We start from the raw sequence: 72,089 nt of genomic DNA, 5'->3' as shown, positions 1-72,089 counted from the left end.
ACTTTAAAATGCTGATGCGGCACCGCCTCCGTTCGCATACATGCCATCCAGGGTGCAGTCACCGGTCGCGCTGAATAGATTATGCAGAACTGCCTAACAATTCTCATTTTCACCTCACCAACGCTACTATCTACATGACTCAAGGGTGGAGCAGCAAGTACGTAACTAAGATTGGAACAGACTGCAGCGAGGCTAAGGCACGCAACTCAATCACAAGGCGCTATTTCTCTCTCAGCTCTAGTTAGGTTAAAATAGTTGTGATTGAAGGTGGGGGGTGGGGCAGGTGAAGGGGGTACTGTCAGGTAAAAATAAAACCTGGTGGAAGGGCAGAGATGGGGATTTCAGGAGGAGGAGAAGGGGGGGAGTCCTAACGATAAGCGGCAAACAAGTTTCCGTTTTCTGCCTCTCCCTCTTGTGAAAAGGCCAATTCTTTCAGTTGGCTGGAATCTAAGTGATTTCTCCCCCTGCTTCTCCCTTCTGGGGCCTGTCGCATGTCACTCTCCTCCTCGCTGCCATTTGTCTCTGGTTTTCTGCTCTGGTGCTCATGCTGCGTTGGCGTCGTCGCCGTGGTTACTCTGGGAGGTGAGCTTCGTCTGGAGGTCAAGGCTGGCATTAGTCCCGGACGTGAAGGTCAGAGCCGGGAAAAGGTGCCTCCGTCTTCTTTAATTCAGCCTCGTGTGATGAACGGTCCGTGTCACCCATCCACAGCCCCCACCCGCTCTTCTTCTCGCCGCTCTCCCGTTCTGCAGTGATACAGTTGTAAAGTGTAACCTTGGAGACAGGGGCTAATCATCCATCCCATTTCAATCGTTCTCCCTCCACCTCACCACCTCGGCGTCTCTTTACGCCTCTCCTCCTCGTGCTCGCCTCCCACCTCCTCTCCACCTTTCCCCTCCTCTTCACCGCAACAGGCTATTTAGGCATTTCATTGGGTTTACAGTATTTTCTCAATTATCTGCCTACCTCTTTACCTCCCCTCGCTCCCCCCTCCCGCCCTCCCCTCTCTTTGTTTGTCCTGTGGAAGGACGTTTGTTTTCCTGTGGGGGTAGAGGGGAATCGACATCGAGAGATGAGTTATTGATTAGAAAGCAGGTTGCAGGGGAGAGGTAATGCGACTCAGAGAGAGAGAGAGAGAGTGAAGACGGGATGACACGCACAACCTATGACACATCCTGCATACTGTATCACGGCGGCATACCCACGCATACCAATGTAACACATGTGCAACGTGGTGTGCACACGCTGTTGCGCACATGATTAAAGGTGACACAAATTGTTGCTGTTGTGTGAAAAGCTTCGCACTTCAGATGTTTGATAGATGAAGGGACGTGTGGTTGTCTGTGTGTGCAGAAATCAACAACCTATCAGGCTCTTAGAAACAGATTTTGCTTTTGATTCGCTTATTTTAGGGGTGTTGTCAGCGGGAGGAGACCGAGATTACTTTGCAGATGATCGGATCGCCCTTTTAACAAGCCAACAGATGACTGACATTCAAAGACCTCAGAATTAGCGCTTTTTAGATGACTAGATGAACTGGCCTGCACACTGGAGATCATGACTATTTCAGGAACGGCTGGTAAATCCTGTTGTATTTTAGATCTGCATGAAGTTCATGTGCTCAGGAGCTGAGGTGGAGTGAGTTGTGGCTCAGTTCAAACTCAAAATCCAGTGCTGCTGGTTGTTGTCGTCATATAAACCACTTTGCCTAATTTGCTGATTTGTCCGACTCTCAGCTGCCAGGAATTGATTCTCAGTGGAAGATTTTGAGGCTAAAATCTTTTTGCAGAAACCGAGTTCACAATATTCAGTGTAGCTTTGCAAGGCTGTGATGTCGGTCAAGCTCGAAACAGTACTGTTTATTTCAATTCCTGCAAGGCAACACACAGGGGATACCATTTTCCACCTGACTGTGACACATTTTAACTGCGCGGTTAAGCACGCCGTAACATAACGAAAAACATACACACTTTGGGCCACATGTGGCTCACATACAAGGGCAGGTATGACACCGGCAGTATGCAGTTAGACAGAGCAGAGAATATGTCATCCCTGGAGAAGGTCAAAAAAATCCAGCAAACAACACAAGATGTAATTTATAACAAGGATTTACCCAGGGACACTATTTCATGCACAGCTATCCATGAAGAGATGTCTTTTTTTCCCTGAGAGCAAGCATATGTTCTGTCAGACACCGGTGGAGGCATCAACGTAACACCAGTACACCAGCCAACGTGTGTGAGTGTGTGTGCAGTAAAAACAGCTCTTTAAGGAGGTGCCAGAGCCTTCTCTGTGGTGCACAGTGTTTGCAGCGTGTTGACTTGTGATATGACGCTATCACAGGCTTCAGTCTGGACCTCTGCAATGGGCTCACGTCCACGCATCCGTTTCCACAGAGCTCCTCAAATCCTGACATCCGACAGGACTCTGTCAAAGGAGATGAGAGCGTTTCAGCCGGCCAGATTGCTGCCTGCTATCTCGGATAATTATCTCTGATATTCAGCATTCTAGACTGAAGCAGAACAACCGGGAGACAATCTGTACAAACAAACACGTTGCGATTATGAATGCATTATCATCCGGCAGACAGGCAATCAACACGCAATGACTTGTCGTGCAACCCTGCAGAATTAAGAGTCCTCTCAGGTTTCTTACACATTGGAAATGACTGACATGCAAACAGAAGCTGCTTGTGTGGAGTAGAGTGAGCCTCGCCTCACCCCTCCCACCCTCATTTTAACTTGCTCTCACTCTTCACTCTGTCTCCTGCTTACATAAAGGTGCTGTGTACGTTTCCCCAAGGTGAATTGACTGGCTCGATGGTGCACGTCGAGACGTGATCGTGCACTTGTAGTACATTTTAAAATCCATGTACTGTGCGGCGTGCAACCTTCGCTTGCACATGGTCACTGCTGCCACCACTCCCTGCCATCCCTATGCTGCAGCGCTAAACGATTCAAGTAGTTGCGGTAATGACTTGAGACAAGGAGGCAATGGTTGAGGTGAATCTCTCTCTCTCTCTTCCTCTCAGAGTCTCATCAGCATCTTCAATGCATCGATTAGCTACAGAGGAGTACTGACAGGCAGCAGCCACTGCGGCCCTGCAGGATTGGCTGTGTGTGTTTGCGTGTGCACGTCGGCCTGCGAGTGTGATACAGTTAGGGCTGCAGACAGCAGACACGGGGGCAGAGCCTGCAGTCGTGCACACCTACGTGAGGGAGTGCGAGAGCCTTATTTACTCCACTACCTGGTTTATTGAGTCAGCCCCCTCAGTCAGGCTCTGATGCAGCTGCCTGCCCCCTCAGCTCGGCTGCCTCTGCCGCCGCTGCGTGCTAAGTCACCGGGCTTTAGCAGCTTTTGCGCCCCCCTGCAATTGAGCGCAACCACAAGAGCACACACTCTCGTGCATATGCAAGCACTGGTGACCGTGCAGGGGCACCCCCCCACACTGGACCTGTTTAGGCATGGAGCGGTGGCGGCAGCAATGGTGCCTAATGAGACGACATTATTTATAGTCCGGTGTGACAGCGGCGGCCTCACCATTAGACTGATAATGAGTCGCTGGGATATTGATGGATGCTTGTCTATATTGGTATTCACCAAGGAACCGGTGCCACTTCTCCGGGTTGCCGTGGATACCAACGTTGCCTGCTAAATGACCCAATAATAATAATGATAACAATGACAGCACTATGTGGAGATTGAGTTTTAAAACCACAGGGAGAAGGACGCCGGCCGGAGCGCCGGAGTAATGAGGATAAAAGGAGAGCGATACAAATGAAAAGAGGGACATAAATGTGGGTGGGTGGGGGTGGTGTTGGTGGTGGTGGGGTGTCAGTGGTTTGGGTTGGGTGTGGGGGTGGCATAGGGGGAGAAAAACACACACAATCGTTGATCAGTGAAGTAGCATTAGCATTGTTCACACATCCCCAGCCTCGCCCCCCCCAGCCCTCCGCCCAACCACCCCCACCTCCCCACCACCCCCTTACTCTTGCGGCCTCTCTTTCTTTCTTGCTGCAGCGTTGCCATGGCGACCGAGAAATGTGGGAATACCTCTGTCCTTCAGAGAGAGAGAGAGAGAGAGAGTACAAGAGAGAAAGAGGGAAGAGATGGAATGAGACATAGGGTGCAAGGAAGGAAGGAAAGGAAGGAAGGAGAGGAGAGGGGATAGAAGATGCAGGGGATGCGGGGTAGAGGGGAGGACATCGCTCACTGGCTGAGCGCACATTAAAAGTCTTGTTTAGTCTTTGAAGGAGCAGCTAAAGTATGAAACATTGTGATCTTAAACACTCGTGTACACACATAAACAAATGTGCGTCAGAGTCGGCGCCCCGCTAATGCATTCAGCTCCCCGCGCTGGCTCCACTTCCATGAAAGAGAGTCAGTGGAAAGTGTTTTCAGTGAGTTTGCGCGCACACACACACACTTTCTCCCTCACACACGCACAGAGAGACGTGATTGTGATCGCACACATGTTACTCAGTGGGCAGCGTGGCTCCTATGTATTTACCTGCTCTGTGTTGTGAGGCTATGGTTACTATGACAACCCATCCAGACTGAAATAGTCTCAGTGCCTTTTGCTTGCCGTTGCATTACCCTCACCTTGTTTACCCCAAATTCTCCCCCTGACCCCCTCCCTTGTTGTCCGCCCATGCAAGTGACTGGTCATCAGCAAAGCTGCTGAAGTGCCCCCCACCCCCGTTGTCCCCGTCTCCCGCATCGCTCTCACCTTCCTGCCAACCTGCTGCAAAGATCCTCCTCAAATTCATTTTATTGGCAGCTAGCATTTCCATGGAAACATCTCGAAACCATGGCAACTATTTGAACGGAGCCAAACGCTTTCAAAACTGCTGCACTCGTCCCCTCGCTCTACCTCTTTTCTCCCTCTCCCTCATGCTATCTTTACTCTCTCCTTTTTCTCCTCTTCAATGTAGACAATAATGTTGTCGCAGTCGACCTGTACGTGTATATGCACGTGTGTGTGTGTGTGTGTGTGTGTGTGTCATACAGCACGCAGCCAACTTTTCATGCGCCCCAGCGTGCCGCTGCTGCACCTGCCTGCGTGCTTCATTGTGCATGGTTTTCAGCTTTGATTCGGTTTTGGCTGTGCGACTGTGTGAGCTGATTGTCTTAAGCACACACTCGTGCTCGTGTCCATGCATGTTGCATCCTCTCCTCGTGCACTCGCTGCAGGAACCAAACACGATTACGGGCGAGTGCCTGACGCCTAAGCCTCCTCTGCTCCTCCACTACTTACCTTGAGCTTGTCCTCTCAAGTGTTACAGCAGCATGCCTGTCTGTCAAACCTCTGACTCCTCCCTCGGGATGCGGGCTGATGATGTGAACCGGACTAAGACTGGGAGTCCAGGCACAGGCCTGGAACTACTGCAGCTACTGCGGTGGACTCCACAAACATGCAGCCTAACAAAGACCCACTAGAAATTAAAAGTTGCAGTAGGTAAGGTTAGTGCCTGAATCAAGAGAAGCCATTTTTATTGAGTTTTGAACAATAGGAAATATAAGATTTATACTGGCAAGTGAGTGTATGTGTTATTATTCAGCATGAGAGAAGCAAAGAAAGAGATGATAAATTGCCCTGTTAACAAGGATCTACCTCCAAAATGCCATTTTGATGTCATGTATCTGCATATTTTGATCACAGGAAGTGAATAAATTAGGTAAACATGATGGTGCCATGTGCACCTCACATAACATCATGTTGCATGATTTCTGGGTAGCCGAGACCGATGAAAACCTCCCACGTGTCGTTTCCACTTGGATCTGTGAATACGCCGCGTTGCCAAATGCGTCTTAAAAGCTAAAGGAGCACCAATTAGCGCGAGAAACCGAATGTGTTGTTGCAGTGAACGGCGATGCTCACTTTATGACGGAGGAGGAGGTAAAGCGTAGACATTTGAGTTGACTGTGAGTCAAACATTTGCTGCCTCATTACCGTCTCTGATAGATCCCCTTCAGATGAGACAGGGACGTGCGGGACGGCCAAGAATCAAGACAGAATGAAACTTTCTGCAGCATCATCTGGTGTGATAATGTGTTAGAGGGAGTAAAAGTTTGCCCAAAAGAAGTCACATCTTGACTGGACTCCATGACAACAGTGAGCTTATCATCAAAGAGCTATTAAAAGTTGTTTATTTTTATTTTTTGAGGTACATATCAGAGTAGCTTCTTTAACACTGGGGCTTTGAATGCGACAGCACTGACTGAGACGAGAGATATTAAGAAAACATTTTTTTTTATACAGAAATGCAACCAACAATGCTTTGTGTGTGACTTCTCTCGTGTGCCAGAAAAGGGACGGGGAAAAAAAAAAAGAAAAGTGCCATAACTGTGAAATTTAATCTGTCCTATTTTAGATCCGTCTGTAATAATTGATATCTCGCCACAGTTCTGATGTGACAGTTGGCTTTGATTTTATCTGGAAGATCTAATTGTAAGGCTGTGGTCATACAAGCACAGGGAAACTAATAACATCACTCTCAACACGACGCTGGGAAGATAAAATAATTTCCATCCTTAATGATAAAGGAGGAAGAGCAGATATGTGGAGGGAGAAATCTCTGTATCCCTTTAATGTTGCCCGTATTGTCTTCATCAAAGAAAGCCATGAAACATATATAAAGCATTAATCACTCTTCTGCTTGAATCTCTTCAGCCTTGTGTTCAGCTTGTCTTCTTCACTTTTTTTTTATTAACTTCTTTCTCTGCTTGCAATTTCCCCAACCTTAAAATAAAGCATTTCCATTTTTTAGCAAGTAAAGTGAAATTACCGTAATTGTTTTAATGAAAAGACCTCGAGGCGTTTTTTTTTCTCTGCCCTGTGATAGCAGATGAGTCCTCACCTAAAGCGCAAGACTGTCCCCAAAATTGGAGGAGTTGAAAAACAAAAAGCACAGTAACTGCAAAAAAATATATACAAATACTACCAAAAAAACACACACACAAAAAAAACAATACCCTAAAATAATAAAACAATTACTAAACATAATGCAGATGAAAGCACAGCCAGTCTGTTCCCCAAAGACTTGCTCAGGATTTGCTCAGTGGGGGAAAAAAACAATTACAGTGGCATGAAATGAATAAAAGGTATATTCAGTTATCTGAGTCCTTTGAAGATGGGTGAGGGCGAGTAAGCAAATCTAATTCAACAGCCAGAGTTTTCCGTTGCAGAGGAGCCTATGAGGGAAAAAACCCTCCCAAAATGCAGAGATTAGTCGCTAGCGCTGCCAGTTTCGTCTTCTCCGGGGAGTGTGTGTGTGTGTGTGGAAGGAAGGGGGGGGTCGTAACATAGACCCACCCGGCCTGTGACGGACTGAGGAGACAAACTTTAACGGTTGCAGGATTCCCGGGAGTTAATGATGAGGAGCCAGCTGAGTATGATCAAACACATGCAGAGAGAACAAAGTGGACATATTCTGGGGGGTTGACGAAATAACAGAGGGACCCCGACAATATGTGAATATCAAGCAGCTAATAAGGAGTAAGACCACCTTCTGCTGGCTTCAGAACAGCTCCAGGCCTCCCTGGGAAGCTTTCATGCGGCTTCTTGGACTGAATCTTGGAGGAGCTCCTTTCAAGAGGGAGAACCTGGAGTTATGACGGACGAGAGAAAACCCTTCAAGGATGTTCAGATCTGCAGCTTGAGACAATGCTGCTGCTCCTCAGGAATTTTTAGTTTCCTGTAACAAAAGTGTCTGAGGCTCTCTGAATCAGCCGTTTTTCCAGGAAAGAACAGATTAAAAATAGTTCTAAATGCGTCCTGCAGGGACAGGGACTACGTTTTTATAGTGAGACAAGTGTAATCAGTGAAGAGCAGTTTTCCTCCTTTTTGCTCTGATGTGCCCACACAGGCCTGTCAGATGATCAGTAGCCCTCAGTGGAGACCACCAGTCATGCTCCAGATGTGTTCATTTAACTGATTTTAAACTGGAAGTTATTTGGCATCATTCATTATATTTTATTCTATATCTCTATTTTTTCATACGATGGAGCAGGACAGTTTGCAGTCAAAATTCACTTAAATTAGACGTTCAACCATTTATCCAACTTTTAGCTAACTGTTGTAAAGCTTTACTTTTAACTGCTCCAGCTGTTACTTTTAGCAAAGTGTTTCGACTTCCTGTTCGCTTCCTAGCTACACTCTGAGCTGCATCACTGGTCAGGAGTTAAAGCTGACTCAATATGTGGATTTTTTAAAACTCATAATTCCCCCCCCCTTTTTTTTTTTAATTAGTTGAGCTGCTCCACAGTCTTCCCACGTACCTCCTGGCAGCTGCAGAAGTACCTGGTTGGAAATCACTGGTGTGAAGCATCTGTATTACACATCAAGGTCTGAGCCTTTGCTGACTGCAGTTCAGTCCGCATCAGAATGCAGACAACAAAGACTCGGCTCTGACACCGTATATGATCTCAGATCGGGTCTCGCCTCGCGCAGCTGTGTGTGTGGATGCAGGAGAGTCTTGTGGAGTGTGGAGACATCATGATGGAGCTGTGTTTGCACCCGAGGCTGCATCTGCCATTTGAAATGGCCTCATAGTCCTTGTCTGTTGCATGACCGTGCCGATCAATCATTAGACGTAATGCCGGCACACGGCTGACCGCTGTTACTGTTACAAATCCAGCATCATGTCTCTCAGTTAACAGACAGGAAGGAATGACAACCGACCGAAATCTGTTTCTTTACATTTTAGCCATCTTTCTTTTCTCTTCTATAGATTTAAAAAGCCCAATCTATCGTTTAACTGAGACTTTGCTGCTATTGAGGAGTTAATTATGTGATGATTTTTAGGCTGTAGTTTTGTGCCGTGCAGCATCCCTCCTTTTAAGCGTCTGTCTTGACCACTCTTTGGCTTTATCAACGCGGTTTGTCAGTGTTTTGCATATGTTTTCTTGATTTTCCAGACTGTTATTCCTTTCACACTGTGCAGATGGATTTACATACACAATATGTGGCTCATTTGTGTGTGCCAACACATTAAACACCTACTCACATATGAATACGTGTGTGCACCCACACATGTTACTTATGAGAACCTTCTGTTGGCTTTATTTATTCCCTAAACCCGTATTCTCACTGCGACACAGCAACCTAAAACTACGACGGGTTAAAAGCTCCACCTTTTTCTGCCATGTTAATTCATTTTGAACAAAATTCCTCCTTCAGCAGATATGTTTATTACAGTGAGAGTGATCAATGTACTGGAATTTTGTACTAAAAAGACTTTGGAAGATCCCAACATGATCTGACTGACTCTGACTGATCTGCTGAAGTCCCCCACCCCCCCCATCACTTACATTAAATTTGCTCTTTAAAGGCTTCCCTATGTGGCCAGTATGGACAGGGGGAACGATTACAGCCCCCAATAATGCTTGTTTTAAGAAAAAACAAAATGAACCACACCTCCAGGTGTGATGGATATGGTCTGAAGAATGTGGTCCTCTTTGCCTGTTCGCTGACAGAGCAGGTTCAGACATCCTCACTGGGAAAAACTGGAACAATGTGATTTTCGCCTGCCAGCTTGTTTGCATCTCTTCCAGTGAGGAAGTCAGAGGCATCTGGAAGAAGCTCGGCCACCTCTGGTTCCTCACTGTGGATGCGCTTTCTGGATATGTCCACATGGAAAGACTCCAGAGAATACCCAAGACCCACTAGAGGGATTATATGTCCCTTCTGGGCTGAGAACGCCTTGGGATAGACCAGGAACACTGGGTGTTGGAGGACACGGCTGGGGAGAAGGACATCTGAGCTGAATTGCTTAGCCTGCTTCCCTCATGACCTGGACCATGTTAAGAGGTGGGAAAATGGATGATAAAGCAAAGAAAATGATGGAAAGTAGCGTCCAAGCTGAAAAGTTCTGAGTTCAAATCCTGTGTCAACTCTTCCTGCATTAACAGTACAAAACATTAGCTTTGTTTGATTTGTTATCTATATTTTTTGATGTTCTCCTGCTTCTGGTTTTTGTTTATGTCACGACCATGTGTGTCTTTATATTTGACCTGCAAAACACTGACTTTGTCCTCCTGCTTCCACCAAAACTCTTATCCTCATGCACCAAACCGACCCCTTGCAAAAAAAAAGAAAGCTCTCAATGACACAGCTCCACCCTCAGCGCAGATGAAGCGGTTTCTGTCATTTACATGCAGTCATGAAGTTGTCATTATTGTGAAATGTGAGGGCAGCTCCCTCCTCTACCCCCCCTTCACGGATACATTGTGCTCATTATATGGGTCGTGAGCTCAGGGAGGGTTTGGGCTCTTTAATCAATGAACACGATGACACAGGGTATAAGTCACACTGGCATTCAATGGAGCATGCCATGGCAACCAAAAACCCCCAGAGCAACAGAAGATGAAGACAAAACCTCTGTGTGGGCATGAGGTGGTGCACCGTACAGCGCGGTGGTCAGGATGTAGCTTGAAAGCGGGCGGATGCGGCACGGAGAGCGCAGGTGGATGGTCCTATATGATGTGTGTGTTCTCTGTTTCATTTAGTTCTTATACTGTAATTACATGGATGAGACTCACTGCAAGGCTTTTTCCCTCCAGTGCTCTTCCTCCCTCTATCTCTCTCAATCCAAGTCTGTGATTTCATGTATAATTACTTGCATAATTATAGTTCCCTCCATCCTACTGTTTCAGGAGGTCTGTTTCTGTCTCTCTGGTGTCTCATGTCTTTCCTTTTTTCTTGAACACACACGCAGACATAACAGCGCTTGCACCATACTGGCTCTGCCTCCCTTTGCCTGCTGGTAAGACTCGTGTTGTCACTCTCTTTTGTCTCGTCTTCGTCTGAGGCAGGCCTGTTCTAATATTGGAAAGACAGCAGAGCAGATACAGTGCGCATGAAGAAGCCGGTGATTTACTCCTGGGCTGCCATGCTTCCTCATTAATTATTCATTCAGACATCACAAACTTAAAGAGCCTTAAGGTGTGTCACAGGGAATGAGGGGAAAACAAAATGCTCTTTTTTTTCCTGTCTTACTACTTAAAGCTTTGTGAGACTGTGTGAGAACGGCAGAGGCACACACAAACACTGACGGTAGCATTGTAAACCTGCACCTTCTCATGTTTTGAAAGTTTCACAAGGCTCGCGGATGATGCCAGTAGATACAATTAGTTTGATTGCTTAGCAACTGAACATCACTTTTTAGAGAGGGAACAGAGGGTAAAGCTCAGGTGGAGTATCGAGGTTACGCGCTGTTTTTTCTGAAGAACCTGTTTTTCCCGAAACTTCCATGCAAAGTAGCATGCGGTGTATCTTCAGCGCTGCTTTCATGTGTCAATCAGCGGAGTAACGCACCACGCTGTGTCTCAGGTTAACTGACAATGAGATTATATCAACACCACACATAATCCACACACACACAGACACACAGCCACACACACTCGCAGAGTAATTTACTGCTCGACAGGGTTCAAAATTTAAGCTTTGTGCTGCACTGCAGGTCTACTGTGCAGCCAATCGTGGCCTACTTTCAGGTATCTGGAGGATTTTCCCTGCTTTATCTGGGCATTTATGCCCTCACCCTATTTCAGCTCATCTTTAACAACATACTGCAATGTAAAGGGGGAAATGCAATCTATTGTACTCAGAAGTGCTGAATGTTTCAAGGTGAGTGCCAAGAGCCAGGATTAGGCTGGCAGGTTTAGAGCTCCAGTCAGAGATGCATTGGTAATGTAATAGTTCCTAATATCCTGTCACTCACCATTACACCCCAGACCCCAGTGATGGTCAGTCAGGGTCTTTGTCACTGTGCTCTTACCCCCTCTGCTGGACAGACTGGAGACCAGGACCTGATGCAGTCAGAGGTGGGACAGGCCTGGAGAATAAAGCACCCCCACGTCTCCAGAGGAGGGTGATGTATCTATTCTGCAGCAGGCAACTCCGCAAACAAACTATCTGATGTGCTCAGCCTCAACTTCTGCTTTTTGTCTCCAAGTCGATCTTTTTTTCCCAAGTCTTCCTCTGCTGGATGGTTGAGTCAGGGGCGTGTGTGTGAGGGAGGGCGGGGTCACTTGGGACGGCGGTCTGGGTTGCAGCACATCGGTGAGGCTTTAATTTAGTGTGCGAGGCGAGCCGCGGCGGACTCTCCCAGCAGAGACGGTGCTGTGTTTGTTTTGCGGGTGTGTAAATTAGCGGTAATTCGTTTGCTCAGTAATGACGTGGGAGAGCTAATTAGGGCAGTGTTGATGGGTGCATTAATTAGTCTCTAGTGTGTGATGCTAATGAGACCCTGATTCGAAGTGTGTGTTTGTGTTTGCATGTGCATGAGTGTAAGCCATGTATCTGTAAAGGCCTACCACTATAGGTCATGCCATTAGGACTGTGGTGAGATAGCATGTGGGAATGAGTAGAGGCAGGGGGAGTGTGTTCGTGAATCAACATGTGTGTCCTCTGTGTGTGTGTGTGTGTGTGTGTGTGTGCATGACGGACGCAGCAGGTCTATATCTGTGCATAAGAACGGCTTTTATCCTGGTGGCGCCATGATGTCGGCCATGCCTGGGCGAATATTGATCCCTCCATTCAACCATCGCAGGGCAGACGGGGCCCGTGCTCACGCATCACACACACCTAGCACCACGGCGAGCAAGCGGAGGTGTGCAGCCGCTCGGTCACACTGCGGTGGTTTCGCTGCTACAGCTGCATTACAATCATAAATTCATCCCAACCTATAAAAACGTCCCGCACACAAAACAGACAACACGGGGAGCCGTAATGGATGAAAGGCTGTTTTATAAGTGACAGGTCCACTTCACAGATAAGAAGGATCCATCTGTGTGTGGTCACAGCGGGGCAGTGCTACTACACTACTCTGTGGCTTCTCTCAGTCAGGATGTGACAAGGTGGCAGCTTGCTGTAAGGATTTATGGTATATTACTGATGTGGCATTCGTCATAGCAGCGGTGAAAGGCAAGCGTACAGGAGGAAGGGGGAAGGCAGGGGGATTGGCTTTAGAGCCTCACCAGTGATCTATTCTAATCATATTTATTCATGACTATCCCGTTATACATAATCCATTACTATTCCTGTTCGACTGTATCCTCTGCTGTTTCGTGCTGTCGCTCATTTCTTCGCCTCCTCTACTTTCTCTTGTACAGCTGCGGAGAAAAAGAGAAATTCAAATCAGCATGAGAGGCCGGTAGATCGTCCTGTTTAAAGAAACTACAGCGCTCAGAGTCATCTGTGGCTCTGAAACTTTAACTGACAAATACAGGGGAGGGGTGACTTATTTTTAGCACAAGCGGTTAGGATTTCAACTGAAGTTCCACAACAAGAGATCAGTCAAAGGGTTGAGGAGATGGAGATTTGTCATGCTGAGCTTTATTGAGGACTGTCAGAGACAGAGTTGCCCCCGCCCGGGCCATGCTCCCACTCGCTGCTTTGAAAGCAGGGTATTATGGGACGTGGAGTTCATGCAGCGTACCTCGAACCTCCAGCTTGCACTCCACCTCGTCTTGCCCGAGATCGTTGACGGCCCTGCAGGAGTACCTGCCCCCGTCAAACAGGCTCGGCTTGCGGATATTCAGCGTCAACACGCCCTGCTTGTTCTGCATCAGATACTTGGCGTCTCCGCCGATGATCATATTGTTCTTCATCCAAATAATCTTTGGCTGGAGAGCGGCGCGTTGAACGAGGAGGCAAACGATGGAGGAGAGGAGAGGGGGAGGGAGCGTATAAACAGAGCGAGGGATGTTGGGAGGGTGGAGGAGCAGAGGGAGGGGGGGAAGAGAGGGAGAGGTGAAATTAGGTCAACATTTCGGCTTGACAAATCTTTGCCGAATCGGAGGGATGAAAAAAATGTGTGTTCAAAGATCTTTCTGCTCCACCTCTTGTTCTGTCTTCAGACGTAAAAATACACTCCTGCTGCAAAGGCATCAAAATCCTCCCCGACTGTTCTACACTCACTGTTTGACACTCAGAACTTGTTCGCTCACTCTCAAAACACAAAGTATGAAATCTGTGGCGTACCCTTGCAGCAAGGCTATCAGGGGCCAACGCAGCTACAGTGAATGTATGATGGGGGTGCCGCAGAGAGTTTCTTCTGTTATCACATGACTTCCGACATATGCAGTATACTTAATCCCACCCATTACCTATATTTCAACAGAAATACACTCTTATTTAATCATTATTTTGCTCTTATTTTACCCGTTTTTTTACTTCACACTCTTACATATATTTTGTTTAGTAATTTTTTCCCCAAACTGGTATTTTATGTATCCATATCTTTAAAAATAATCAGGTTCTAAATCCACATCAAAATACAGATATTGATATACAGTTTTTTAATTCATTCAGGAGTCAGTGGATTACTCTCAAAATAAAATAAAAAAAAAGTGTTGTTCCATGGCCCATCAATACGATTTCCACCAGAATTCAAAGAAATATTTTGAGATTTTTTTTTTGATATCTTAATAACCAGCAGACAGAGAAATAAAAGGCCTAACCAAGCGAGCAGGTCCTCACCATCAACTGAGATGCAACTCAACTGTTTACCAGATATGAAATGTAGGAGTAGTGCCTGGCGGTGGCGTGGGGAAGGCTTTGGAAAGGATCTTGCTTTGCATCTGTGCTCAGCAGTCCCCTTCCTGAGGATACACAGACCATTGTACAGGTCTTGATAGCAGACTGGTTCAGATTCGGTTGGTAGGCTTTGGATGGCAGGCCATGATTTTAATGAAGTGATCTGGGACTTCTTGGCTGGTATTTGAGTAAGGAAGGAGTGAGAGTGAGAATCATTTTGGAGAGACTCTGACATGGTGACGACCTGCAAACCAGAAGCAGAATTTGGTGTCCATGCCGCCACACTCTTTCCCGAACGAGTGAGAATTGACCTTCGGTTGTTAATCCTTTCATGGAGGAGAAATGATGACAAAGGGTAGTTTTTGTTTTAGCTGAAGGGCTTTTAAAGATACTGTGTGAAGTCAGTAGGTCAATCATTAGAGAACAAGTTTGTCTCATAGAAACCCCCAAAACTGGCTTCATATAGGCTGAAAGTGTTGTTTTTCAGGACAGGACTGATTGGGAAGTTGGTGGGAGACAGAGGGTCTAAAGATGGTCTTTTCCAAAACAAATGGTTGGAGGATCTTGGGGTATCGAGAACCAGTCATCCCAGTGCTGGCCACAGAAACAGTGAGGTTGCTTAAGTGACTTGAGGGGCAACCTGCTGCTGGTCATGAAAGGAAGTAACTGCATTGTGGTGAAAATAGCCAAAGGAATAACTAGATAGGTGCATGACGTTACTAATGGAGTGAGTAAAACTGGAAATAGGAGACGTATGATTCTCCCACACTCCTCTAGCGTGTCTTCTGAGCGGTGGTTCCCCAGGGTCACTGAGGCGGCTGCTGAAGTCCACGACCTGGATGTTTCTTGGTCTTGATTGTGGTGGATTGGTGATTTGGACGTTCTGAGGTTGTGTGTGTTTGAATAACGAGAAGGAAGGGTCGTGCAGGGCAGGAAGGCATTTATAGACATGTGACAGGAAGAGTGTGGTCCTACTCGTGAACTTCTGTTAAAATGATCTCAAAGCTAATTAATAAAGAAATAATGTCAGTGACACAGCCTTGCTTACTGTAAAGATGTAAATACCTTGGGATAGCCACGGACTGCACAGCTGATGGCTGTGGAGTAACCTGCGATCACACTTCTGTCCACTAGGGGCGCTGTGAACTTGGGCGAACTGGTAACATCCTTTTCTTTGAAGGGTGGAGGGTTATAGGCCAAACCTGCACAGGTGGAGAAATGTTACATGTTTCAATTTACTTGTTTTACTTTGAGAATACACAGAAAGTAAGGTGTGCATTTTACATCCATAAAAATGAAAACATGCAACATTCTTCGTTCACCAAACATTTTTAGTTATCTTTATTAGGGTGGCATCTGCTTCCTCATATTAACTATGTGAGGTTGTAAGAATACTGCATTTGTTCCCTGGTTATAAAAATGAATATTCAACCTTTTTACTCATTGACGGCTTGAGATAAAAAGTTGTATTTGCTCGTGAATATTCTGATAAGACGCTGATATGTTTTGCATTTATTTTCATCAGTATCTATCAGGTAGATTTGTGTGTCCACTGAGAGAAGTTGCATTTTGTAATTTGTATTTTTTTTTTAAGAAAACAATGATGATAATGTTTTTTTTTTGTATACTTGCTATCTTTGATTATCAGTCACATCACTCAATAGACAGGATACAGTATAAGGAAACCTTCATCATGGTGCACTGGAGAAAAGATGTGTGTTTTATATCTCAATTTAACCCACAATGAACAATTTGCCTAGTTTGTGTCACTTTTGTTCAAGGACTGTGGAAAACAACAACTGAAATGCTTAAGTAGTAACAAACTTTATCTCTCTCAGCTGCTTTGGGATTGTTTTCTGTTAACATCCATGTCAAATCCTGTTAAATTAGGAAATTGCTGAGCACCATTTCCATTTTGGAGACAGGAAACGGACTTTTGTTTCACCAAGATGTCAGGTGGGCACTATGATCAGCAATCCTCACAGTTTTATCAGGCAGACTGCTGCTTGGAACACAAAAGAGAGCGGCTGGTTGGCTGCCAAATGTTCTGGTAGAGTAAGTAAATGCAACAACACAACAACAGTAGCAGCACTGGCTGGTGGCAGGTGTTAATTTCCCAGCCTAGTTGCTTCCATAATGCGCGGCCAGTATTGAATGTTATTTAACACTCTGTCAAAGGATATTTCTGTTTCGCATAATCAGCGTGAATTAATCTTCCTTTAGATTATGTTCATGTAATTGATCTCAGCCAACAATTAATCACAAGTCGTTCAAATGTTATTACTTTGTTCTATAGATCATATCACAGTTATTTTTGCATGAGTGGTGTTCATAACAATTCCCAATATCCTCCTCTTTTCTGTATTGCGCGAGTTACATAAAATAATGCTCTCTTTTACTGCAGTACGGTGCAGCCACAGTTCAGCATGCAGTGGATGTTCCTTGGCATCAAAAGCAATACTATCGTGTTACGGGCTGCGTTGCTCTGCAGGGATTTTATTACCGGTTTTGGTAATAATGGCAGTGTTCTTGCTGATGCCAGGCTCGTCGCTGAGGCCACAGATGTTTTCGCTGAACACTCGAAAAGAATACTCGTTGCCCATGACCAGGTCAGACACAGTGCAGCTGGGCCTGCGGTTGTGCTCATAGACCATGAACCATTCCTGATGTGAGAGAGACAGATAGAGAGACAGAGAGAGAGAGAGAAGCAGGAGAAGCCGAGGTTCAAAGAGGCTTATAGCCGAGGTTGAGATCTATATAAGCTGAAGAAGCTCTTATCCCAGCATCCATGTTCTTCTAGTCCAACTTTCTGTCGATTCATACAACATAATGGCCATGACCGTATAGAGAGGCTTTGCCGTTGCGTGACAAATCTCCTCGCAGCCATGGCCAGAGCCGTCACGAAGGCCCGCTGGACACTCGCGGATGATGAGAAATAGCAATGAAGCTTTCAACTGCAAAGCACGACACCAATCTGTGCCAAGCACAGAAACATGGTCCGTACTCAGGTCTGACCTGCCAATCATGTCTGCATTGCATAACAGTGACAATCAGATGCAATTAGCTGCAAAACCAACACTAACAAGATATTACATCATGCTACAGCGTGAAGCTACAGAGTGCAGTTTTAACTTGAACAAATCTAGATAGATAGGCAGCTTCATGCTAAATTAGATATGCAAAAGAATCAAAACCCTGTTCATCTGGCCTAGTACATGCTCCCTCTCAATTACCTGCGCTATTGTTCTCTTGTTCATGCAAAATGCAAACCTAGCAAGTGCTGCTGCTGATATGATCATGACATCTGCAAAGTGAGGGAGCAAAAATGGTGTGCAAGGGTAACTGACTTACATGTAAAACAGAACTGTCATACACATGATCAGGCTACTGTTTGACCTGTAGCTGGTTTCCTTCCAAATATCTTGCAAATTTTAACTTCAACTTCAACTTTAATTTGAATTTCAAGAAAATCTGCAGGAGAAAATGTAAATGAATGCTTGCTTGCTACTGTTATGCGGTTATTAGGTGGTTGTTCATCAAGATAAGCAAGGTCACAACACGATGACGCAGGTACAGGAGCGGCAGTCACACCTCCAACAGTTAAAGAAATGTAGAAAACATTCTTCTTCTTCCTAACTTAGGACTTCATGTTAGCTTCTACTGGATATATTAGCAAATGTGCAAGTCGGTTGTGTTGACAGGACAGTTTGGACCATATCATACACTTAACAAGCAGATCTTAGCCTAAAACTGATATACCGAGAGTGGCAGACCTCCAGCATGGCTGCCACCCCTCTGCACACTCCTATGCACTTCTCTCCACCATGCATACCTTAGTCTTCATGTCTGCCTTCTCAATAGTGTAGCCGATAATCTCACTGTTGCCGTCGTCCTTGGGCGGCTTCCACTCCAGAGCAACGTTGAAACCCCAGACTTCCGTAACATGCACAGCGATTGGAGGACCGGGCTTTTCTGTTGGATTAGCGGGAGGAGAAGCAGATAGAGTTGGAGGATTTGGTGTAAAACTATGAACAAGACAGTCTTGTAAAACAATTATGAGCAAGAATCCATAAGATAAAAGAGTAGGGAAGTAAGTGATAACCAACTCTCTTCCCCGCCTGGGTAGGCAGGCTTTTAGAGGAAGAGAGAGAGGCTGATTGATAAACAGATCTGGAGCAGGAAAGTCCCACCGAGAGAAAGAAATCAACACTCGCAGCGGTAGAGATTTGGCAAAGATTGACAGATTAGCAGAGCAAAAGACAAAGGTTCAAGGAAAGGCGGTGATAGCTGCATACATTACTGGAAAAACTGTGCTGGCATGGAACTGACAAACTGAGAAATAGTGTGTTTTGCCTGGATTACAGAGCAGAAGAATGCAGTGTGTTTATCATCGATCTTTCTGTGTGGCCTGCGCTATACGCAGCGCAGTACAGAAACACTGTACAACATAGTAATGTATTTTTCATTAATCTTGCTCTGCGCGCTCTCCTCTGTGGAGTACAGTACAAACAGTGAGCAGCGCTCCTGTTCGCGCCCGCTAATCCTTCCTGTGCTGTCTCCCGCTGAAACAGTGCGGTGACACATCAGCCGATCGGTGGAGCTGCAGCCTCTCATTAGCTCAACCTTCTCGGCAGAGGAAGTGACAGAGTAGCCCTCAAAATCCAAACCTAATCCCAGTCTACACGCACATAATCCCGGCAGAGCCCCGCCAAATAATCCGCGCGGCACCCTGACCCGGGGAGACGAGCCGTGAGATGAGGAATGAGCTGGCGGCCACAGTGGCGGTGCAGGAGCCAGGATTATGCGAGAGAGAGGAATCAGCGCTTTGATGATTTGCTACTTTGAGTCACAGATCCCCAGGAGTATGAAATTAGGAATTATCATCAAATTTGAAAAAAAAACCTCCTGACATGTCACAGATTTGGGCTCAAGCCATCATCCCCTTCCAAACAGGTTATTAACAGCGTACCTCGTGAAGTAGCCTATGAGCTGTGCATGATGTTCTAATCTTAATGAGAGAACACGCAACAGGAGTGTGAGGTGAGAGGCGCCGGTGCCATGATGGGACTGACCTACGACCTGGATGTGTATGTCAGCGCTGTCCGACATGTTCTCAATCTGGACGGACAGAGTGTACTTCCCAGAGTGGGTCCTCTCCGCGGAGCGGATGAAGAGGATGGTGTCCACTTCACTGGTGCGAGTTCCCACCGTCTTGTCCTCCAGGGGAACGCCGTCTCTGAACCAGGTCACAACAGGACGAGGCTTACCCTGCAGTCAGAGCGACGGACGGGAATCAAAACAAAGTGCTGCGAGGAAAAAAACTTGAAATAATCCACAAAATAACAGAATAACTTGCAGCAAGGCCCGTTTCGACTGTCACCGGCGGACCAGTTCTGTGATAATCAAGGTAAACAACACTTTTCTGAGCATGTGGGCCTTTTTTATTCACAAGCGACGGAGGATTTATTTTGTGTTTTGGCTGTGAATATTTTAGGGCATCATATTCTAGCTAAACATGTCTCGGCTTTAGTTACACCATATTCCGTCAGAGTGAAAACAGCCGTTGGAACAGACTCTGTCCAGCTCTTGGATAAGATGACAGAGATGTGGGTGCTCTTTTCTCCCAGGAGAACATCATGCAGCCACGTCCTCTGTCTCAGAACAGGCTTTTCATCTGCTTCTTCAAAAGCAAGCCGAGCCATGGCTCACTTTTTCTTGTCTATTTTTATTTCGAACAATGGCTTCCCCTTTGCTACTTTATGGTTAACCTCTTTTTACCAGTGTCATAATTTGCAAGTTGCTGTCAAATGCTGTAATGCTCTTACTAGCAAAGTTTACAGATTTGATTTGCATTTCAGACGAAGAAAAAAATGCCCTCTCAGACTGAAACCAAATAGAACTCTTATGCATTTATTTGCCTTCTACTTCCACTGACCAAAACACACAACCAAAGCGCATTTGGATTTGTTTTACAGACATTTACGACCATAAACTAAAACAGGTTCTCCTCTGTTTTAAACATGATATTCACCTGAAGCCCCCTGCAATGAATGCGTCTGAAATAGCCATTTAGCACAAGGTCAACGTGGAAGTAAGACTCGGACTAACCTGGAAGGGGATGACCAAGTTCACCTTCTCACCCACAAGCGCGATGAGTTTGGTTCTGAGATGGCGAGGCAGGCGGATCTTTGGATGCTCTGTGCGGAGGAAACACGAGAGACAGCAAAGGAAGTAGAATTAGAGTGGGGGGTGTGGGATAGATATATCACATGTGCAGCATGTATAGCTTTCGCATGATACGTTCAAGTGTGTGCGCCAGAGATTTAATTTATAAATTATAAATTATATGCAGAGATGTGAAAACACACAGTGGAATTATTCCACTGATGCAGTTTGTGCTTGAAAAATATATGTACAGTATTTTTATAACAGCAAAGAGCTGAAGGTAAGCTTGATAAAATATGAACAATAGCTGAATATAGTTACTGACTGGTGTCAATGCACTTAATTATTTATTAGATATTTTGCAACGACTTCCCCCGACAGCAGGATGCTCCGTTTAAAAATATATCCCATCCGTTGAATTACTGCAAAAGGGACAAACTTAAAACGAATCTCTCACCCATGATCTCTCTGACAGTGACGGCCTGGGAGAGAGTGGCGGGGGGGCTGCGGCCAGCGATGTTGACAGCCATCACTCTGAACAGCATCTTCTCCCCCACTGGGAGACCCTTCACCCTGTACTGGTTCTTTCCCACTGGTTCCTCATTGGCTTGCACCCACTGATCACCTGAATGAGTCGAAAGCAGAAGCCAGAAAGGATCAGATCAGGAAACCAGAAATGGTCCAAAGACCTTGGGATAATGCTGACAAACTGATCAGGTGTGAATATTTTTCACAACCTGGAAAGCAAAAGTTCTCCTCAATAATAACAATATGTACAGCATTAATAATAGTTTTAGGGTACACTCCCCCTTAAATATTTTGCATATATTTACTTCCTTCTTTGCAGTACTCAATAATGTAACCATCGATGCCGCCGGCTCCGATTTTCTCTGGAGGACGCCACTTGAGTGCACAGGTAGTGTCTGTCACATCATCCACCATGAGACGAGTGGGTTCGCTGGTGGGGGCTGAGAGAGACAGGAGCTAATTAATACGTTAATACCCAGTGTAAATGGGACGGGAGGTAGGTTAAGCTGCCTCAAAATGAGCATTGTGTGAAAAGCTTGTGTTAATTAACCATTCTGCTAATGATAAATGGCAACGCACCAATGGGCATGAAGGGCTTCGAGTTCGCGCTGGGCTGAGAGATGCCGATGCCATTGACTGCAAACACTCTCATCTCATAAAGTACACCCTCAATCATCTTCTTAGCCTCGTATGTGGTGGACTCATAAACATCAAAGTTGAGCTTGGTCCATCTGGACGAGCCAACCTTCTTCCTCTCCATCAGGTACCCTGGAGGAAACCACATCAGCACGCAGCGAAGTCATTAAAAATGGCTCAGCGTTAAGTTCAAAAACACTGCAGTGTGATAAACAGAGTGGAGTCTAAACTGCTGTTTTCTCCAGGGAGGGAGACATCAGATGTGAACATTAGATGCTGTGTGTTTCAGGGGTACCTTTAATGGGAACTCCGCCATCAAACGCAGGAGGGTCCCATGTGATCATGGCAGAGTCCTCGCCAACTGATGTGCATTTGACGTTCTCAGGAGAGTTGGGCACATCTGGAGAGGCAGGTTACAGTTGGAAATGGAAAGGGAGGAAAGATGAAACGGAGGGAATTGAGTGTCAGGAGGTGTTTTTTTAGGCACTACAGTAAGTCCTCTATTCAAACAGTGTTCAAAGCTCATACTGTAATTTCATAACACCTTAGTAACACTGGCCACACCCACTTACCTTCCAAGTAACTTTGCAGTCAAGCTGTTATCTACAGAAGCGAAGATTTGCTAATTAAATGCAACAAATCATGTTTCATTTTAACCATTTTCAAGCTTTTACTACTCACAACTATTCATTGCAGTGAGACCCATCACAGTGGATGTCTTGTCTGCTTTTAATTTAATAGGATAAAATCACTGTGAGGTCTAATTTTTTAAAGCAGTTTTCACTGTTTTGAGTTAAGGGTTTGTTTCTGCAATCCTTCAAGATCCTTGGTGTCAAACTCACATGTATGCTGATGTGAATGCAAGTCATTCTCACTGCATTAATGTGCCACTATAACCTGACTTTTACAGACATAAAAGCAGGTTGTGACAGCAACCTTGCTTAAGTCTGAAAGTTAAGTGAGATGAAAATACATGAAAAGGAAGACCCTGCAGCTCTCAGCCAGTCTGAAGTGAAACAAAGCCACTAACCCACGATCTTGACAAAGAGTTCGGCATGGTCCTCTCCGGCAGGGTTAGTCACGGTGATGGAGTAGTAGCCCTCATCCTCCTTCTCCGCCCCCTCGATTACGAAGCTGCTCAGGGTCTTCCTCGTCTCCACGCGGACCCGTCCCTCGGCCTCGGTCACCACCTACCACACAGGTTGAGGGAGAGAGAGAGAGAGACAGAGATGCAGAACAAGGAGACTGTTGAAGAGAACGGTGTCGCATGAAGACGACACCGCTGCCACAATGACAGGTGATTCAACCTTCCCACTCGAGCCTGCGTTTCATTCTTCCTTTGTGCTGCTCAGTGACTAACTGCTGGATACTCCGACTGACGCACAAAGGTAGAAAGCATCTGACGTGTGTTTGAGTGTCTACGAGCTGAGTGAGACATCGCTCTGTTCTTCCTCACTTGGTCTCCTTTCATCCAGCACACAGTGGGGGCCGGCTCTCCTGTGATCTCAACGTCAAGGCGAAGTTTGTTTCCAGCCACCACGGTGATGGTGTTCTTGTTGCCGGTGCTGCTGGTGTCCAGGTGTATTTTGGGAGGGTCTGTCGGGAGAGAAAGAGGTCGGTCGGGTTAGAAGCACAACACGTTTTGAAGGGAGACTCCAAATCTGGTTAGTTTTGCTTTTTAGGCCTCTTGAAGACGACTTTCTAGGCCATTCGTCTGCATGTAAATTTTATATTTTTCGTGCTGGAATCTGGGTGGAAAGCTTAAATGACATTTAGCATTTACTTTAGGAGCAGCATTATGTTCAATATGTAAACAAGCCAGCTGAGGCATGTGTCCATCTGGTGCCAGCAGCTCAGTAGCCAGGATAAAATGCTGGCATTGCACGCTTCTGCAAAACATCCACATGCTAAATTCGCCTGTTTCATATGTATCATATCAGTGTTTCCACAACACGTGCCACTTCGACATGTAGAAGGGGGGATGCAGGTTAACAAGGGGGATGCATTTTGGTCATCTTGGGGTAAAGACATCTGCACCCTCGCATAGAGCTAACATTTACTGTCATGCGAGGAAAAAAATACAACACTTACCTTGTCTGGGAACATAATCAATCTTGATTTCTGAGGGGCAAAATATAAGAATCAGTCTACAAAATTTGACATGGCGGGCACATTTCCCCAAAAGCCATCACCTGCTTCATATTTTGTTTTTTTTACCCAGGAAGTTGAGTTTTGCAGAGAGAGAAAGTGCATAGCCATCAGGGACGAAGGTATAATCCCCAGCGTCCGAAGGCTTCACGTCATCAATCGTCAGCTTGTGGGTCCTGGGGACATGTTACCAGATGTTACCAAGGAGACAACACTTGTTGTGACCCACAATTATGCAAAGGACAGTTGCCCTAGCAACACACTACATGGCAGAGTGAGAAACACACTAAATGGCTTTCACCTTGTGTGACCGCTGTCGCCTCGGCATATCTCCCGCCATAGGCGGCTCTGATGGAGGGATTATCGAGAGAAACCCCAGACCCTCGGGGTGTGTATGATGTGTGCGAGTGTGTCTGCGAGTGTGTGTTTAGAGGTTAGAGCTTCACAGATTGCAGCCTACCCAAACAAATGGGTCAAACAGCTAAGAAAACCCTTTGGTGATAGTTTGCCAAGCCATGTGTCTGACAGTGCTTATTGTAATAGCTGCATGATGCTGTGAGTCTGCGTGTGTGTTTGAATGTGTGTAACTGTACATGATGGCTGGGACGGAGATCTCAACAATGGCTTTTTTCACATTCAAACATGGACCCGCAGCAGTCTGATATAATACCTTCCAATGTGTGCCATTTTGATGCGATCGCTGGGCTGGACTTCCACGCCGTCCTTGAACCACTTCCCTGTTACTTTTTCATCCGACACTTCACACTTGAATACAGCCTGTTCAGCAGACTTCACAGTCAGGTCAGCTATGCTCTGCAGAACCTCCAGCTCCTTATCTGAAGCAAAGACACCAACATAGAGTAGATCAATACGTACTGTAGCATGCAAATGTTTGTTTATAACTGACAATTCATCCTATTCTGGCTGCTGTAAGGTGGTAATGTGTCACTGTAATATTATTACTGAAGAAACCCAGCAGAGGTAGAAGAACTGGACCGCTCTTATACTGCAAATATTCTGAGTATGACACAGTTATTGAACTTTATTTTCCTCTTTTTCAACCAAAAATAATAGTTTGACATTTTGGGGAATTTACTTTGTCACTTTCTTGCCAAGACCTAGATGAGATGATCGATACCGCTCTTGTGTTAATACAATAAACATGTAGCTGGAGCCAGCAGACATTTAGCTTAGCTTAGCACAAGACTGTAAACTGCTAGCCTAGCGTTGCTCAGAGGTAATAAAATCTTCCTGACAGCCCTCTAAAGCTAACTAGTCAACATATCATGTCTCATGTGGTCAATCAGTACAAAAAGTAGTAGAGTAGAGTAGCTACTTCCTGGAATCCAGTTTCCAGTCTTTGTGCTAAGCTAACCCGCTGCTGGCTGTAGTTTGCCTGGTAGCATTCTTCCCTGCAAGAAACCAAATTAGCATATTTCCCAACATTTCAAACTATTCTTTTAAACTGACTTATAGCCTTTATATCAAATATAATGAATGGAACAGGAAAAAATGGAAAAGAGATAATTGCCTCAGGCTGGTGGCTAGCAGGTCATCCATTTATATAGCTTTGGAACTTATGGGAATTTCACTCTGAGCGATGTTTTTGCGAGTCCTGTGGATGTCGGCTATAACATCTGTGGGATACAGCAATAATGAGCCGTTCCTCCGTCGTGTTGCATCTTACTCAGGCAGTCTAGTCAGCAATAGGTTGCAACAGTACGTGCATATTAATCACCCGGTGCACTGTAACTATGACTGGAGCGTCCACTGAGGAGGGGGCACAGACATTTTCTCACACTCTAATCAATTTACGAGACTCGTCTGGCTTGCGAGCATGCAGCAAGTGAGACAGCCTGATTTCTGAGGGGACAGGCAGGACGCTACCGTCAATTTTGGAGGTGTAGAAGAAAATTAGCATGACGAACAGTGTGATGAACTACTGATACAAGGGTTTCGTGAAGTAATATTAATTATGACATGAGTAATGAGTAATTTATTGCTTCTCATGCTTGTCAGGATGAAAAACATCATCATGTGCTGGTGTGTAAAATGTCCGTAAGCTCCAGATTGAACAGCAACGTCTGAAATACTTGTCGGCTAATTTTCTTCACCAGCTGATCACCCATAAGTTGCTGCTTGTGCTGCTGTTAGATTTAACAGCAAGATCCATTCTCAGTTCTGGAGTTAATGGAAAAGTGAAGTCATGAAAGAGTTTTAGGGTTTTCTCATTTTAGTTTCTCATGTAGTTTGAGCTTGATTTGCTGCATTTTTAGGTTGATTTGTATGCTTTTCAGGTGGTTTGTGATAGGCCTGGTCTCCACTGTTGGCTCTAATGTCTTTGTAATAAGCAGCTTAGTCAAACGAACACACAACAAGCATGCAGCAAACAAAGTTTTCACTTGATCGGAGACACTGGCAGGGACTGAAACAGAGGAAACAGCACCTTCAACCTCCAGTTCTGCCTTGGACTCTCCGCCGTTGGTGAAGGCGTAATACATTCCAATATCCTCCTTAGTCGCTTCGTTTATGATCAAAATGTGCCTCTTCCCATCCTTCTTGAACCTGTACTTCGAACCTGCCGTTTCTCTGTTCAGCTCAACTCCATCTTTCATCCTGAGGAGAAAAACACGCATGCTTCATCGGCACTTCCGCACACAGAGGAGGGAGGAAGAGCTGACGGACATGTTCGACATGGATAGAGCCTTCGGGGATCACAAGGCTGTGGCACATTTTTAAAATGGTGCAGAAGGGGAATATTTTCTCAGATATACTGTTGGGTTTTCACACAAATTGAAGAGCTCTTTTTGAGGGAATGGTAAAATAAAAACCTATAAGAAACATACAGTAAGTACTTTCTATAGAGGAAAACAAATATGTTTTTAATCATGTTGATATAATTTTGCTTGTATATGTAAAAACTGGGCAGCTCAGAACAAGCTTATTCAGTGAAAACAGTTTTCAGTTAGCAGCTTTTGAAGTTTATCCCAAAATGTGGACAGTTTGGAGTGGTGTATACTGTAACAACACCCAGCATGCAATACAGTCTTTGCACATTTGTCAGAAAACAAATATTTACCACAACGCGGAACATAAGCAATTGACTGGCTTGTGATATTTGCATACAGGCTTTTGTTTCTTCTTCATCAATTTCTTTTTTTAACGTGTTAAAGTTTGCACAGCTAGAAAAGTAGACTCTAATGTCCTTGTCAACTGCCCAACTTTCTTGTTGAGACTCATTGTAAAAGGGTGAGAGAAAACATCTGGTGATAAACATTTTGGCATTTACCGTGCGAACGTTGCTGTTATTACCTGAACTGAAAGTATTCCTGCTAATGATGAATAATCTACAACGTGAGTTTTGCCAACATTTCCCAGCAGACTTTTTTCTGTTTGTCTCTTACAGAGCAGCCTTTTTCTCTCAGTGGATCATGTTTACTCGTCCATACAGTAAGCTGCGTGCGAACCATTAGCAAGGCATGACCTCAGAGTTTCTAACGACTAATGCATTTCCTAATGAACTGATTTCCAAGCGGACCGAAGGGCATGCTGGCTCACCATCTGACGCTGGCTCCTTCCTCAGACACTTCCACCTCGAACTCCACCCTCTCACCCACCACGGTGTGAACGTCATCCAGCAGCTTGGTGATGGTGACCGGAGGCTCTGAAGGCAAATTCAAAGCTCTGAGTCAAACTTTGAAACAGCAGCGTGGCACTGAGTCAACAAACTGTACTACTGTGTTAAGTGAATCACTTACTGTACTGTACATTGTACGTATCTAAATCACCAGAGTCAAACTGACACGGGTGGAGGATAAGAGGAGAGAGATGGTGGAGAAACAGAACTGCAGGGTATCAGCACCTGAGCTCGGTGAGTAAGGCTTTGTTGTTTGGTAACAGTTGCTGAAATCTGGTACATGCAAAGTCTTGATGTGGACTAAAATATAGAAGAACTATTCAGTCCAAATCAAGCACAACTGAGTGTAAAGCAACTGGAGCAGCAGCATCGTTCGCTGTTCACTGACAGTATTAGTATGTTATGTCATGGCTGGAGAAAAGTCTTTTCGATAGATGACTCCGAGCAGTCTGTAATTAAAAACTAACAAAGTGAGAGACTCCAGTTAAGTGTTTGTTCTGTGTGAAGGGTTTCGTCTGATGCAATGCATGAAAATGGAATTCAGTCAACATCTATCAGAACTTCATGAGTCAGAGCATCAATTTGATTATTCTGAATGGAAAAATATTTGTTTTAATTCTGTGATATTAATCGCAACCAGACCGTCCAGATCTATTAAACACAGCTTTGATTTTACTTGATATCTGCGAGCGAACATCGCTGTGTCTGTGGAGGGTGGCGGCTGGCGTGCATGTTAGCGCGCCAACAAGCAGAACCTGTGTGCAGCCTTTTTGTAGATAACAGCACAATATACTCCTGAAGTCTTTATCAATGCCACCAAACACACCCGTCTTGTCGAGGTGGGAGCCACTTCAAGTCTCCTGAGGTGGTGGGAGTCACATTGTGTAACCACATGGCGAGATGCTTGATGCTCCGCTAGCCTCAGCTATTTGTCATCGTCAACATCCAGCCCCCCTCGGGACGTCTCGCTTCTCTCCAACCTCAGCTGGAGAGCTCAGAAAGCTCCCCGAGCCGCAGTCGCAACACCACAGGTAACATGTGCGATTTGACTGCGGGCCTCACGAAAGTTTGGTGAAATGAGCTTGATGCCCTCAGTGAGATTTGTGGTTTCTGTGCGTAAAAACAGAGAGAAGTGCTTCTCCCTGAGGAACAGATGGAGGACACAGTAATGGAAAACAGCAGCAGTTTGAAGCAGTAGCTTGGGGGTGGTGCACACGAGCTGGTCGGCTGTAGGTGTTGAGGATGGAGGCCTTGTTTACCTTTAATTCAGATCTGAGCTAAATGCCTAATTTACGAAATATCAACGCACAAAATGGATTGTGCGTCTTTTAGCAGTGATTCCATATGCATGTTTTATAATCTGGTTTGTGAGCTAACACTAAAGGTGTGCTCAGACAGAGCATGAGGCGAGTTTCAAAGCATCTGTCAAAAGAAGTAATGGTGTGAATTCACCCTGCGGGCGGTGTGAACTGAGGCGGCGATGCATCCGAACATTTCGAACACGTTTCAACCTGAGCAAAAAAGTTGTGATTATCCCTCAGTTTTATGAATCTTGTGTTGCTGCATAAAGCTACAGAGCTGAGGGGGAAAGGAGTGAGACCGACAGCAAACAACAGAAAACTGAGTTTCTGGCGAGTTTTTGAGTTCAGCCAGAGGCCGAGCTGCCACACAAACACACACTGGCTCATACCAACCGCACACATGGTTGCTAGATCGCTTACAGCACAGCTAACATTTGGAAATGTTGCGTATACGCAAAATTTATAAAACTCAGCTCTCAAAAATAAGGGCACCTAAAGTAAACAAGATTATCTAAGATTTGTAAAACAAGTAGTAAAGTAAAAAGTAAAAATATCTAAAAACAACTCCATTTGTCTGGATGCAAAGACATTCTGTCTCAGAAGAAGCAGTTTTGTACTTGTCAGTGTTGATCAAACAGCTTTATAGTTCTGGAAATTGTGGTTTGAAGCGTAAAGTTACTCAGAACCAATAACAATATCTACGTATAACATCCCAGCAAAACGTTATATGCTATTAAGATAATTAAAGACAAAAAAAAGCTTGAAACAAGTGAAATGCTCTAACATGAGAACAAGCCTTTGTAACCTTGATTTAAGCTAATTTTTGCTGCGTATCAACTAATTTTCTAAGTGAACTGACCAAACTCTGACTGAATCATTAGCGTTTAGCATCAGAGCTCCTCACTGATGAGCGTCATCGTCAGCTGAGCTGTGACTCACAGTCTGTCACTTCCTTGTTCAAAGCATATTTAAAGACCAGAAGACTGGTTAGTTTGTACTGAACTAAATGTTACAGCTCGGACTAGCAACAGGTGACAGACGCAGTACTGAACTGAAGACAGTCAGAATCATGATTTTCACCGCTGCTAACATCTGCACAGTTGATCCATTGGCTGGTTTTGGAGAATAAATGCAGACTGCAGTCTAACTTTAGCAAATAATGTGAGATTTTGTTAGAGACTAACTACTTCTGTAGCATTTAGTGAGAAAACGATGAATTTGATGTTGGTGGAAACACAACATTCACCTGCTGATCACTTCATACCACAACAAAGCAAAAGCCGAAGCTTTCGCCTGAGTACTTTGTCTTTTTTTAAAGTACCGTGACTGCTAGTTTTGTGGAGTTGTCGTCTGCTGATCGCCAGAAGAATCAGCAACAGACGGCGCTGTTGTTCGCAAACAGCAGCACGGACGACATTTTCACGGACACGAGCACTCATTCGCGCACACGCAGACACGCACACGGGAGCTGAGCCTGTGCTGAAGGGCTTACCCTCTTGTATGGCCCCTGAAAATGTAAAAGCAGGATGGGCAGCAGTGAGCACACAGAGTAAAGCATGGGATTAATATAGAAGCAGCAGACCCAATTACATCTATTTAAACCTCTCTCACAGAAGAGAGCATCGAGATATAAGCACCAGAGTTAGACTGATAATGTCATAGCTGTATATAATATGCATAATATCATGTAATAAATTCTTCCCAAAAAACATTCAAACAAATATAATGTTACAGCTGAGGAAGCAATTTTGTTATATATTTACTGAATATTGCCAGAAAATATGGGCATTTCCAATGAGCAGTATTCAAAGTGGCCTTCAAAAACACACATATCAATCAAACTCTGATAAATATTAATACATACAGCATGACAACAGTGATACATGACAATAAACAAAAATGAAAATTTCGCTTGCCACGTACCCATTAAAAATGAGTGAGAGCAGCATGCTACTGTGTGGCATAAAAGCAACGAAACAAACAGATGACAAACACAGACACAAGGAGGGAACAGAGCTGTCAAGCCTCTCAATGCTCAAATGACAGCATTTGCTAAACCGAGCAGAAAAAAACCCCTCTCCCTCCTAAAAGAAGGATTCCTCCAAAGACAGTGACTCATATACCTTTGACAAAAACCTCCGTGAAGCACTTCTCCTCCCCGACCACGCACTCGTACGCTGCGTCATCAGACAGGTTGCACTTGTTGATGGTGAGCGTCCGCCTGTTGCCCACGCTCTCAAACACATACCTGGACGCGCGGGGATGATGGAGGAAGATCATACGAGGAGGATGAAGAACAAACGAGGGGAGAGAAGCAGAGAGAGAACGGAAGACAGAGAGAGGGAGAGAGTGATGAATAAATGCTTCCAGCACATCCACAATCAGATGCAGAGGGCCCGAAGACAGCGGAGTGACTCACAGCTACAGACTGAGATACAGACATTCAGCGCTGCGTATGCACACACACAAGTACATGCTCCCACATGTGTACATCTGGGTCGCCGTAGAGACGTGGTGCTGCAGCGATGCCACACGCAGTGGAAGGCAGCGATGGGAAACATTCCCATGGTTACAAGCTCCACGTGTTCACGTGATCTGCAGCTCAAGGTGGCAACTGCCATTAATAGCGAGTCTAATTTGAATGCTGAATTAATAGCTACCTGCGAGGGCTGAGCAACAGTTGTTTGCGTGGGAGCAAAACATAGTGTTTACGATCGAAATAGCATTAAATTAGGATGTAGCGTCTGTAAACGAATGCTGCGGAGCGACACGTTTGTGTGCTTTTGAGACGCAATGGTGCTTTTCACCAGTTTAGCATCGCACTCATCTTACTAAACAAAGTACTGCATGCTGTAGTTCCAAGTAAAAAGGATGATAGAAACAAAATTAAACTAATTTTCTGTATTATTGAACAAATCTAGCATCCCGTCCAGCTTCACCATAAAGTGGTAAAATACCAAAACTCAACTGGACACATGACGCACATCACTGCTTAGATTCTCTGTACCATATTCATGTTTTCTGATCCTACTTTTACTTTAGTTCTACTTTATATCTCAGCCACAGCAGTGGTTTGTACAGATGATCTGTATTATATCCGGCTGCCTTCCTCCTTGTTTTAGGTCTGGAAAATCCTAATCCCAATCCTCTAAATCTGCGACCGAAAACATCTGATTTGTCAGATCTCGATGGTCACAGCCTTGACGACCTGGGAGGCTTCGTTCAGGGCAAAAAAACAAAAAAAAAAAAAGTCCACTTTTCCCACAGCAACTCTCCTAATCAAAACAGGAAGAGGACTGCCTCACTCTCAATGATCAGCATGAAGCTACTCAGAAAGGCAGATGGTGGAGCCATTGAAAAAATATCACTCGCAACAGCTGTAGCCTCTTCAATAAAACACCAAAAGAAGCCTTTGAAGGAGGAGGAGAAAGAGTGAAGAGGAGAGCGACTCAGACGCTGAGGAGGGCTCCGCAGGCTAAAGAGCCTCCAAATTAACATTTATATCTACTGTTAGTCAAAAAACCAGTCACAGTCTGCGCATCAAGATTCTTGAATGACCTCTATGCAGAGCATTGTTGTGGGTTTTCACGGTGCAACAAGTTCCCTGAACAACTACCGAGATGTTTAATTGAATCTCACTAATTAGAAGCCACTAATTGTGCTGCTTAGTCCAACCATTTACAAGCTGCTCTTAATGATAGCTGCTATGGACAGTCGCTCAGTAACGTCACCTTGTTACAACCTTGTTAGGACCCAACGCTCCACTGAACATGTATTGTATTGGAAATGTCACCTGATCACAGCAAACAAGCTAGTAAACTGAATAACCGAGTTATACAAGACCTAGTTAGCTATTAGCTTTTGAGGCAGTATTGTTTTCCAACAGCAGCACCAATTAGCCTGCAAAATAACATATTAGTGATGCTACAAGGTATCAAGATTCAAACATAAGACATAACTAATGTTGCTACCTCTGAAATGTGATCATTTAAAAAAACACTGTTTCACTGAAATTGCCTCAATCAATATTTTTAGATTTTCAATGGAAAAAATAAATACATGTGATGTGAAGAGGCTTGTTTGGAGTCGCTATGAACCCACAGATAATTATCACCCAGCGCGGTTCCAATTGCCTCGCTGGTTTTATTTTTGGACATATTTTGTTTTTACCTTTAACATTACAGTTTCAGTTCAATCTCTGAGGCTCATCAACCTCATTTCCAGCAGCGGCAGGCAGCTGTTTTCAGCAAAGAAGCCTGAAGATACCACCACCGAGCACCAAACGGCACAAAGGCAAACTTGGTGAAGATAAGGAGCTCTGCAGGAGCTGCAATATTTCTTTCAAGAGCTGGTGGAGACAAAAACAGATATAAAAGGGGAACAAATATTGGACATCAGGTGACCAGAAACAAGACTTCTAATCACCTGGTTGTCATTGTTGTGTTTACATCTTGTTGTGATTCCCCCTGGTGGCCAAAACATCAGCTAATTCAGGTTAAATTTCTCCTTCAGAGGTGGGTTTGTTGTGTTTAATTTCACATGATTGACGGGAGTCTCGGCCTCAGTTGTGGAGGTTGCAAGCTGCTTTAAGCATCTCAGCTCCACCCAGCCTCCCTGCTCTGTGCATTCATGTTTTTTTCTGGATGCAGCAGTTACTAAGACGACAGTGAAAGATAAACCCACATCAGTCCATCTGCAAAGTGATTTGGAAACTACAGCTAACATCAAAGACACATGTTCATGTTTTTGCACAGATTATAGTATAACCAACTAAAACACTTTGCTTTCAGGCGCAGCAACAGTTTAACTGTTCACAACTTTTTCCTACATTTTGCTCCCTTTGTTTGAACAATAATCTACTTCAGCCTCATTACATTACAATTATGAGATTACACTTATAGTCTACTACACTTACTACACACATACTGTTCAGTGCACGTGAATGGTGGTAATTTGCTCACTTGGCCGATGGTTTGATTTCCTGTCCATTTTTGAGCCACTTGACTTGAACGTCGGGGTCGGCCACTTCCACTGAGAGCTGGATCTTCTTGCCCTTGTCCACTGAGTAAGCTGGATCCAGCTTCTTCAGAAAAGCTGTCAACAAAGCATCCTGTTAGTATGGCTCAACCAGCTTTAATAGCCAAATAATCCATAAGTGTCAACCAGCAGCAGGCGTATGCTAACAGACATTCCACCTGTTGTCCCAGCTATATGGCTTCTCCCATGAGGCCTTTAAACGCTGCTGGTATTTACAGCCTGCTGCATTACAGAGCCCTTGTTTCCTGCCTGCTCCTCACTCCCACTGCACAGTCTTCCTTTGCCTCGTAACCCCTCTCCTGTCTCTTCCCTCGCTCCTCACCGTCACTCTTTTTGGGCTCCACCTTCTTCATCTTCTTCAGCCTCTTTAGCATGCCCCTCAGGTCCGTGATGCCATACTCAAAGGCGATCTTCTCGTAGTCACAGGGCTTGGCCGCCTTCAAGATTTCCCATACATCCACTTCTTCCTTGACCTCCTCCTGTTTCTTCTCCCTGATTATGTGCGTGTGTGAATGAGATAAAACCAGAGAGAGAACAAATTGAAGACAACCAAATTTAGGTTAGATTGCAGCTGATGTGGATGATCTTACCTTTTCTTGAGCAGGGCACTGAAGTCTAGATCACCGGCGTCCTCACCTGCATCCCCACTGGAATTAAAAGAAAAGAGACTCAGGGGATTATCTTGGCATGTTTATAACCCTGAGCTATTTACAACACCAGTGAATGGAATGGTGAAAAAACAGCATTAGGAAATATACATTCAATAGTACATCCCCCTTTTTTCCACATTACACAGGCCTATAAATACACACAGAAATTACAAAACAATTATAAATCCAACAAAGACCATGTGAGTAATACATCTGCACACATCAGAGTTCTAATGAATTTGCCGGTAGTTAAAGCTTACCCTTTTTTCATCCTGTGTTTGGAAAGATGCAAAAATAGGATGAGTGAGAACAGAGAGCAGAGCGTTTGAGGATGGCTACAAGCTACCATTCCCTGAATTCACAGACAGACAGAGATCACAGTAGACAAGTACATGGAAGCAACATACATGTCGAAAATAAGCTGCAACAATGACTGCGAAAAAGCTGGGATGTAAAATGTAATTAAAACAGAATGCAATCATCTGCATTTAAACTGTGCTCACTGACAACGGTTTGACAAAGTGTTAAAGAGTCCATGTATTAATCTCCTTTATCCAATCGTGTGTTCACAAAGTGGTGAACACCTCTCCATCCTCGCTTGTGAACGAGTGAGCCTTTCCAGGGTGCTCCTTTCATACTCAATCATGATACTATCACCTGTTAACAATCAGCCTGTTTACCTGTGGAATGATCCAAACAGGTGTTTTTGGAGCATTTGGAGCTCCCAACATGTTTGATATGTGTTGCTGCATCAGATTCAGAATAAGCAGATATTTATAGAAATCAATAAAGCCGACGAGGTGAAAACATGAAATATATTGTCTTTGTACTGTTTTCAACTGAGCATATGTTAAAAAAGGATTAACAAGATATCACATTCTGTTTTATTTATGTTTTACACAGCGTTCTGGGGTTGGATAAGCAAAACAGCATACAAACACTGCACATATCACAGGAAGCACAAGTGACTGAATGCACAAGCATTGAAGGACACCTAAGCTGTTAGCATGGATGTAGCTAAAGGTGATGCTCGAGAGAGAGTCATCTGCGAATGAATGTCAACACTGTCAACACAGAGGGAGAAAACTATGGCTGCCTTTCACTGCATAAACCCTTTACTACCTCTCACATGCGCATTTGCAAGTGATGAGAAAAATTCACCTGGTCTTGAGTCATCATTCACCCTCTTGTGCTCAACAAGGTGACAAGTACTGTGTGTGGCACACGCCAATAAATGTCTACAGGCTCGAGTGCTTGTTGTTTTCCGCTGCGAACAGCTTTGGCAGCTCCTTCACAGCGTGGAGTGTGTTTTCCCGCCATGGTTGAGGCTCATTGAACCCCTCAGCGACCAAGATAATGCCAATAAATTCAAAGCCATTCTGAGTGATCTTGTTCGTCCTATGGATGAGCGGTTCATCCAAGGATAACATCCATCCATGTTGTGCTTTCCATCCTGACGGGAGTAAATTCTCCCGGGGTGAAAATGCCCTCATTCACAGTTCACACGTGATCACTGAATGGTTGGGTGAGCATGAAAACCGTGTTGGCTGTGTACTGCGTCATATAACTGCCACCATCAAACACCAAATGAGGGAAGAAGGGTGTTGTAGGAAGTTTTACCCTAAGTTTGTTTAGATGCATTTTTTCAGAATCTACACTGATGAAAAAGCACTAATATTCCCAAAGCTGTTGTGGTCTAGCAAATTGGACTGGAGTTCATGAAAATGGGAAACAGGGGATTACTATAATGAGCTCTTTTTCATGGTTTGAGCATGTGCATTGAGGAAAAGCACAAAATGCTCATTTCTCACAATAGCCTGCTATTAGAAACATTTTGTGTGAAATGAGCACGTTGGAGCTGCTGCAGCAGGAGCTGCGGCCGCATCAAGGTGAAGCCGATGCTCACTATGAAATAAAAACTCAAATGCAAACCTTGTATTGTGTCAGCGACAAACACACCATGATTCAGAGGAGTGTGTTAATGCAAACACAGCATAAATGGTCAAAACCGCTCGTCTGACCGCTCATCTAAGACTGTGTTCAGACTGACTTTAGCCCCTTCTGTCTTTTGAAAGAGACTAGTCCAGCACAGCAGCTATGCTAAAGCAGGTTCAGAAAAGTTCAACTTGGCCCAACCCAAATACAACCCAGTGTCCTCCTACGAGACCCTGCATTGGCCAATCACATACATGCTAACGAGCCTTCCTCGTGCATTGCTTTGTAACATGAATGTCTTATTTCTACTGTTTACCTCACGACCAAAACTAAAATATTTGACACTATGATCATAATCCAGAGTTCTGAAATCCTGTCTCTGAGTATTTTAAACCATCATGCCGTGTTTGGGTGTCTGACAAGCCTTCATGGATCTGTTACTCATGCTGGACTTCCTGGAACAACACGCTCCCACCAAAGCAGCCTCTTTCATTGTTTTAACACAGGCCTGTTTTTGGCTGCAGACTCCCTTTCTAAAATCAGAACACTGAACCCACGCTGGCAGGATTGTTGTGGAACTGAAAACGAAAACTATACCAAGATGCACATCAAATAATTAGTCACATTAACTGTAAAATAAGAAACCACAATATATCAGTGTGTGATTCCTTCACTCTCATATTGACATAGTTTACAGCATTTACACCAGCCAATCATGGCCCACCCTGAGGCAAAGTCAACATGCAGCCCCACACGTGATTACCACTTCATCTGTGTGTTGCGTTGCCATGACATGCAGTAATAAATCATTGATGGGATGTCCTGCTGTGTTACTCCACTACTTTAATTGATATGTTCAGTTATTGGTTACTTTGAAGATTCTGACTATTAATCTAAATTAGAAATCGATTGCAAATTGAAAAATTACATTGTAAATTGATGTGCTTACAATTAAATTGCAAATTGATGTGCTGTATCATTATAGATTAAGCTACTCAACAGCATATAAAGAAATTTAATGAGCGCCACCATTACCAGATGCAACATTTAAGTGATAAACACATGAACGCATCAGCAATTCAAATTAATATAATAGTGTATATATTGTTCTGAAGTAAGCTAGTATATTTTGAAGCTCATACTTTCGTATGTTTATTAAAGAAAGATTTTGAATGAAGACTTTTACTTGTAACAGAGTGTTTGTACACTGTGGTGTTGCTGCTTTTACCTAAGAAAAAGATCCACTTTCCCACCACTGGTATAAATACTGTATGTTTGCAGATTTGCTGCACACTTCACCCTCTCAAGAATAAACTGTGGCACAATACGAGCACAAACAAGGGATGTTGTCTGTACCTCAGACAACGTGAGAAACTCTCACAGACTGCAGCCAGCATGTGGGATGTATTCCACAGACTCTTTTCCCTTTGAAGCCTTTTCCGCTGGCCAACCAGTGTGGAGATCTGAGTCTCCTCTCCCTTTCCCCTTTGTGCTCCTGTGTTCTCCCCTCCTCTTGTCTCCTGTCTGTCTCTCCTGTCTGTCTGGTTGAGTGGCATCACTGCAGGGCGTGGCCGACAGGTCGGGCCAGCCTTCCTCGCTGATTGAACACAGGTGTGCTCAATGAGGTAATCAAGACCCACCTGACAACACAGTATATAAGCTCCAGGAGCTCAACCAGTATCTGTTGAATTGTCTGCCTACCAGTGTGGTAATGACATAGACCTCCTTATGTGCTGAGTCTCTCTGTCAGTTTGCGTCTGTGCTCAGGTGTACCAAGCTCACCTGCTCTTGTCTGTGCCCCTGCTAGTCTGCTCTCCCTGTTGAAACCCAGTGTGGAGCTCAACCTCTCGTCTGTCTGCTCTTCCCAGGGAACCCGGACCAGTTGTTCTCTGGGCTCAGCGTTAGTGAACTTTGTGTTGGACTCATTGTTGGGTGACTCGCTGAACATTAATTAAACCTTTTTACTTTCTCCTGTCTACTCTGTCTTAGTTTGGCATTTAGAGTCTGTTAAACCCCCCAAAAATATCCTGATATGCTCGGGGCGTATGATGGAGAGAGATTTCAGACATGAAGCACGCATGAAAGTCTGAAATTTAAAAGAAATTTCCAGAGAAACACTGATGGAGCAGGAGTGAGTATCCTAAACGATGGAGTCAGACCACATGTATTCGGTGGTGCTACTGTAATACATGTTAAGAGGAACACACAGATGAGTATCCCATCAGAAACAGGATACTCCATACTTACCTTCTGGAGGTTGAACTGCATGACCTCCACACAACAAGGTGTTTATCACACATCTCTCCAGCAACATATTTGAGTTTTAACCAGCTTTTCACTTCTCATTTATCACACCAACCTCATATCAGCAATCTGCAAATAAGCACACTGACATCCTGTCTAAACCACAATGTGATTCCGTCTTTTAGCCTGTTGAGTTTCTCATCTTACCTGTGCCTTTGTTCCCCGTGCTAATGAGGGAAGGAAATTATATTTTTAAACACAGATTACAAATACGGAGACTCAATGTGTCAGTGTCGGCGGATTTACGATTACACAGCGCACATACAGTATGCAGGCTAAGAACAGCTGAAATGAAAAAAAGCTGCACAGCCACAGGATACATGCACAGATGCGCTTCACACAAGCAGAAGCCGAGACAGAAATAGAAAGTGAGGGAAGGAGATACGTGTAAAAAAAGAAAAGGTCCCATCAGAGACAGTCACAGAGACATGTGACGAAATACATAAGACGCTAAACCATGAGGGACTCCAGGTGAAGCAAAACACCAAGGCGGCAGACGCATTGAGACGTGACAGACAGAGAAAAATGGCCGACGGACTGACTCGAACAAAGTCGGCTACAACTGAGGGATAGACAGAGACACCGGCAGAGACACTCGTGGAGACTGACAGATGCCCAGAGGCAGCGATCTACAGAGGAGCATATGGGAGACAGTGTGATGGGTGACATGTTGAGCAGACCCTCGCCAACACTGACACTCACGATCGCTTAAACGCCTCCAAGATGTTGTCCTGCTGCTCCTCTTTTACAGCTGAAACCAGACAGAAGGAGAAAGACTGGTGAGAGCTCGGCTAGGTTAATTCATTACACAGCGGGCTTGAGCCGCAGAGGAATAATGGACTGATGACCTCACCAGGCCACTAAATGATAGGATCTAATGTGTATCGCACTCACTGAGTTATTGTCTGACAAAGCCAGTTACATAGTAATGGCCGATATGCTGAATGGAAGATGACAATAATGTGATTGTCTGTCTCCGGACCTACCCTCCACGGTGACTTCGAATGTGCAGCTGTCGCACTTGTCTTTGGAGGTGACCTCGCAGCGGTAGCCACCTGCGTCTCCATCCACTACTTTGATGATGCTCATCTCGTAAGTGTAGATCTGACAGAGAAACAGAGAGGGGGGGGGGTGATGTGCCAGGAGCACACGCAATTAAATGAACACCCGTGCACACACGCGTGCAGTACGTGCCCACAAACAGGCGCGCAGAGTAAACAGACCACACAGCACCACCGATGTCGGCTTTCATGAGAGGGTCAGTGCAGTTTATTTGATTACGCAACCATTATGCACAGAATTCAATATTTTGGCATTGCTTTGCAATTCATTGTAATTTTAATTTTTAGTGGGGGTTGGGGGGGGGGCATTTTGCTTGTTAGAATGTCCTGCATGGGCCCTTCTTCCCACCATGTCCACCAGCATGAATGTGCATCCCAGGACAGTCAAAAAAAAGGTCCTGGGTGCTGATACAGTCTGCTCTGGCCTTTCTTATACAGTGATCCCTCGCTATAACGCGGTTTACTTTTCACGGTTTCGCTACTTCACGGATTTGCATTGTGCATTGTGTTCTGCATTCTGATTGGCTAAAAAGTCACTCCGCTTCTTCTCTACCTGTGCGTCAATAACGTTGCAGTTTAATATGTACACGTACGTAAAACAGCTTGCCAAATTTACATTACGTGCAAATTTTCTTGCAATTTCGAGTTTCGCCTATCACTATGTTCTTCTCCCGAACAAACACACCTGCACCGCGGGCTTCAAAAGAAGAAAGTCAGGATGCAGCGGCTCAGTCTGAAGAGCAGTGAAATACACCTGAGTCACTATTTGTCCGACTGTACTTTGGTTTTTTTTCATAATCATTTTTAATTTTCTCCTGTTTAATCCAATTACTCGGGTCGCGGTGGGCGGTGCTAAACCTCGCAATTTGAAGCCTTTTGTTCACAATGATAATTAAAATTATTATTTGACAGTACAGTACAGAAGTTATGTGTTGAAAAAAACTTTTCTAAAGTACTTTTATTTGTGAAACAAATGCTTGAGCCTGTAAAATGGTTTGTTCTTTCTTTTCAATGTATAATAGAGTATTTAATTGTATAATAATTGTAAAAAAAAAAATTGGTTCTTTTTGGAACGTAACCCCCGCGAAAAACAAGGGTATACTGTATAGCACATTTGTACTGTCAGTCTGGTGATAAAGCCTGATCAGTCAGTGACTGTTTGTAATTTTACTACTCTGTAAGACTAATTAACAGCCATGCTAGCGGCTCTATAAGGCTGTACCGAGGCACAGTGGTGCCTAATGTTAGCATCGAGATGCTATACTCACAGTGACGATGCTACAATAAGACACTGATGTTTAGCAGGTAATATTTACAACCTTAGTTTAGTGTGTTAGCATGCTAGCATTTGCTATTCCAGCTGAGGCCGATGACAGTGTCATTAGTTTTACAGATATTTGGTGAAAGTGAAGTTCTGATCCGATGGTGGTGCAGGGGATCATCTATTGTGTAGGAACCATGAATATCTGCAACACATTTCCTGGCATCCTTCCTGTAGTTGTTTAGATGTTTCCCTCTGAAAGGCAATCGTCAGCCTTATGCTGCTGCCAGAGGAAAAACATCTGTCGGCTTCATCCTCTGGGGGCCGTGAATTTCTCCACAACATTTTCATGGCGATCCATCCCGCAGATATTTCACTCTGGACCAAAGTGACTGAATGACAAGACTGACCGACATTCCCGCCCTCAGATCCACCCTGTTAGCATGGCTGCTAATCTCGGTTACACTGACATGCGCTGAATGGACGTACATACCTTGGTGTTCCTGTCATAGGACTCTTTGAACTGCAGGTGCTTCCCAGCTTTGCTTCCCAGGTCGAGCCACTTGCCCTTCAACCATTTCATGTTTGGCTTCCTCAACAGGTTTGAGGAGTCAACTTTAGCCACAAACGTGATGTCCTTGCCTGCCAAAAACCACAAGTAGACACAGTAATGAATTAAAGTAGTTTAATTGTCTGTATTCCAGCAGGAATTTGGCACTAAGTGGACCAACCCTTTCATTTTAGATGTAAATCAGTTTTTTTTTTAAGGTGGAACATTTTTCCCGACCTTTTGTTGCTGCGGTACTCTCCGGCTTCACCACAAACAGGCCGGACAGCTCAGACATCTGAGGATCCTCCCCTGGTACATGTTCTGTGATGGTTGTTGAACAGATGAATCACAGAGGACAAATTAAAGCTGGAAATCATGATCAGGGCACCGCTCACACAAAGACACAACAAACAGATTGTAGACGACAACAGGGGACAAGTCGACCAAGCAAACCGCCACAGCAGCAGCCTTCTTAATCGCGATGCTTTTAAAGTGAAATGCCTGTTTGCTGGTAAATTCATAAGTATAATTTGATGATAAGAAGTCTCAAACCACTAATTCCCACCCTCTGAGCTCAGGGATCTATTCGTTTTGTAGAGTTATTTAGCACTAAAACTGAGTAACAGCCCTTCCATGAGCCAAAACCACTCAGCGAGTTTGCGTAATGCCTTTGCTGTTACACTGCATAAACCATTTGGGACCCTCTGACAAATGACAGGCGACCAAGGAGCCCCTTTAGAACGGGCTGCCCCCAGGGAATAAAGAAACTCCTCAGATCACCTCTGAAGACATCACATTAGGGTTGACTGTGCAATCTTCTGCCACCCTGACAGAACATAAGCTGAAGCTGTACACTCTTATCTTGGCGATAAAAAACGAGCTGCTCTTTCATCCCTTCACTTGTTTCTTTTGCAAGTAAATTGATGTAACCTCTGTAAGGTGTTTGCTTGTCAGTTGATATGCTTTACAGAGACACTAACGTATTCGTTTCGCTTACCATCAGGAGGCAACTCTGCATCGGAGGGGGGAAAAAGAAAGAGAGAGCGGGTAACACGTCAGTCTGTACTGTATCTGCTCGGTGCTGTTAAACACAAGGGTTAATTGGCCCAACGGTAACCTTGACTTCAGGTGAGGAACACTCACACGTTTAATCAGCGTGCTCGCACACTCCAAAAAGCACGCTGTTCTTCCTCATACTCGAATTAACAAATTTTGTTCTTCATCAAAAACACACAACTGTTAATGAGTTACGTTCAGCAATCAAGTTCAAAATATTACTTTGATTTTGCTGAAGTCAGGACGTTGTTAGCTGATCTACACAAACTGTTTCTCTTGTTTCCCTCACTTCCTGAGTCAGACTGTAAGTGTTACAGGACGAACAAGCAGCAAGTGAAGATAAAGACACGTCGGACCACCAATCAAGTAGAGTGAGTAAGGCCCTGGGTCGGCATCCATTGGACGAGAGCAGTCGCTGAGAGAATGGATCCAGGGTCAGTGGTCAAATAAGGTTACGCGCCTCCATAAATTCAGAGAGCCACGCCGTTGGCGCCTCTTCCTCTCTCTCTCTGCTTTTATGGGCTCAGTTAATTTGATCTTTTAATCAAAAGTGCCCCTGAGGAGAGATCCAAGTTCAGATGTTCAGCGTGATTTAAAAGGTTTCGGTTAGAATGCTAAGTGGGTGAAGCTGATCCTGGAACGGCACCCAGGGGACACTTTTTAATGTTTACACTCTAACACTGTTGCATCGGACACTTGCTGTGTTTGGGATGAGGGTCGCTCAATCAAATTAACTCCAGACACTGTCCTTGGCTCGTGGGGATGGAAGTTTGGGATGTAGTACAATAACCTGCAGGGACTAATTGACTGAACCCCCCCCCACAGTCCATATTAAAGTATTCAGTTTTATACGCTTTATTGTACAGGCCCGGTATTTCCTCATAATGAGGAATGACGGGGCGGATACAGTACATGAATTATATGATGGAATCAATGCCGTCTTAAAATTCAGTAGATGGTAGTAAAGATGGTAGTGACAAAATATGGCCAGCTGTAGAGATACAATGACTCCGTATCACAATCCACATTAATAGGTCGTGTACCTGTAATCCTGGGAGGAGCCGACACAAACTTCATTCAGACAGCAGGCGTTATGGAGCACTGGGGGACAGTGGTTTCATTGGAGAAACTGGAACAATGCCACCATTGTAACAAGTTGTTTTCTCAAACTGAGGCGTGCACTTTGTCCACATTCACCTCAATTTCAGCTGTTGTTGGTATATTTTATTGTTTTAGTATATTTTTAATTCTGGTGTATTTTTATTGCATTTACGAATATTTTTACTGCATGTTTGCTTATTTTATTCTATTATCTTTATTTTATTTCATTATCTTTCTTATCTTTCTCATTATCTTGTCTCTAACACGGGGGTTGCAATGCAAATTTCGTTGACATGTCCATGCTCAATGACAATAAAGGCAATCTTGAATCTTGAATCTTGGAAAAGTAAATATACATATATCATGCAACTATTTATACTATATATAGACTGACTACAAAAATCAGGTTACACCAGTTAAGTGTTCAACTGGACTTAATTATTTGCTTGTTTATCAATTGAATATCGGCAACATTGGGCTATTTTACTTAAGCTTATTGATAAATTACACAGTTCTTTCCAAGAACCTTCCAAGATAATTATAAGGAAATGATTAGACCTGTAGAATAAGAGGTTATCAAATATTCTATCCCAGACTGGGTATTACAACATTAAAATAGGAACATATCCATCCATTCCAGCCATAAAATATACTACTATAGATAGAGTGTATAATACTGTAATTTCACAGTTATTACTTATTCAGTATTTCATCAATTTATCATCAGAGCACCACGAGATAGAACACAGCGTCTCACACTCCTTCAATCTCATGTTGTGCATACGACATGTAAAGAATTGAACAACTGCATTACCAGTAATATTATGCAGCAGTAGTATCTTGTAGTATGTCCACATGTCACACACACACACACACACACACACGATATATACCCAACACAAGTTCGGGCAGGATATATCACTTTTCATGAAGCAAACCTCGTCAGTTCATTTCAGAGTCAAGTTCACTTCACATTAAAACACTCTCAAAAGTTCTCTCGGATGCTTTGGTGGAAGCAATCTGACGCTGCGCTTAAATCACTTTGAAAGCATGTTTTTACTGCGAGACGCTGTCATAAACTTCTCTGTCTTCTGTTATGTTTGTATTTCATTTACCTATTCTGCTGTCAACTTGTTTCATCTGACAGTTTATCTGATGAATTTGTCTTGACTTTGCTTTTAAGTTGTGTCTTCACATTGTTCGCTTCTCTTTTTTTTTTACTCTTTATCTATTTGCTATGAGGCCCGTTGTCACTTTTGTTTGATGCATAAATAAAATGATCATCGTTGCTATTGTTAAGCTCAGTGTCCAGAGATCCTCATGGCTACGTCTCTGCTGACATGAGCGTCTTCGTAAGCTGAGTGAAAACCTTTGATCTCGAGCACCGCTGGTGGCCATCACCAGAGCAGTCCCAGGCTTCTGGAGGGAACGGTTGCAGAAACAGAAACCCGGGCACAGAAACAGAAAGCACAGGCAGGCTGGGAAACAGTGTGCTGCGTGTTTTCCTTACCGTCCCTGGGCTCATTGTTCTCTGAGTGAAAAGAAACAGTTGGTACATGGAAATTAGTCGTGTTGACAGTGAGGGGTTAAAGTACTGCTCTGGTCTCCTCAGACTGCAGAGGTGTGTGTGTGTGTGTGTGTGTGTGTGTGGTGCGTGTGTGTGTGTGTGTGTGGATGTGTGCGATTATGAATAGAAAAGCTGTTCATCAAAGATCGGATTAAAGACGAGGTGTAAGCCTGTGAGACAATATCTTCAGAAAGGCTTGAACACACACACACACACACACACACAAACACACACACACACTTTTGTACACAGACAAACACTAATGAGCGAAGTGCTTCCCCACAGAAAGCTGGACATGTGTTAATGACGAATAAGCCCAGGTTAAGCAGGCGAACTGGGCCAAGTGGTAATACAGAGACAGTGTAATGCTCTGTGAGCACGGCATGCATACTGCACATAAACACACACAAGTATGATAGAATAACGCTTAGCTTCACACATCATCCATGGCTCTGTGAGTTATATTAATGGTTTTAAAGATAATAGATGTGTTTCATTTAACTGCAAAAGCAAATGCACACACACACAGAGAAAACAGTTCAGCCAGGACAGCACATAATCTGTACAGCAGGCTGTATCTCTGGCAGCATAGTGTAAAGGGTAACAGCAGCCATTCTGAACATTAAAAAAGCATAAAAACTCCCTGAGGTCACTCCAGATGACGTGGTTTTTCCTCTAACAAGTGCATATTCAAAATGTAATAGAACATCTATAGCTTGTCTTTCAGTTTTTTTCTGTTCCCTTCATACTGACTGGAGGTCTTAATGGCTCCACTTAGCATCCGATACTTGATCTGGGACCTGATTCAAGACCCAAATCATGTGGTGCATCTCAGTCACCGCAGGAGAAAAACGTGTTTTCAGAGGCGAGACGGAGAAGAGTGTGAACTGACATGGCGTGGCTGTCCAAGCGCAGCTGCTCGTTAAAAGAGTACAGATCTAGCTTTGCGCTTCTATAACATTATCAGACACACAGTGGACATGATACATGTTGTGATAGTAGTGGCTAATCTCAAGATGCTAGCCTCAAGCAGAGATGAGGAGCAGGCTCAGACGTCTCCCTTCTATGTTAAGAGCAGGCTGATGTTGTGTCAGCCATGTTCTTTCAGGTCAAATGTCATGTTTCTTATGAGAACGTCTTTTGGGATATCTCTGTATGTTGACCAGCGTTCTCCTTCAAAGACAACGACTGAGCAAAAATAAGTTGCAGTATTAGTGTAACTCACTGCTCTACCTTGTCATTGCACCTGCAGACATACACACACATTTAATCACTCTCAGCGAGCCGCAGAGAGTTTATGCAATAATTCATCTCGAATGATAGCGCCTGCATATACACACAGAAGTACGCACACACACACACACACACAGAAACATGCGTACTGCACAACTTCCTGCTTCCTATTCTGTGCTAGAGTTGCTTCATAATATGAATTGACATTCAATCCAACAAGGTGAACTGAAACTGTACACATTCACAAATAGACTTCACAGGTAAATGTACAACAAAGTACACTTTACTCTCAGGGGACTCATTACTTATTGCTGCATTTGTGCTGCTAGCACAGGAAATCTCCATTTACATACAGAACATACACATTCTGCGTGCTGCTGCTTGACGGAACATGATTCTACCCGATCTGTGTACAGTACGTACATCTCACATATCATGTAGCTGCTCTGCTGTGGGGTACTGCACCCACTCACAATTATTTCACATATTTAGCTGAATGCATTACCCTCAACTTTGGATTGGCCTTGAAAGGTCAGGATTTTCAGGCACACAGACTGAAATGAGAGCAGCGATCTGCCATTCGGCATCTATCAGACTTCTCTCTCACACATACAAAACAGTATCATCTTGCAACCTGCAGCCGGTTGGAAACACAGTGACTAACTGATCATGAAGAGGCTGCAGTGACAATCACACAACACTTCTGCTGTATCTCATGCACTGTGTTGACTGTGGGATCACTGGAGCTGCAGCCTGGTCCTGCACATCACTGCATCAGAATGCTCATGTTCATCCATAACTAAATAAATGTGAAAGCTTAATTCTATGGGTCTATAGTTTCTTAATATCAAAATTTCCTGGAAATAACTATGCAATTTGGTGCTAATTGCAGGAAAATGAGACAAAGCTCTTTTGGTTAAGAATTTAGTCGAATTTGTTGATTTTCAGAGAAATTAAACCTGCAATAACTGTTTGGGGTGTTATTGGTTTTGAGGCTGTTGAGGAGAAGCAGAAACAAGCTGTAAACAAGCATTGAGATATCAGGTTTTACAGTGAGTTGATTAAGCGAACTTGTTAGCAAACAGTTGTGTAATTACACATCCATCAGTTACAGATCAACATTATCGTTCATTTGGAGGAAACTTCCTTGGCTCTGGGTGTGGATGTTTTGGATGTTGTACAATAGCCTGCAGGGACTAACTGACTGAAACACTCCCTGCAGACTTTGTTCATATTTTGGATGTTTTTTCTGTTTCGCTTGTGTATATAAAATATGATAGAAGATGCAGCCTTTGTTGCTGTTTTTTCATGCTGTGCAAAGTCACTGTTCTGCTTTGACTGCTGGAGGTCTTAATGGCTCCAACTGGTTCAGAGTACCTGTTACTTGATCTTGGACCTGAGTCAGGCCAGATCCTGAAGCATGTGGTGCGTCTCAGTCGCCATTGGAGAAAAATGTCTCCTCAGCAATGAGAAGGAGAGGAGTCTGAACTGTTCCGTGCAGTAAAATGACACTGTTGTGCTTCTGACCCACTGCTGCTTGCTGAACGTGTACAGAATCAGCATTGCACTTCCACAACATTAACAGACAATCAGTGTAGTTTTATTTAAAAAAGGATCAAAAATTGGTCCGGCAGTCTTTTTAATTCCACACTTTCTTCTTCCTTGCCAAAACATGCAGCATACATTACCCACAATGCAACTGCGACTGCCGACAGTTCAGTCAGATATTATTCAGGTGTGTTATGCTAGTTGCAGCTAATCTAGCCGGCCTCAAGCAGAGATGAGGAGCGGGCCACGGAGGTCTTCTTTCTGACTCCACACCCCCAGATTTTTCTCATTTTTAAACTTGCATATAGCCCAAACAACGCTGACTCGAGTGACATCACTTGAGGACATTTGTCCGCAAAAATGAGTTGCAGTATTAGTGTAACTCTCTGCTCTACCTTGTCATTGCACCTGCAGACACACACACACATTTAATCATTCTCTGCGAGCCGCAGAGAGTTTATGCAATAATTCATCTTGAATGATGCGCCTGCATATACACACAGAAGTACGCACACACACACACACACACACAGAAACATGCGTACTGCACAACTTCCTGCTTCCTATTCTGTGCTAGAGTTGCTTCATAATATGAATTGACATTCAATCCAACAAGGTGAACTGAAACTGTACACATTCACAAATAGACTTCACAGGTAAATGTACAACAAAGTACACTTTACTCTCAGGGGACTCATTACTTATTGCTGCATTTGTGCTGCTAGCACAGGAAATCTCCATTTACATACAGAACATACACATTCTGCGTGCTGCTGCTTGACGGAACATGATTCTACCCGATCTGTGTACAGTACGTACATCTCACATATCATGTAGCTGCTCTGCTGTGGGGTACTGCACCCACTCACAATTATTTCACATATTTAGCTGAATGCATTACCCTCAACTTTGGATTGGCCTTGAAAGGTCAGGATTTTCAGGCACACAGACTGAAATGAGAGCAGCGATCTGCCATTCGGCATCTATCAGACTTCTCTCTCACACATACAAAACAGTATCATCTTGCAACCTGCAGCCGGTTGGAAACACAGTGACTAACTGATCATGAAGAGGCTGCAGTGACAATCACACAACAAAAGTCCAGAGAACAACAAATCACTGGTCCTGCACATCACTGCATCAGAATTTTTTAAAAATCCCCATCATTAAATAAATGTGAAAGCTTGATTATATGGGTCTGTAGTTTCTTAATACCACATTTTCCTGGAAATAACTATGCAATTTGGTGCTAATTGAAGGGAAATGAGACAAAGCTCTTTTAGTTAAGAATTTAGATTAATTTTTTTGAATTAAACCCACAACAACTGTTTGGGGAAGCAGAAACAAGCTCTAAACAAAAAGTGAGATATCACCTTTTACAGTTAATACAGTATGGTGAACTTGTGAGTCCCTGACTTACACATCCAGGGTTAGGGTCTCTACCAACTCCCGAGGGCAATATGTGGCTCTGTAGCTGCTAAATGTTCACCAGCTAGTCTCTAACTGTGTCTGTCAGCTGTTTGGTGCTGAGCAGGTAGTGTACACTTGTTTTTTTAGAGCTTTTTTTTTTTTTTAAGAGCTGCCTGCTGTGGCTGAAAACGCCACTATGAGAGCGGTGAGAGTGAACCAGAACGGCGAAGATGCAGCCAGAGAGCCAAACAATGAGCTGAAAGTCAGTGCAAAGCTCTGTGGAGCCGAGGGGAGGCAGGTTCAGCTGCTAATTCTCTGTAGGTTCATCAAACCCTATTTTTCATACTGTATCATGTTGAAATGTTTACTTTTCTGTAGAGAAATTCCACATTTTTGCATGTTCAGCTGACCTGATGTGCACTAATGCAATTCATTTCAATTAACCATACCAGGTTAGCACTGTACACTGTTTTACCTTAAATTAGTACCAAATTTCATACTTTCTTCCAGGGAAACTTGTAGGAAATTGTTTTAGAATTCCAACCCTGTAAAAATAATGTGTTCCCAAATAGATTTTAAACAAAGGGGATGTCACAGTTTAAATTATTTTATCACTGAATTTTTGAAGTAAAATTAGACACACTTGAGCTCACCTGTAAATGTGTGTAAATGTTTATACTGAACAAAAACATGACCAATGAAAATGTACCCTTTGCTCCATCACACTGCGGTCTACAGAGGGTGCAAGTGCTGGCTGGTTATTCTCACTGTGTGATTGTTAGAACAAAATGGAAAGGGTGCAAAGAAATTGTTTCCGTGGTTGTATGGAAAAGACACCAGAAGATAAAGTTTAATCTAACGCTGATGTTGTAGATAAAATCTAAAGTCAGATTTTTCTTTAACGTGATTAAAATATTTTTGTGAATTTATCCCTGTGACAAATCTTCACTGATGATGCAAGCTTTGATTTTAGTCATAAACATTGTTTCATTGTGACCATCAACTTCTTTTAATTGCACTTTATTGTAGCTACTTGCATTGGCCAAAGCCCTCAGCTGTGTAGTCAGCACCCATAAGGTTTACATGAGGAATGCTAACACTGCTAACAAGACACTTTTACAATGGTAGCTGAAGGACAAGCGTGAAGGATTAACTTGACGAAGTAGGAAAGTCAAATACTCGCTCTCTCTCTCTCACACACACATACACACACACACATGCATGTGACCTGTAAATTAAACATCCTCTATTTTGCTCCTAACAACTAATCTAATTTGCATCTCTAGTGCTTAAAATAAAATCAGAACAAGTTCTTAGAGCTAATAAAAGAATGTAATGTATGTATGTACAGTGTGTGTGTGTGTGTGTGTGTGGGTGTGTGTGTTTGTGTGTGTGTGTGTGTGTTTAACATCATGCATCTCCACACTCATTCCCATCACCACAGAAGTTCACTGCTTCTGTGTTTGTTTCATCCACAGGTCTTACCCTCCTCCTCTGCTTCCTTCTCTGAATGAGGGGAAAATCACACATTATTTTGTGGATGATGATAAGAATGATGATGATGATGATGATGATGATGTATAGACAGTTAAATCTTTGGGACACAGACAAACAAAACACTGAATACAGTGTGTTTTTCTTACCTTTGCTGTCTGAAAAGGAGAGAAAAAAAAGAAAATTTACAATTTATCTTCATGAGAAGCCTTTAATGAAATATTTGCTTTTCAGTGGTTATTGCAGTTTAAATGTATGATAGCTGATTACTGTATGCGTAACTCAGAAATAAATTGGATTTTTGAAGCACAGCTTGTGGGCTAAGATTAGATGTCATGAAGAGACTTACCAGCAGGGGCTGCTGCAGCCTTATCGCCCTTGGCTGCTGCAATTAAACAACAATTATGTAAATTAATTTGTACATCCTCATTATTTCATATCATACAACACCAGCAGCACGGCGTTTGGATAGTCACGGCTTTCAGAGGTGAGACTCAGTAAACTGTTTAAAGAGCCACATCTTGTGATCTGAATCCCCAGGAGACAATAACTAATAATAATTTCTCGTCATGATATATATGTGTGTGTGTGTGTGTGTGTGTGCATTAACTGTACATACATTCTGCTCTACAATGCGTGCACAAAGCACACAGCAGATAGATGCTCCTTTATAACAGTCCTCTACAAATACACAAAACTGCACAAAACATACACATTTAAATAAACAGTTTCATTTTAATAACGTAAACACACATTCACAAGTACCCGCACAGGGAACTACACTCAGGCAACCTTGCTTTATGCACCTCTTCTTGATTTCTGTAGGGTTTGCCTCTGGCAAAAGAGAGAATATTGGATTTCAACAGGGGAATAGTGCACGATTCAAATGAGGCATGGTTTACAGAAACAGTGAGCCTGAGATAAATATAAGTACATTTTTCAGAGATCATGAGGAATAATTGGGCTTAAAAAATTCTGAAAGGGACGGCCTAAAGACAAAAATGCTTTTGATAGGATAAGTACATCAAAGTTCCAGGATCCCAGATCTAGGTTACTTTAGAAGCTCAAGGGTGTCTAATGAGATGGCAGATTAGGCATGAGTTTCTGTCTGCCAGACAAACTACAGCACACAGCTGCACAGTAATAATTCAACTTTAGCAGCATTCACATCTTCACCAACTGTTCAATAATTTCGCAGGTCTGTGCCCTCATTTGGGCCCGGGTTTAAACGTTAAAAAAAGGTTTCAGTGCCGCACTTTGCCAGGGCGGTACTGTCGAGGCAGCGAAGTGTTTTAGAGGGCCACGGAAATGAATGAGGACATCATCCTGACAGCTATCATCTCTCCAAACTACCAACAACAAGCCACAACAGGCACTGCAGAGCAAGTGTCCCATGAGCCTACTTAACAGTGGGTCTAAGATATCAAGGTTCGGCCTTGGCACGCTGCTTGTGCTCAAGGCTGGCACACTATGTTTGGCATACTGGCAGAGGGGGGGCAACACATCTATTTTGGATAAGGTTTGTTTTTCAGGCAGCAATCTGTTAATGTCTCTCTCAGCACTTCAATCCAAGAGGGGATCTGTGATGCACAGCAAGAACTTTCTTTTTTCTTCATCTGTCCCGCCCCTCTGTACATCACAGGGAGGTCGGTCACTGAAATCCACATTATTAGGTGTTCTCCTGGTTTGCTTCTTCTGGACTGCTTTACCTCGATGTGTTTACAAGCAGGATTTGATCTGCGGCTCATCATGACATAGCAGAAGGCAGGAGGAGGGGTTGTTTTTGAGAAACAGCCGTCACCCTGAGAGACAACCGGGGGGTTGAATAAATGTCATAAACTGGTTATATAAAGCCTGTTTAGATGCAAAGGTCCCAATTGTCATTGTATGAATAACCATTTATGGCCACATTTATTGTCAGTGAAGCAGCTACACATCAATTTAAGACCTGAAATGAGAGTTTTGGCTCACAAGCATGAAGATTTGAGAGAAAGTTTTTGATGCTCAGAAACTCTGATTCGACTGTCTTCGACCTCGGGAACGGGTGACGTTTTTATGCAGTCTTAACAGTCCTGATTAAAGCTGTCACTGTGGCCGATCCTGCAGTCTCAGAAATGTGTGGACGCTCTCCTTCACAATATATGAGCAAAACAATAAACAGCTTGAGGAGTCAGAGGACATTAGACTTGCTAATCTCTGCCTAATTCATATTCCAGCTGACAAACTTTTTCTTTACATCATGACTTAAAAACATATGATGACAAAACTCATCATAAGGTAGCTGTAACAAGCGTAAGATACATGATCTTCTTAGCCTGCGGTGCGGTGCTGTCTCACTGTACAGAGGGAAGATGGTGAGATCCTCGGCAATCACTGTGCGTTTCCACAGGAGAATTTTTAGACCGTCAATGTCACTGCTATTTCCTCTACGGATGATCACACAGGGATTTTATACATGTTATCAGGATCATCCTCTCATGTCTAATTTAGACTTTTTCGCTGCTCAGCATTGCCTGTTTTTTTCTATTCGAACTGTTCACAGTGTGAGTACGTGTGTCCCACGTGAAAGATTTTATGCAGATGACCAGAAAGGAAAATGCAAATTATTACACAACATCAAAAATACCACACAGTGAAAATATTTAAAGCTATTCAAGGCGCATTTTGTGTTGGCAGTTCGAAGAGGCAATGAGAGGTAAGTGTTTGCAAAAAAAAATTTATTTGAATATCCAGAAATAACAAGGATGGGATGTGATGTTAAACACACACAGGACGCTAATGTTCACTACAGGATGGCAAAGGGATGAAATCGGTAAAGTCCAACAATGGTGAGTCCTTCTTTCTCTGAGCCGAACAGTTTGTATCTGTGCACATTATGAATATGCTTTAGCTGCTTTTGGTGTTTCACCTTTAGAGCATGCTAACGTGCACACACAAGACAACGCTAACACGCCAATGCTATAATCAGGTACAATGTTTTCTTTGTTCACCATCGTAATGTAGCATGGTAGCATGCTAACATTTGCTAATCAGCACTGAACTTATTGCAGTGGAGGCTGATGGGAGTTTCATTAGCACTTCATTTGACCTGATGAAGGAGCTAAATGACACGTGAGGGGATCATCACTACACTTCATGCTGAGGTAGACATGAACATCTATATCAGATTTCACAGTTCATCTGACATTTCCAGTGGTGAAACTACATTTACTGCATTTACTCAAGTACTACGCTTAATTACAGTTTTGAGGTACTTTATTTGAGTATTTGTGCCTTTTTACTTGTATTTTTACACTGTATTTACACTGAATTCTTCTTCTACTCCTGGAAAAAGGCCATGAATGTCAGTGTCACAGTTCATTGTCTGGGAACCATGAATGTCTGTACCCACCAAAACAGAGGTCAAGATATTCCTGTGAACGCTCGAAGATTTTGACTCTCTGGTTGTGCTGCAGGAGACGTCAAGGGATCACTGACAGACCAAAGCAGGTATGACTGATCCCCTGGTCCCCATGAATGTCTGTGCCAGAACCACAAATGTCAATCAGCTGTTGGTGCTTGAGGAAGAGTTGACCAAAGTCAATAGGATTCATCCTCTGGGGAACATGAATGTCTGTACAAAATATCACGGCAATCCACCCAATAGCTGTCAAGATGTCTGATATCGCCATAGAGCCATGCCACCAGTGAGCAGCATGAGGAGATGATGGGAATCTACGATCCGGGTCAGAAAAGGCCTGGAAGTTTCATCATCAGCTCCGTACCTGACACTCATGTTTAATTAAAGGGCAAATCTACAGCATCTCAATTAATGAAGTGTGACGTTGCTCTCGACTGTAGCTCCACTTTGTGATTTACGTTGATAAGATTGGCGTGGTGTATTTTTGCAAAAAAAAAATCTTGCCTATAGTGCAGCTTTTAAAAAACGTATTTCTTTCCTCTAATTATCCCTGAGTGACCTGGTTCTCCTTCAGCCCACTTCACGAGGCCCTCTCTCCCTCTGCTGGCTGTCAGCTTTTCCTCTATCACGGGCGAGCTGTGAGCAAACCGCTCAGTCACAACCAGGACAACTGTGACCGCTGAACCCTCGGCGCTAATGCTGACGGTAATGCACAGCTGATGAACGCTGCGTCTGCGTGGATCCATCGCCGCTCTCATTACCGTCCACGCTTCATCGACGATCCTCTCTGGCCTAGATAATTTCACTCTCCAGCCGTCTGCTTCCCTGTCTTGCAGGTATCTGTTAAATGGATAACGTCTCTTGCGATCTCCATTCCTTCTTCCTTTTCACTTAATGCAAATCCCCACTCTCAGCACTTTTTCGTCCCACCGTTTCTTTGTCCTACTTTAATCTAATTCCACTTTGTTCTGAAGGAGGGGGGAAAAAGAGTTAAGCAATACGGAGAGCAAAGAGGTGGAAAGTAAAACAGCGAGAGAGAAGAAGAATGAGCCAGGCCAACAGGGGTCAAGCATGGCATGAAGCCTCACGCTAAGAGCCTGAGGATTGGGTTCTTCACTTCTCCACCGATGAGACGCACACCGTTTATATTTAACAAATATCATGTGAGATGCTTGTTGAAAGAGGGTTTTATTTTCTCGGTTTCGCTGACCCAGCCACTGTCAGTACTTCCTTTAAATACACACTTACTCGATGCTCCGTGCATCACAAGTATAGACGGTTTTTATTGCCAAAAGCTTATCACTAATATCAGTTTAGACTCGAGGGCTTTAATGCCATACAATATGTCGCTGACCATAAACTGATTCAGATTAAGTAATGACACCGAAGTTGAGGAGGAGCTTTTTGTGTTGGTTTTAAAGCTCAGCTGGTCGAGCGGAGCGGTGACACTTCCGGGGTCGGGGATTTGTCTCCAACCAGAGATACTGAAAAATATCTTGAATCTTCAAGGTACTTAGGATATAAGCATCCAGTAAATGGCGTGAAATGTTTTATATATATATCACTGAAGTGCATAGTCATACATATTTCAAAGAACTTTGCACTATGAATCATTGCGTTCCAGTTTGTTTGTTTGTTTGCCGTGATGTGGAGCTAACTTCACTTAATTTTCTCAAACCTGCAGTAACTGATTTTTTGGCCATCTGGCACCAAACCAACATTTTATCAACTTTAGAGTTAATATATTGAACTTGCTAGACAACAGATGCCTGTTTACACATCCAGCAGACACAGAGCAGCATTGGAGTCGTGTTAAAGTCTATATTCACTTTCTTTTTTGACTCTCAGTCCAACACATCTGGTTCATTAGCTGCTAATCGCTCTTCACCAGCTAGCTAGCCTTGTTGTCTGCTGTGGGTGCAGAGCAGGTAGCATGAAGTGGGTTTTTGCACACTTTGTGCATGCACATGTTTAAAGCTGATGCTTTTTTTTTTACCTTTACTTTGAGCTCTCATGTTAGTGTGTTTTTGATATTTGGTTTTTGTAGTGTTCTTTCTCCCCCGGGATAAATAAAGTGTCTGTCTGTCTATTTTTATATCTCTTTCACCTGCTGGCATTGAAAACAGTCTCATGAGAGCAGTGAGACTGAACCAAAACAGTGAGCTGATAGCGTCTACAAAGCACAGTAGATTTGAGGGGGACAGCAAAGTCCAAATTCTCTTTGGCTTAATCAGTGACACCTTTCACATACAAGTAATCATTGATCCATTGTTATAATGCTGTAAGTTATATTAACAGCTGCTTTCCGGGTCCTTGACATTCATTTCGCTGTAGTTACAGTCAAACAACGTACCGTCTATTATTTGACGACATTTAGGACGCTGTTCTAATGTTTGACAGAATGTGATTTTCAAGATGCTTCCCAAAATGTGCCTGTCAATCATTCTGACTTGATTTTCTGGACGTGAAGTTCGGGTTTCCAGAGGTGCGATGGACGTGGTGGTGACCTGTGAGACCCAGATTATTGCAACCAGTGACCTGTTCGATGCTGTTTATGGACTATTTTACCTCACATCGAAAACAAACATCAGCAACACTTAACATAATAGCAGTAGATTAGAAACATTGCTGCGATCATCCTCTGCATAATCTCTCTCTCTCTCTCTCTGAGCTCGCTCTCTCTTCCCGCTTCGCTTTTGAAGGGTAACCTCTGTGGAATGTGCTTCGTTAATCTCTCTTGACATTTCCCCATCTTCCTTTGCCGCGTGCGTCTCCTGCTTGTTCACTCGGTTAAGCCAAAGGAGTCAGGCCAAGCCAAACATTTGAATCTCGAAATCTTTCTCTCTCGCGGCTGAACAAAGCCAAAAAGGGCACAAATTCCTCATATGCATTTGTTTGAATGTGCGTTTTTGATGCCAGATACTGAGCAGCTGTCTCTCGAAGAGACTGAATCATCTAATGCTGCTGCTGCTGAGCAACGCACCTCTTAAGTAGTTTTGTTTCTACTGGATCTTGATGGCGGAGGACTGCTGAATACATTAAGTCACTTAAGCGAGTCTACAACCGTGAGCTATGGCAGCAGCAGACGTGTTAACTAGAAGAGTGGGGCCCACGCGGCCGCCTCTCTGGCTGAGCACAACGCCAATTGCTGGTAGCATATTCCCCCGGCTCATACTTCGTTAATGTAGCGTGGTGCTCTTTTACACAGCACCCCAGTTGCACCCCTCTACACTGAACAAGTGTGTCAGTCGCAGGTGAAACTATAAGCTCACGTTACCGCGTGTGACAGAGTGAAGCTACGTGCAGATCCAACAAGTAGCAGGTTGCAGTTTTAAGTAACTTCCTGGAGTCAGACCTGCTCTGGAGGCAAAATGTTTGAGTTACACCTCAAAGTCGGGAGCCAAAGAACCTCAGGATATTTCTCGTAACACACCCATGTATTACTCTCGCCATGAACAAGACATATCTGTTTCCTTTAGATGCTATTTGTCAGCAGATGGCGACTCAGAAAAACCAAAATGAAGGCATATCGCAAAAAAAGTGTGAATCTGTTTCATGCGATTGTAACAGCTGTGCATCTCAACTGCAAGAAAAAAATCATCTCAGAAGCTCAGCTCGGTCTCTGCTCGTCTTCTATAAAAGTTTACTTGCAGTTTAACTTGGGAAGATCATTTTCCACAAAGACACAGAATCGGCGAGGGGGCGTTGGAATCGATATTCAGATGCTCTCTTTCTTTCTACGTTAAAGTAAACTGAAGCCCAACGAAAAAGAAAAGGCACAAGAGAGAATTATTTTAAAAGGGGCACTCACACCGATTTTACACATCAAGATTAGCGGCGTCGAGTTCCACGCAGCCCGTAAAACTGGTTGTAAAACGTCTTCGATTTCTCTGGAGCAAGCTTTTTAACATCTGAAAAATAACCCCAGTGGTGTCATCAGGTTGATCTTGGCTCGGGTTTAGCCGCAGAATATTTTTAACAGACAGCCTGTCTCCCGAACCCCATGGAGGAGCAACACCACATTACTGGAATGCACCTTTAAGCCGAGCTGTCTTGGTACAAACAATTTAGCCTTAAGCTGGCTGGATTTGCAGATTTTTATTATGGAATTCAATAAAGAATTGAATAATGAATTTCGGAGCCGGGAACTGTGGGCCTCGCCTCCTCCGACTTAGATTGAACTCAGCCAATCAGATTACCCCTGCTTTAAGAGCAGCCCTGCTTCTGAGTGATGTTTTTAGTAACTCAAACTCCAATCCGCTCCAATTTCTACGCATATTTGCCAGCGCTGTTCAACAGAGAATCCCCCAATGCCTCAAAAGCACCTTTATCCCTCTTTAGAAGCAACTCATTCCATTATTGCGCCCCACGATCACACGTGGCCAAGCTGCTGCTGCTGCTACTGTACTTAAACCACATGATGGTGTGACTGAGATGTATTTTTGAATTTGCATAATATTCAAATCGTGGGGTACATTGGCAGTAGAGAATAAAGAGAAGATTAATATTCAAACAACCTATTTATAAACCTGAATGTGTGGATGAGTATCGGTGGTATTATTGGCTCTTGGCTGGCATCCATGCTGGGGGCAGAGCGTGACTGATGGAGTTTCCACATTTTACGACGAGGATGGAGAGAGATGCTGTCGGCAGAATCGGAGTACACTTAAGCCTCTGCCCTCCCTATCGCTCAATCATTTGCCAGCTTGATTTGACAGTCCTGATGATCAGACTTACAGCTGCATCATGTACTGAATAGAGCATCACCTCTTGTAGGAGGAGGAGGAGAAGGTAAGGGGATAAATTCAGGGGGAGATTAAATAGCAGCTTGACATGCAGATTAGTAATGGTTGCTGTAAAACCAACGTCAGAGGGCAATTCCAATAACTGTCATGGTTGAAATTCAAAAATAAAAACCGCACAAGTGCAGTTTGATTATTGTATTAACACATCATTTAAAAATCAGGTCATCTCGAAGCTTAGATCCAGTTAGGAGCATTTTACTGACTCGATATTTCTATTTATTTTTTGCTCTCAAGACGCCTAAAAAGACAAAATTATTCAAACATGCTCCCAAAAGAAAAATAGCAGAAGATTGATTGATTTTCCCAGAAACCAGATTGTTGCTGGATTTTCTTTTCTCTGCGCAACAAATTGTGTAAGAGCTCCCAGTTTTAAGAACACTGACCAGGAACGGAGCGGCAGAGATGTTTGCATATTTGGATGACCTACTTTTTGTTTTTGGCTGCTGAGCTTCAGCGAGTAAAGAGGGAAAAAAGGGAATATTTTTAATATTCTAAATATTTTAGAGGATTTCTTTTCTCATGAACCTCTACGAGAAGTTGTTAAAAGGTGTTAAAGCTTCAGAAGACGGTGGTGTAACATTCTCATCCAGCACATATTCTGTCTCTCTGGGTTCAACTGTTTGTGCTTGTAGGAGATCATAATAGATATACTATTATTACATTTGGCTTATGATTGTAGTTGCTTTCCAAAAATTAATTACAGATGACGATTGGAAAAGCTGCAGCGATCGGTCAAATTTCTCATCTCAGACCTTTTTTATTGGATTGAGGCGACAAAATGTGAAGAAATGTCAGATAAACAAGCTCATATCATAACTGCTGATCATGAAAATATTGTGAATCTCCCATAGAAGTAGAGCTGAAACATTTAGGCAATTGATTAATTGACTGAAAATTAATCACCAACTATTTTGAGAATGGACTTATCATTGAAATAATTTTAGGACCAATAAAAGAATAAAGGGCCAGTGTGTGGGATTTAGGGGGATCTATTGGCAGAAATGCAATGCAAGGTTCATAATTATGCTTCAATTAATGTAAAATCACCTAAAAATAAGCACACCAAACAACGATTGTGTTCTCATTTGGAAAGTTATTACAACATCTTTCATGTGCCGATGTGCGGAGCAGCCATCTTGGATTTTAAGGTCAGGGTTGTGAGGTTTTTTACACTAATGAAATGCACCATTAGAATGAGTTTCGCAGCCACTGTAGCTGCTCCTACATGCCTGGAGGGGAGGGTGAGGTGAAGAGTGTTCAGGTGGTGGCAATCTGCAACCTCACCACTAGGTGCCACTAAATCCTCCAGAATTGGCCACTTCCCGCCTCTCAGATTTGCTGTTTCTTTTAGCTTTCTATGATGAACAGTTGCTTAGATTTTGAAGACCTCCCCACATCAAACTGTCTGTTACTGTTGCTTTGATTGGAGATTCAGTCTCTAGATGATTGTCCTCTCATCTTTTCCCGAAACTCATATATTTAGTGACAATTTTGTGGTGATTTTGTAGTTGCAAGAGGGACACAAACCTCTGTGATACTTTGCTATTCTGTTTCGTCTTGACCTTGGAAGCATGCACTGAGCTCTGCACAGACCTTTCTACAGGGAAGAAGGTCACTAACAATGTTTCTCCCACGGAGACAACACATTCCTGTGTTATTCAGTCTGTATGCACACTGTAACGGTCATGCATTAAGCCTCTTGTGGATGAGGACTGAGGGATTAGACATGCAAGCCTGCGGAGGGAATGTGAGGGGATGGGACGGCCGTATATAACACTTGGCTATAGAGATGATGATAAGAATTATGACTTGTTTGGATTCCACCAGTGATGTCTCTCTCCCCCTCTTCTTCTCTCCTCTCTGCCACACGTGAGGATGAAGATTTATGGACGAACAAGGCAGGAGAAAGGAAACCATTTGGTAATCGGGCTGGAAGAGGAACAAAAACGGTGCGAAACTAAGATTGCATTTTATGGCACTGCTGTAAACTTTCCTGATGATTTGAATGAATTATTCTAATGTGAATAAAGCAGTCTCAACGTTGCAAAACAATTGCTAAATGCAACTCTAAATTAGGGATGAGGAATGTGTGGTGTTTGGTGAACAAAGGCGGCTTTAAATACCGTATTAAGCTGTCATCCACTTCAGCTTTCCATTCATTTCCTTTTGTCTTCCAGCTCGCATCAACACAGCCTGCACTCCAAATAGGCCAAGGCCTCTCCCAAATCACAGAGGAAGCTGGTAGAATAAGGGATAAACTCCGGGTGTGTATCCACTGCACAACACACTGTTTGGGTTGTGTTTAGAGGGTCTTTGTTAATGATATATCAGGGCTCAGTTAACTTTTCATGCTCTCTTTGTGGGAGCTCGTGGCGCAGCCGCTTGTCTCCGCATCTGTCTGAAATCCATCAAGCTGCGGGTGCATACCTGGGAGAACTTGATGATGGCCTCGGTATGAGGTAACGCTACACTGGACCAGTTGAGGGACGTGCCGCTTTGGGGGTGTGAGGGGTGGGAGGTGACAGGATGCTACTCTCTTTCTAGCCTGCAGCCAATTGGGTGACGGAAAGTTTAACCTTCCACGAAACAACTGCTACTCTCAAAACAACAAGATAGACTCATGGACCCCCGCCGAGGGTCAGTTTCTCAGTCATATTCTAGGTGTGTCTATAGTTAGTCTATTAAAGATGAGAAAATAATAATCAGACTTCAGATAGACTTCTAAATTCATCAATGTATCAATTATATTGAGACTTTTTTCAAACTGAAAGGAGTCAAAGAAAATTGATTAAAGATTGTAATAATACCAAAAATGTCCTAGTTGTATAAAATGCTGTGGTTTCTTATGACAGTTTGTGATGATCGTCATTGATGCTTATTTACTGATGCTGATTGTTACCATGGAAACATGGCTCCGAGTTGGCCAGGTAAGAGGGTGGGGCGCTTCATTTTTGTGCAAGTGTCTAACTTGCATTACACTAAATTAAGACTGGCCTAACACTGCAGGCCAGCCTAAGATATGTTTGTGTTAATGTTGCTCTGCGATTGGTTTAATGCAACTTAAAGAGTTTCACAAAAATACAGGCCGACTTATTCTAAGCCTAAAAAGTTAACCGCTGGTTTTCTAACATGTACCAGTGATGCGAATGGAAGAGTTTTTCGAGAGCACGGTAATGAGTCACGGCAACATGAAGCAGCAGTGAGGATAATTGTTTTCCTGATTACTATCCTGAGTAACTCTCCTGACTGACACGTCAGACATACTGAGTCATGCTGCATTAAGACGACGCAGCAGCTCGGCTCTGCGCTCTTCAGCTGCACATTCCCACTAAATTGTTCTTATAATTCTTACAGAAATCAGACATTTTCTGCTGGAGTGAGCAGAGCCGAGCGTTGAGCTGCGGAGCCTCAGTCAGTCATGTGTTCTGTTGTGAAATTAATTTACACGTAATTCAGCAAATTACTTAAAATAATAGAGAAAAATCAGCTTTGTGCAGCAGGTGAATTCAGGCATCTGCCTGAGGTCTGAGTCTTAGTTTTAATCTAAGCCACAGTCAGAGTCTAACTTCATGAAAGTGGCCCCTGCTCAGCCTCATTACAGCAGGGGGTGGGGGGCTTGTTTGGGTAGAAATGCCGGCCTCTGGCAGTAATACTGGTAATTAAAAATTGGGTTGTTATTTCTGCACACGCTCAGCAGTGGAGCAGCGCCAGTGAACCGCCACCCCGGCACCCTGCAACTATCAGCATCAACAGCGGTGCACAAGGTCTAATTATCCTGCAACTGCTCAGACTAAAGAGCCCACTGGTTCATCAGACGAAACAAGTCGACAGTCCGAGGCTGTTGTGAGAAACAGTGACCGAGCTGGGCTTCTTTTCTTTTTTTTGTTAATGGGTCAACTCGGGGCTAATCAAGTGGACACACCCCTGCATTCCCAGAGGCGTCTTTCCCTTCGTGGATCCACAAGGCCGCAGACACTGCTGCTGCGCTCGGGAACTATTCTCGTGGTTGTTTATTGGGATGCGTGCTTCATCCAGATCCCCGCGGCTTCTTGAGTCCTGGGGCGGCCTTAGCCGCGGCGAGCGAGACGCCGCAGGGGGAGTCACATGAGCCGGGACCAGCTGATCGACAGGGGCAGAGGGGCTCCAAAGTCGAGAAAGTGCGATGAAGTTCAAGAGAGGGCCAACAATGTGGGATGGGTGGAAACACAAGAACAAGAAGAGCCTGGGAGGAGGTAGTAATGTGGTGTCAGGAACATGATACGCGTGATGTCAGGTCGCTGGATTGGTGACACATTGAGATATAATGAAATGCAGGGGTGGAATTACTGCTTGATGGAGAATCAAAAGGGAAAGGGTATAAACTCCCCTGGAGGGGAAAGATTTCATGAATCTATTTCATCACACGTCAACGCAGACATGTGAGTCCAGACGTGAACTTTTAAGCAACTAAGAAAGACGCCTTTTGTTGAGAGTCTCAAATAAGTCTGCGAGCAAAAGAGATCAGAGAGTTTTTATCAGGCCACGACAGAGGATGCGATACCTCGACTGGAATCCAGGAGGGGGGGGGAGTTCTGACTTTTTCACACAATAACGGCGATACGGTGAACTTCCTGCAGATTGGCGAGGGGAGATGGATGCCAGCGGAGGAGACAGCGTAGCAGAATGAGGGAGGCAATCAGGGTCAGATAGATTAGGTGTCTGAGGTGCAGAGATACGACGTAAGGTAGTTACACCTGACTTGGCAGAGGCCCCGCTAACAAATCACCCCGCTCATCTCTGCGCTTTTATCTGTTACCCCCTTCTCTCCTCCCACCTCCCGTCCCTCCTCTCTTCAAGCATGCGTTCGTTTCTCGGGTTTCAAGCAAACAGCTGATTTACGGTGCTTTGAGGTCACCGTCGACAAAGAGAGCCGGACGTATTTCAGACGCCGCGACTGATGAAAACATTACGACATACACTACAGCCCGGACAGTTTAATGTCACACGTTAAAGAGTTGTATCAACGGCGGGTTAATGTTTCAGCGTGAAGGTTATTAAATGTGAGTCCACATATATGGTTGAGTTATGCTGCTGGAATCTCACATGTGCTGTTCGTGGTGCAGTGACAGGATTTGTGATTGATGGAACAAGGCGTTTTTCATTTCATGAAATTTTAGAAGTGTTTCATCACTTTGGGTCAACAAAAAAAAACATGAGAAGATCAGCGATGTGGCTTTGTGGCAGAACAGATTTAGAAACAGCTGGGTTCACTGGGTTCATCCTCCATCACTCAGCTTATACGTTTGGATCAACGCAAAGAAAAAGTCTCTTAACAGAACATAATAACATTTAGAAATGAAGTCCTTCAATGAAAACCTTGAACGTCACATCAGGCGTTATTGTTAGCTTGCAGACTTTTGCACCTTCACCATTCCTGCTTTCCTCAGCTTAACGAGCCTGAAGGACCAAAGAGGATTCCCCCCTCACACAGCACATTTGTCCCTATAAGAGCCTAAAAGATCCATTAGTGTGATCATTAACTGATCCCTTTCCAAGAGCTTTCTTTTACTTTTGTCTCATATTATTTTCACTGATCGACATTTAATAAAACAAATCAAAGCACCAAACCAACACTAAAACCAAACACACAGTTGAAACACATATTTAAGTCAAACACTGGGCTAAAAACTGACATCCACATGCTTGTGTCCCTTTTATCCTTTTCAATTCTTTCCTTATTTGTTAAAATAAAGGTTTTTGTTCCCGTAAAAGACACAGATATGCTCCTCCTGCGGCTCCACTGTCAGTAACAGAGAGAGCAACAACTAACTGAGGGTGAATTTATGACGGCGTGAGCTTGTAACTGACTGGTGAAAGCAAAAACTCATACCGCAGATTACAGAGCAACACTCGTGTTTAACAGCTGTGGTCCGCATGCCAAACAATGAAGTGCATTTAAGAGATATTTGGATTACATTAGAGGTAACAGTCAGGTACAAATAAATCAATCCTGACTTGCTGTCCCTGAAGAATCTTGGTGTTATGTTAGTGTTGCTTTATTACAAGTGGACTAATTAGATCAAGTACGAATGATGATGATTAAAGCTTGAATTTGCATCATGATGCAATGACGCAGTTTCAGTCTCATCCAAAATTCAAGCATTTTGTCAAGAACGGTTTAAAATTATGGCTAAAAATTTTGTACTTTTTTTTTTTGTTTCACTCATCCGAACGTGCGACTGCATCGTCTGCTCCCACTTTTGCCTTTGATCAGCGAGTTCTCGTCACGATCGAACAGGTTGGACCATCTTACCTGGCTTCTGGGGCTCAGGCATGTCTTTGTCAGTTTATAGTGATTCCTCTGAAAGCGTCTTCCTCCCTCCTTGTCTGTGGATCTGCCTGCGCTTCCTCCTTCAGCCCTTTTTATCACCTCAACAGCCCCCAAACACACACACACACACACCAGTCACTTCACCCCCCCCCCCAACAAGTGGAACAAGGCAGGAAGAGAGTGACAGAATAGCTGTCACTTGAAACCTTGGCAGGAGCTGCACAGCTTTGAGGAGGAGAAGGAAGACACCGTGAGGGATAAAAGTGGTTCAGAGCCATAAAGAAAGGTCCGGCCCTCGGGAAAACCTGCCAGCTGATTAACTCATTAGGCCCTGGAGCCAGAACAGGAAGTGATTGATGCTAACCAGCGCTGTCACTTTGATCAAGTGATGCAGCGGTGGCTGAAACTGCCACGTTTCGTGTTGAACGTCATGCAAAAACCCTGTTAAGCATCTTTCCAGCGGACCACATGAACATTATAAAGGAGGTTTGGAGAAGGAGAAGGAGTTTGGTACTTTTACTGTTTGCTGAATGGCCTTTTTTTCCACGCTGCATCTTTTCGTGCAGGGAGGCTCAATAGACCCACCAAAATAGTTATGTCAAAAACATTCTGCGCAACAAGGATCTGTTACGCAGACGACAACAGACTGTCTGCATCAGGGCTTTATTTTCTGCCTTTCTAATCTTGCCTGCCATTTTTTTTTTTTTTTTTTTTTTGGCATGCCAACAGTCTCCTTCACTTTTCTGCTTTAAAGATAACACAAATGCATCATACAAGTTTAATACGATGCATGTAAAGAGCAACTCAACCTGTTCTACTAATAGATGAAATGAAAAGATGACAGTCACAGCGGTGAAAACTGCTTGTTAAGCCGCTCTTTGTTCAAAAGCAGGGAGCAGCTTGACTAGTTAATTCCACTCCTTACGTGTGATGTAAAATATTTTATATTTTTTTTAATAAGCAAACATAAGATTTGGCCCCCCTCAGTGGCTGAAGAGGATGAGATAGAGAAATAAGAACGAGAGCGAAGCGGCAGCAGCCTCGCGTTCCTTCAGGCTCTGACAATCCCATTTGTTCTCCAGTAGCCGTAGCTGTCAACAGGGTGTGTTTTATTGGACTGGAAGACCTCGGCAGGGATGTGAGGAACAAGGTCAAAGACAGCAGAAGGAGGTCACCGACCTTATGAGTTCCTGGGAGGTACCAACTTCCCAGCCCATCACATACATGACTACAGACACAGATGCATGCTTCTGCTATGAATTTGCCATATATACTGTGGAATATTAATATACACAGCGAGGACAAGATACACATGTGAGCAGTAGAAGCACAGCTTTGGCCTTTATCCTCCTCCTTTGACTCCGGATGTCAGTGCAGGCCGAAGAGTATCATAAACATCAGAGTTAAATTATGCATTCAAGCCGCATGCTCCCCTTCCATTCATTCGTCTGCATACAGTTTTTTTTAATTCTGCGCTCGTTTCCTTGCTGCCCGAATCGCGCAGGCTGCCGTGACCTTGGCTGGAACAATAAACATTCTCTGAGACTTTAATTTGGGGAGAGAACTGAAGTCGGAAAGAGAGGCAGCCGTTGAAGAAGAGCTATTTAAGGCAAGTGCAACTTGAGATTCAGGTGTTCAAGGAGAACAAAATACCCTCGAGGAAGATTATGGAGGGCTGTTTGAATGGGATATAAAAGGTCCTTCAGTCTACTGTATATTCTAACTTTACACTCCTCGACTTTTAAGCTGAATTATATTTAATCAATCTTTTTGATGCATTCACAGCTCATCAGTGACGATTGATGCTGTGACTAAACGCTCTGAATAGGTTGAAATTATTCCGATATCGTGGCTTTAAAGTGGATATAGGAGACTAACTATAGGTGTCCTACATGATCCAGTGATCCGCTGTCGACGGTGACACCAGAGTTATTTAATGCTTGCATTAGTTAAGCCTCACTGAAGTACACGTTAAGCCAACTGAAGCAGGTCCTCTCACCTTCAGAGCGGCTTTCCCATGACTGATGCACCAGTTTAGAGATTAAAGCTGTCAGTAGGAAGTATTATGTGTCAAATTCTATGTTTTAAAATAGTCTTTTTTAGGCTGCTTTTAACAGTTATTTTTATGGATTATGGTCATGAAAACAAAGGGGGAAAAATCTAAATGGTGCTTTAATTTTGAGAAAAAGGGAAACTTTCTGTGTATTTTAGTTAACACAACCTTTTCTAAATTCACAATTAAAGACAAAAGAAAGACTTAAAATAGAGACACAAACAAAAGTAATTAATAAAGATAAATTGATAACATTAAGGAGCCATGATCACAGGACCTCGGAGACCTGGTGCTGATATTTTGTAGTGATATAGAACAGACATGTGCATCGCAAGCATCTGAATCTGATGGGGAGCCAGTTTACAGAGATCAGCCCCCGGTGAAGAGCTTTGCAGCGGCATTCTGGACCACGTGTGAACGATGCAGGCATGTGTTGCTAAGACGGGTGAAGAGGGAGTAACCGAAGGACAGACGGGTGAAATAAAAGGACAAATAATCACCTGCATCTGAGCTCGAGACACAACAGTCCTGAGGTCAGTAATACTCTGCTCTCAGCTGGGAAACAGGACACCAGAAAACATCAGCCATCCCATTTTAATAGCATTTAGGCAGTCAGGTAAAATAAAACATTTGTTTTGAGGGTTAAAAGAAATATATATAGTCCTATATATAATTAAGTGTCATCTGCAAAAGTATTGATTAGGTATACCTTTAAGCTCTGAACTATCTGACCAGTTAAAAGTGCAGCCGTGATAAGTTGCTTTGACTGTAAAGCTCATTTGACTCCTGCATGAGTGTAAATGTATTTTTTCTTATCTCATGAAATTATGTTTGACTAATATATCAAAAGATCTGATGACTGTTAGTGCTTTAAAATGTGCACATTTCCATAAAAAGGTATCATTCAGACATTTCAGATGGATGTCTGCATCGGAGCTAAAATGTTCCTTCAGTGTGTTTGTCCCTCAGACTGTAAATAAAAATAAAAATAAAAATGGGATATATGACAGTTCTGGTTCAGTTTTAATGAAGCTTGGAGGGATGTGCCATTTTATTGTGGTAAAATATTTAAAACTGTTTCTTGTTAATTCCTGTCGTTGCTTGATTCCTCTGATCAGCTGTCAACACCACGGTGGCCACCAGTGACTCTGACCGTCCTGCCATTAAAACTTTAAATCCTGCTCACTTTACTGTGGTGGAACCGTGCAGATACTCTGCAAACTGCAGAATCTTTCTAAATATATTTAACTTTATTGAAGGATGTCTGTCTTCTTCCAACATAAAACTGCTGTGAAGTCAACCTTCATTATTATTATTATTATTATTATTATTATTATTATTATTATTATTATTACCTTTGATGCATAATGATGACAGATCTGGTTTCTATATGCACCTTTTACATAAAGATTAAATGAATAAAATGTCAAAATACATAAAAGAAGACCTCGGACTACTCAGACTTAGCAGAAAACAACTTTTTGGTGATTAACCCCAAACTGTGGCAGCATCACTCGTCGTCTTATTTAAACCTCAGGACGTGTTTCAAAACAACTTCCTTTCTCATTTTTCACAATGCTCCATTTTTACCAGCACGCAGGCAGACAGGACATGACAGCGTCTTCATTCAAAATGAAAGTCCTGTTGCCGTTCCACATAAATAAACATGCTTTCATATTTGACTAAGAATAGTAAGGTGACACCGTTGTTTAAGGCGATGACAGAGAGTAATGGGCTGTCCCAGTCAGGGGGGAAAGAGACTGTATAGGCCTGCATAGTTTCAAAGGCAGAGCCGGAGGGAATCACATGCCTCAGTCGCCATATGCTCCATACAGAGCACCCCCACCTCCAACCGAGCAGGAGCTCAGAGACACACTGTTTCCATACAGACGGTAATGTGATGACAACGATGGAACAAAAGCTCATCAAAAACTATTATTATCACAAAGGCGAACCATCCAACTGCAATTTGACGAGTCAAATCCGAGAAAACCTGGTGCTTTCACTTCATATCAGCTGTTTTTTTTAATGTTGTTGTTGTTAATGTTGGAGCTTGAACTTGAGCAAATTGTTTTATTTCATGTAGTTTAAGGCAGATCTGTTGCTTGTGTCATGCAAGACCTTTAGGATGTGCAAAGGAGTATTTTTTTGTGAGGATTTAAGGGAAAAAATCCTCTTAGTGGTTTGTACAAAGTGTAGTTGCTCCCACACAATGGGAAGCTGATTTAAACACCCAAAACACATTTTAATCTGCTGGTCGTCAGGGTCCTTATGGAGCAAGTCCCCCATTTGCTTAATTATTTGCTCGTTTTTGACCTCATCCAGGACGTTCCTGTGACCGTCAGTGATCTCCTAATGTGAGCCAAATTGTCATTCTCACAAATGTCAGGACAGAAATTATAGCGTGACACCCTCCATCGAAGTCATTTTGTCCAAGAGTGAACAAAAAAGAGGCGAAAGCAAGCCGGACGTCCAAAAGTGAGGCTTTACTTCTCGATATTCTAAACTTTAAAGGATTAACACTGGATTCAAAACTCCTCTTCAGCACTTGGATGCATAAATGTTGAAGTTGAAAATGATGGATGCCTTTCACTTGTATCCACAGAGGTTTTTTTTTTCTTGCACGTCAGCAGAACTCCTCAGCCAGAAATAGGCACTGAGAAACAAATCACATCAATCACATCTTGCAGGAACCTGCTGCTGCTTTTTGTCTCATTCTGGTTTGATATTTTTTTAAGTTTCGGGCTCTTCTGACCCCAATCAGTGAAGTCGCAGACACTCTACCCCTTAGTTGACTGTTGGACTGTTAAACAGGGATTTGGCAACTGCAGACCCAGTTAAATTAGCAACTGGAGCCAGAATCCAGTGCACGAAAGCCCAGAGAAGTAAAACGGCGATCCATGAATTCTGGTCTGGAGGTGCCACATACTGGAGCTTGTGCTCACTGAACCCGTTGATCTAAAGGAACGCTGCACAGAAAGCCGCCATATAACGAGGAGAGGACTTACCTGTGCAGCCTACAGTTGGGTCTCAGTTGATTGCTCGATGTCCATTCTGGCAGAATTCAACACGCTGGCTTCCAGCGCCTAATGATTCATTCAGAGATGTCAAAGAAGCTCCACAAAATAAGTGCGTATTCAGACCTTTTCCTCCACTGACAAACAGCAAATCAGTATCATCAATGTAATTGTGTATTGGCTGGATTCAGGGCCTGCTTGCTTATAACTTTACAAGCTTCTCAAACACACTTGGGTGCAGAAGATGTGCCTGTGCTGAACAATTCTAGGATCACACAGCCGCTGCAGTCCTCTTCTCCGGTTTTACAGCCAGTTAAGTCAGTAAGTGTTTTTTTTTTTTTTTTGCTTAGCAGCTGTCACACTTTCCCACAGATAACAAACTCAGTCTGAGCTGGAGCGTCAGATCTGATCACAAGAGGTTGCTCTTGTGGCTTGAGATGCATTCTGATGTCAGGTGTGAAGGGCAGCCCGCCCCAGCCGGATGAAGGCACAATGTGGATGTAAGATACCGATCCAGGTCGTGAGTTCAGTGCAACTGCAGTTTTCTGCTCTTTGTGGTTCAGGCCAGATTTGCTCCTTAAAAGGACAATAAAACCGGGCTGAGGTAGAACGCTGACTAAAGGCTTTAAAAGCATGAACCACCCGCTTCATCACAGGACATAACTATTTATTATTCAGCTGATAAAATGGCACTTTTAGAGGCTTTTGGGAAGGGGTGGGGGTGAGAGGAAGGTTGAGGGCTTTTTTTCTGGTCTGTTAGCAGCCTCTGCTGGTCCTGGCTGTGTCAGTGCAGCCAGAATCAAGGCTGATTAACATTCACAACAGGTCCACCGTATATTCAGCTCAGGGTACACTACTCCTTTTTTGTAATATCAAAAAGGGTGAAATGGTGTGTTTGACACGTTGTGATGTTAAAAAGTCATCCTGTGCATATTTTACAAGAGATAATTCTCTAATATTAAGGGATACTTAGCTGTCCAAAAACAAAGACACGATTGAAAAGATTAGACTTGTCTTCTCAGTAAATTATTCATCCTGTTACAACCGTCTTTGCCACAATATGGAGCAACACTAAGCTGAAAATTTGACAGCCAAAAATAGAAATCAAAACTCTGTAATTCGCCAAGAACGAGAAATCGCTGCTGACATGTTACAGAGACAGCAACACACATACAGACCGGGTTCATTAGTTGCATTCTGTCAACAGACAAGAAAACTACTGTATATACCCAAATTCTAAAAATAGGAATTCAAAGACCAAATACTGTTCCTGCGCAGCAGCTCTGGCATCACATCAAATGACAACATTTACACATTTAGAAACAGACTGAAATGAAAAGTAA

General features: G+C 43.6%; 1 protein-coding gene across 3 annotated transcripts; it reads right to left on the bottom strand.

The window, feature by feature from the left end:
* Nucleotides 1-12,741: 12,741 nt before the first annotated feature.
* On the bottom strand, nucleotides 12,742-65,748 carry mybpc2a (myosin binding protein Ca). Of its 3 annotated transcripts, none has more exons than XM_041956216.1 (29): nucleotides 65,659-65,748; nucleotides 51,511-51,546; nucleotides 51,311-51,319; nucleotides 41,990-42,073; nucleotides 41,696-41,844; nucleotides 39,867-39,984; nucleotides 39,583-39,631; nucleotides 34,582-34,638; nucleotides 34,314-34,483; nucleotides 33,916-34,048; nucleotides 31,078-31,202; nucleotides 27,575-27,680; nucleotides 26,463-26,632; nucleotides 24,687-24,852; nucleotides 24,086-24,192; nucleotides 23,960-23,989; nucleotides 23,325-23,464; nucleotides 22,899-23,058; nucleotides 22,164-22,268; nucleotides 21,812-22,000; nucleotides 21,538-21,672; nucleotides 21,162-21,329; nucleotides 20,648-20,736; nucleotides 19,612-19,807; nucleotides 18,372-18,511; nucleotides 17,043-17,202; nucleotides 15,605-15,741; nucleotides 13,440-13,626; nucleotides 12,742-13,113 (listed from the first exon to the last, which is right to left on the bottom strand). In XM_041956216.1, exons 1-29 carry the CDS (start codon nucleotides 65,678-65,680, stop codon nucleotides 13,079-13,081), a joined length of 3,372 nt encoding a protein of 1,123 aa, XP_041812150.1. In that variant the 5' UTR covers nucleotides 65,681-65,748; the 3' UTR covers nucleotides 12,742-13,078. The 3 variants fall into 3 exon arrangements, with proteins under 3 accessions (XP_041812150.1, XP_041812151.1, XP_041812152.1); XM_041956217.1 differs by having other exon boundaries at nucleotides 51,511-51,543; nucleotides 65,659-65,717; XM_041956218.1 differs by lacking the exons at nucleotides 51,311-51,319; nucleotides 51,511-51,546; nucleotides 65,659-65,748 and adding an exon at nucleotides 51,153-51,167.
* Between the last annotated feature and the right edge of the window lie 6,341 nt (nucleotides 65,749-72,089).

Source organism: Chelmon rostratus, chromosome 17 (assembly GCF_017976325.1).
Source record: "Chelmon rostratus isolate fCheRos1 chromosome 17, fCheRos1.pri, whole genome shotgun sequence".
NCBI classification, from domain to species: domain Eukaryota; kingdom Metazoa; phylum Chordata; class Actinopteri; order Chaetodontiformes; family Chaetodontidae; genus Chelmon; species Chelmon rostratus.
The sequence above is the reverse complement of the archived record's forward strand: the minus strand, read 5'-3'. Positions and strand labels throughout refer to the sequence as shown.

What these genes read in the sequence shown, in the direction of transcription:
- mybpc2a (XM_041956216.1), bottom strand. Translation starts at nt 65,680, where the DNA reads ATGCCTGAGCCCCAGAAGCCAG. An exon ending in AAAATGGCACACATTGGAAG is followed by an intron (nt 24,193 to 24,686) that starts GTATTATATCAG and finishes ACATGTCCCCAG; the next exon opens with GACCCACAAGCTGACGATTG. An exon ending in GTGCAAGCTGGAGGTTCGAG is followed by an intron (nt 13,114 to 13,439) that starts GTACGCTGCATG and finishes TTTTCTCCGCAG; the next exon opens with CTGTACAAGAGAAAGTAGAG.